The following is a 72089-nucleotide window of genomic DNA, read 5'->3' as shown; positions in this document are numbered from 1 at the left end:
TATTCAAAATTATTCAAAGGCTCAAAACATCGCAAATAATATCAAAACGATGAATCAAATATCAAAACCATTCTCTTAGGTTTCAAACATTCCAATTACGTCGAACACGTCCGAATCACCTTTATACATTCCGGATCACAACCAAAATTTTTACACTACTTTCAATTAATCAGATGAACCTATACAAGGTCTCAAAATGATAATCCAAGTCCGATAACACTAAAGTCAAATTCCGGTAAAACTTATGAACTCTCCAATTCTTTAAATTGCCAATTTTGGATAAATAGAGCAAACGCCTTATAGGAAAATCAAAATTCAAATACAAACATACTCTCAAGTACAAAATTACCATACGAATCTATTGAAACCATAAAATACCAATTCCAAGTTCATTTACTCAAAAGTCAAACTTTGGTTAACTCTTCCAACTTAAGGCTTTTCAATTGAGAATCATTCTATCAAATCAATCTCGAACCTTGTAAAAATAAAACCAACCATATACACAATTAATAATAGATCATATGAAGCTACTCAAGATACCGCCGAACGAGATGATTAAGTTCAAAACTACCAGTTAAGTCCTTATATTCTCCCCTACTTAAACGTATGTTCATCCTCGAACGTGCCAAGAGTCGTCCCAAGGCAGCCAAATAACTTTATAGATCCTAACACACATGATGCTATGGTAGATTTTGTTTTCATGCTATGATACATTATTGTGTTATGAATATGTTGTTAGGACTGGTTTCTGGGGCTCTCTAAAAGGTAGAAAGGCCCAAATACAGGGGAGACTCTGCCGAATATTTTGGAAATCTAGGGAGTTAATCAAATTTGAAACTTTTGGTGTGTGAATGAAGAGTTGAGTCACAATAGGTGTCTCTGGCGAATTTTGACTCTCATTCGAGGACAAATGATCCTAAGAGTAGGAGAATGTAAGACCCCATAAAATTTTACCAAGAATTTAAGGTTTTATGGTGCCGAGGTAGGCTATTATGTTCCGCTGTATGAACTTTTTGGGTTGTGCAATGCGTTGTGGAGTTGGTGGAAAAATTTGTAGAACTTGGCATTTTTGCGGTCCATTATGCGATCATAGATCATTTCCACTGGCCGAAGAACCGTTAGGGATTGAACCTGAAAAACCTCAATTTTGAAAGTCATTTCGCAGTCCAATATGCGACTGCATAACTATTTCGCAGACCGCACATCCGTCATATTTTAGCAAGGGAAAAGTCTGGGAGGATATTCTACGGTCCAATATGCGACCGCGGAATTGATCTGTGGACTGCAGTATCAACTGTAGATTTGATAAGACCAGACAAGTTTTGGAGGACCATTTCGCAGTCCACTTCACGGATCGCATTCACACTATGCGGTCCAGTCTGCGATCGCAAATCCGACTCGAAGGTTGAATTTTTCAGAATTTTTACCCGACCTTGTATTCATAAAAAGGCACCGGGCATTATTTTAAGATATTTGAGCTTTTGTTTTAGAGAGAGAGAGTAGAGTAGTCTAGAGAGAGTGGAAGGAGCCCCAACATTCATACTCATCAATTTCTTGCTCAAACTTTGAAATTTAACAAGGAAACCTTGCAAGGTCTTCTACAAAGGGGGTAAGCTCTTCCCCCCAACTCTCATTTTCGAATTTCGGGTTGAATGTGAGGAATGGGAGGCATGATTCTTGGGTTAGGGGTTAGTCATTTATGCATGCATGTGCCAATGATGGTGGTATGGAAGTTATGAAGTAATATGGGTGAATTATTGACTTGTAGATTGCTTGTGGGATGAAGGATTTCCATCATAAAATCTTGTAATCTATTCGTATATTGATGTTTGAAGAAATAACTAAAGGAGCTAAACCTATGAGAAACACCCTAATTATTGTTAAATTTGGTGATGTTGATAATAGGTTGAAGTTGCTAAGAGTAGGAGGAACGTTGTAGTAATTCTATGGAAAACATCAAACGAGGTATGTTGGCTAAAGCCTTTCCATAGATTTGTATTCCACAAAATTCTCGTAAACTTCTATTATGGTTTGATCAAGTCCTTATTTACATCATTATAGTCTACTTCTATGGTTAGCTTATCCAAAGGCTTATGATTTGATTCATGTTCCAATTGCAAATCTCTATGCTCCTTTTTTATTATTATTCTCAATGTGTTTTGAATTCTTACATGCTAATGAGTTGAAGATATGATTTTTCCTCAATGTTTCAAATGTTCTTAATTTTTTTAAGATGATCCTTGAAAAGTAATGAAAGAATGAAAGTATGCATTATGAAATACGGCCATCGTGCCAAGAATGATAATTTACATTTGTGGCCAAGAGTGCCAATGAAATGAAAGGCTATGAAACGAATGCGATTCTTTTATATGATAATATTTTTTGGGAGTATTGTTAGGACACCGAGGAAGGCTGGGTTATGAATGCCCAAGTGGGGAAACTACACGTGCCAGTGTAGGTGTTGATTGAGGGACAAATTCCCGTATTATTATATTGAGATTATTCCCCTTTATCGGGATGAGTTAATTGCTATAAAGGACCATGTTGACCCACACAATATTGTGGCGAGACGGCTTAACTGATAGAGCGGATATTGGACGCCATACCGTACACATGGTGGTATTGTATTTTTATGTCAATCCTCTTACTTTGGGGTAATATGGCTTAGTCGGTCGGGCAGTGATCAGACACTACACCATGTGATGGTGTGTCAGTACTAAGGATCTCTCAACCTAAAATGAAAATGTTCACTTGAAGATTTATTTTGTTTTAATTTGGCATTTAAACATGATTTATTTATTGATTATTTTCCATGTTTCTCACCCTTTCATCCCAGCATTCCATTCTATGAGAGGGTATTTAGCTTTACATACTAGTAATATTCCATATGTACTAACGTCCCTTTTGCAGGGGGCACTGCAACTTTAATGGATGCAGGTGGTTCCTCAGCAGGTGACAGTAATCATCGATAGCATCAAACCCTCTTCTCAGCAGATTTTGGTGAGCCCTATTCTATGCCGGGCCCATATGTTGTATTGTCTTCAAATACATTTACTTTTAAGGTATATCCAGGGCCTTGTCACCGGCACTTCCATATGGTACTCATGTTCTCTTATAGGCTCCATAGACATGTTGTAGGTTGTATTTTGATAGGGTTGCAAACTAAAAATGTTGTTGTAATTGTTAAATGATTCCAATTTTAAACGTGAGCTTGCAAACTTATGGTAAATATCAATAAAGTTCCTACAAGTAATGACACTTGGCACTTTACATTCTATCTTCTAACATTTATATGTTATTATTTATTCTCAATTTTATCATGGGTAAGGTTGGGTAGAAGGCATCAAGTAGGCTTGCTTGACTGGGTGGCACGACCCAAATCTAAAATATCGTGATTGAGCCTATCACAGTACTAGGCAAACCGACAATCACAAAAATACTACATATTTAAAAATGAAAGCATGATGTAATACGTTTAATAGTGAAAAATCTCATAAATAACTGATAAGACAACTGCGACTCAACTATAAAATCATCCAAAATCCGTGTGTCACCGGGTACATGAGCTACTAAGTGTCAACACAGTCTAAATCTCTAATACAACTGTCTGAAAGATAGAACAATACATAATAAAACTGAAAAGAAGGAGAGTCGAGGTTTGTGGGCATCAAAGCAGCTACTTCAAATATCTCCTAGTAGATACTGCTCCGAGTCTAGCCACCACCGGGTCCAGATGTACCTGGATCTGCACATGAAGTGCAGAGTGTAGTATGAGTAAAACCAACCCAATGTACTCAATAAGTAACATGGCTAACCTTGAGCTGAAAGCAGTGACGAGCTCAAAAAGGTACAGTCTAGATCCAAATAAAAACAGTACAGATATAACATGGAAATGACAGTAATAACTCAAAGAAATTCCATAATCAATTTGTACACAGTACAAAAATCTAGACATGATTTTAAGTTTAACAGTTTAAGCTCAACACTAATAAAATATGCCAAGTATAACTGATATGAGGAATGTTACATCTCTATGTCAACATGCCATATGTGAATGTCACATGTAATGCATCATAATGATAAACTCATGTACTCACACTTTCAGAGTACTCAATCTCACTGTCTTACACTCCCATTCATCACTCTCAATCACTCAGCACTGTACGGTACCTGCACTCACTACTGGTATGTCAAACTCCGGAGGGGCGGATCCTGCCCAAGTGCTAATATAAGCAAGCATGGCCTGCTGTGGCGTGCAGCTCGATCCCATAATGAATCAAAAAAACCTATTGCAGTGTGCAGCCCGATCCCATAATGAATCAATAAAACCTGTTACAGCGTGCATCCTGATTCCAAAATGAATCAACAAAACCTGTTGCGGCATGCAACCCGATCCCATCAATATCACTCACAATCTGGCGCTCTGGCCCCAACTTAGTCATCAATCTCTTCAGTCTCCCGGGCTCACAAATCTCATGTCAATAAGCCTAAAAAATGATAACACGATGTAATAATAAATGATAACAGAGATTGAGATATGATATGGAAATGATGAATGTGATTGAGTACATAATTACAATTTAAGCAAATAATTCAACACATTAATGACCTCAATGGGTCCTAAGAGAATAAGCATATGGCCTAAGCATGATTTCTAACATGGAATGCAGCTCAATTACTCTAACACGTAGGAATTACATGAATAGCAACAAGATTTGATAACTACACAGTACCACGGAATCGACCGAGTCATAATTACCACGGTGCACGCCCCCACACATGTCGCCTAGCATGCGTGTCACCTCAACACCAACCACATAATATGTAGTTCAGCCTCAAACCATGCAAAGAACAACACCAACAAGTCCTTGTCTCGCGAATAGGCCTCCGAACAACTCGAATCTACTCACAAACAACTTAATACAATGAATACAAGCTATAGGAATCGATTCCATTCGATAAAGCTGAGTTCTTTAACCAAAGTCATATAGTCATCCCAAAACGTCAATCCCGAGCCCACATCTCGGAACCTAATAAAATTTACAAAATTCGAACACCCATTCAATAATGAATCCAACCATACCAAAATCAGCCAATTCCGACCTCAAATCGCCTTTCAAATCCTCCAAATATAGCTTATGAAGTTTCCATAAATTTCCCCAATTTTTCCAACCCAAAATACTAATTAAATGGTAAAAACAATGATAGCTTCATGTATATTAATTAAATCCGAGTTGTAATAACTTACCCCAATCAATTCCTTGAAAATCCCTTAGAGAATATCCGAAAGCCGAGGTCTCTAGCTCAAAAGATGAAAAATGGGACAAAACCCACAATTTTGAAATAATATACTGCTGCACAGAGGCCCTTCTTCGCGAACGCAGAATGTCCCTCGCTTTTGCGAAGCACAAAATCCTTAGCTGCCAAAAATCCTATTATGTGGACGCGACCCATCTCCCGCGAACGCGAAGGTTTACATGCCTGGTGCCCCACCTTCCTCATCCTTCCACGCGAACGCGAGTCCCCTCTAGCGATCACGAAGCACAGACTCCCTAGACCTGCGCGAACACGTGACCTTCTTAGCGAACACAAAGAACGATATTCACAAGTCAACCAGATACACATCGCAAATGCGACACCACTCTCACGAACGCATATAAGGAAACCAGACACCAGAAATTCTGCAGCTTTACAAGGCCAAACTCAATCCACAATCAATCTGAATCTCACCCGAGGCCCCCGGGACCCCTTCCAAACATACCAAAACATCCTAAAACATCTTACAAACTTAGTCAAACTTTGAAATCACATCAAACAACATCGAAAATCCAAATCGCACCCCAATTCAAGCCTAATGAACTATTGAACTTTTAACTTCTAAAACCAATGCTGAAACGCACCAAACAACTTCGATTGACCTCAAATTTTGAATACAAGTCATAAATGACATAATGGACCTATTTCAACTTCCGAAATCAAAATCCAAGCTCGGTAACAACAAAGTCAACTCTCAGTCAAACTTCTCAACTTTCCAAACCTTCAAGTTTCCAACTTTCACCAATTCAAGCCAAAACGACATACAGACCTCCAAATCAATATCCGGACACGCTCCTAGGTTCAAATTCACCATACGGAGCTATCAAAATGATCAAAACTCTATTTCGGAGTCGTTTACACCTGAGTCATCATCCGATCAACTCTTTTAACTTAGGTTTCAAACCTTAGCACTAAGTATCCCAATTCATTCCGAAACATCCCCGAAACCAAACCAATCACCCCGGCACGTCACATCATAACAAAAAATATAGAATAAGCAATAAAAGGGGGAACGAGACTACAACAGTCAAAACAGCCTGTCGGGTCATTACATTGGGGTATCTCGATTGAGTGCTAGTTGCGCTCCCCAAGGTTAGGGCATGACGCTCTAGCCCTCAAATAATAAAAATCAAATACAAACATCACCCAGGAATTGAACAATGCTATAGAAAGCTATCCCAAATCATAAATCTTTGATCATTGATGAATTCCCAAAAAGTCAACAAAAGTAAACCAGGGGTCGTGTGCCTGAAATCTGACAAACAATAACATGCCGAGCCTAAATATATAATTTGTTTTCGAATCCGCGTCCAAATCTATGGTCTAAACTCTAAAATACACTCTCTTAAAGAACAGAAAAATCCCCCAAATTTCCTTTCAAAATTTTATTTTTTGAAATCAACACTACACTCTGGTTTCAACAGCATCAAATCATAACTGCTGGAGAAAATATGCTTTTGGGAACTGATTCTACTATGAGTAATGACTGTACTGGATCATGTAGTGGATTAAGCATCACTCCATTCCAAATGCACTAGTCAAAAATTTCTGTTCTGAGCAACCTCTTCTGGGACATCCATCAGGCCAGCAGCTGTATTTAACTATCTCAACATACGCTCAACGGAGTCCTCTAATACTTCTGTATTAATTCATAATACACAATTCTAAGCAGAATACAGGACATACCACCAACACTCACAACCAAAACAGGGAGCAGAGTTTTCAGAACTAACTTGTTTGCTACTTCTTGTAGGTTCCACATATAAGCTCAGATTTTGGAGGCAGATGCCTATCTCTTATACTGTCAACTCCCTGTGGTTTTAGAATATTACAATGCTCATGAAAGGATTTGATCAACACATTACAACAGCACCTCAACAACACAGATATCAGGTTCCAAGATGAGAACAACATAGAATATTGTGGCCAATCGAGCAGACAAGCACATCAATACTTGTCTACAATTCATTCACAACTGTCTGCAATTCATTCACTTCCCAGTGGTAGACAATAAAGGATCAAATCTAATCATAAGCAGATTCTGCAGCAATATACTTAGTACTGCTTCTGCAACATAGAACATCAATAGAGCTAGAAGATATCAACACACGTTTTGCATAACTGTCAACTGCTATCAACAAGGCAGCTTTCAAAACAACAGGTGCACACAATTGGAAGATATCAACACACTGATTAGCACCCTCAAGGGACTGTTATGCTGCATATGTAAGGCTGTACATATGATCAGCCACTTGGTTTATGAATTGGTAGTGTTGAAATGTCAACTGGAGCACATCTGATCACACCAAATGATACAAAAACTGCTACTGCAATCTCTTCTTACTTAACACAGTATAGTGTTTTATCATTGTCCAGTGGTATTATTGTGCATGCATGCTCTATCTAGAGATGACAGAACACTATATTGTCCTTATATTGCAAGCACACAGTACTGCCTCTTTTCTGCATTTATCAGCTTCATGTACAGCGTCAAAGGTGGAAAGCAAATACTCAATGGAAGCTACTGTCAGAAGATATTCGTTAGATGTTAGTTGGTGTTTAACTTCCCAGTGGTATTAGCATGTTACCATGATCAGCCTGGGGGTTTCTCAACTACTATCATTGACAACTCTTCAACGTTACACTGGAATCAATAAAGGCTTATTCAATATATAAGGCAGTGAACAAGGGACTGCTGCTCGAAACACCAAACAACAGGAACAGGGAAACTGAAATTCCATTTCTTCAACGACCTTCTGGAGATGATCTGTATCAACAATGCTGCTGAAAACTTCAGCCCCAAGTTCACAGTGTCCAAGCTGATTCGTTTTATAACTACTAGATGTAAACATACCTACTCCGTTAGATTGGAACAGATGGCGCCTAGTGAGAGCTTTGTAGGTGCTACAACAAATTGTTAGCAACCGATGTGTGAATTCATGGTCGTCGACAAAAATTGGACATTTCAAATTTATAGCTTTTCACTTTTAATTTCATTATGCTATTGCTACATTGTATATAGTAATGATAGCCGGTGGATTTCTTAGTAGTATTATTTGATTGTAGTTCATTTGAACATCTCGTAACTTTTACCCAATTTAGGGTTTATTATATATAACAACTACTAGGTGAATAACCTAGTAGTATATTTGCTAAAAATAAATCTATTTTTTAGGCGTAGAAATCCATGGAGATTCTTGAACTGTAATCACAAATAGGTAGAAATTACTTATCCTCTTGTCTTGTATTAAAATTCCCATGAAAAATCACCTTTCTCCAAGTCCGGGGCTCAAAATATGAAAGAATGGGTAAAAATTCTGAAATATAACATTTATGTATTCTTCCCAGAAGTACCCTTCGCGAACGCAACACAAGCCTCGCATTCACGAATTATAAATGATGCTGCCCAGAAAATAGTCTACGTGATCGCGAAAGCCTTTGAACCAACACACCGCAAATGTGAGTTCAATCTTGCAAATGCGAAAGCCAACGAGCCGCCAAGCCTCCTCCAACTCTATGCAAACGCGGACGCCTTCCTCCTAATAGTCTCGCAAATGCGAATCATACCATGCGAATGCAAAGCATAAAGTTCCAGCTTCAAAAAACACTACGTGAATGCGACCCTATAGCCTAAAATGCGGTGAGTAATGAGCTCAACTCCCAAATCCTTCTCCGCAATGGAGAGACTAGCCCTGCGATCGCAGAGCACTGCAGAATACCAGCAACACAATAACTCCAAACTTAACCCAAATGGTCTGAAACCACCCAAGATTACACCCGAGCCCCTCGGGATCCTGTCCAATTATACCAATAATTCCAAATACAATATCCAAACTTATCAAAAAGTCTCAAAACACCGCATATAACATTAAAACCACGAATCGACGATCAAAATCATTCTCTAAAGTTCCAAATATTTCAACTTTGCCGAACTTGTCCGAATCACACTTAGACATTCTGGATCACAATCAAACATTGTACACAAGTTCCAACCAACTAAATGATCCTATACAAGGTCTCAAAACCATAATCTAAGTCGGAGAACACCAAAGTCAACTTTTACTCAAATTTATGAGCTCTCCAGTTCTTCAAATTGCAAACATTCGACAAATAGAAACAAAACCTTCTAGGAAAATTAAAATTCAAATCCAAACATATGCTCAAGTTCAAATCACAACCCGAACCTATTGAAATCATCCAATCCCAATTTCGAGGTCGTTTACTCAGAAGTTAAACCTTGGTTAACTCTTCTTACTTAAGGCTTCCCAATTCAAACTCATTCTACTAAATCAATCCCAAACCTTGTCAACATCAAAACCAACCATATACGCATGTCATAATATATCATATGAAGCTACTCAAGGTATCAGAACTTTGAACGAGATTCTAAAGCTCAAAACGACCGGTCGGGTTGTTATATACTAACAAAGCGGTCAAGATCCGAATATATTATTTTTTCACAACCCAAAATCCATCAGAAGGAGTCGTGATGGCACCTAGTTTCTAAAACTAGGTAATCCTAACGTTGACTGAAATAACAACAATATTTAACTAACATCAAACAATTTCAAAATAGAAATCTTTATACAAATTTACAATTCCAAAACCGGTAGTACAAGTCATAAGCCTTTCTTGGAGAAGTTTTACATAATGAATACATCAATGTTCCGGAATAGAAGAAATAATGGAAATAAATACATTAGAAGGTGTCTTCGGAGTCTACGAACGCCCGACAGGTGTACCTTGAAGTCTCCAGCCACACCAAGTATGAGTCTCAAAACCTACTCGATCCGAAGTACCTGACTCTGCACAAATAATGTGCAGAAGCATAGCATGATTACACCACGGTAGTATCCAGTAACTATCAAGCCTAACCTCGGTAGAGTAGTGACGAGGCTAGGTCAAGACACTCACTGAACATCTAAACATGTGCAGGATACGACATAAAGCTGACAAGAAAGGAATATTAAAGAAAAGTCAATAGCAACAGAAATCAGATTACAAACAGTAATAAATATAAGGGAAACATGACTGGCAACGAGAAAAAACCAGGTAATTAGACTACAACATAGTTGGGATACAGACGAGGGTAAATGTACTCAAGTAGGGGAAACGATGTCAACTCAACCAATCAAATTGTTTCTAATACATGACTCCAATAATCCCAATTCTCGTAATTTCATACCACATATCTCATCTTTCAAACCTTAAACACATACGGCACCTTGTGCCCACATCTTTCCATCTCACCTTGCACAGCAAAATCCACGTGCTACTTAGTTCATATTATCCGTGAAAAATGCTAATTAGGATGTTCAAAAGACTTTACGTATATATACCGAAAAGTAAAACTACAGCTTCTGAACCAAGTAGGAAATCAATGAGAAAATGAGTTTATTTTAGAAATCATTTGGGCTAATGAAAATAACCTCTTTCAAATAAATACAACACCGGATAAGCTACTGAATTTAATATAGAATTTATTGAATTACAATATAATAACAATTCTTTTTTTTTTTGTAAAATAAAAACCTCGGACAGGCCAAAGAGATTAAGTTGAGAAGTCAATTGAAGTAAAATATGACAACTAGTAGAAATGGTAAGTATCGAAATAAATGGCGGGTTTTTAACTTAAAAGTCACACAAGGCAGTATGATATTAATTCTTTTATTTATCTAAAGTCACTATATTACTAACAACTCAGCAGGACAGGAGGCAAGGACTCAACATAGTAAATTCACCTAGATAATCAATTTACCGAAATAATAGTATTAGGAAAAGAACTCAGGAAATGACAACAAGGCGCTAAGTCAACGACAATAACTCATCCTCGAAAAATAGTAAAATATCGGGAATACAAATTCTCAGTATCTCGTACGAAAGAACCGAAACCAATACAACAAACAGGAAATGCAAACATAAAATGTGTTGTGGCGCGCAACCCGATCCCACCATATAATATCAATATCAAAATTAACTATTATTCCACCATATCAATTCACCCTTATTTCACTTGTTGCGGCGTGCAACCCGATCCCACCGTACAATATCAATATCATGCCAATACACGAAATATGTTGCGACGTGCAACCCGATCTCACCATATAATATCAATATCATAATTCACCCTTATTCAAGCATATCAGTTCACCCGTATTTCACCTGTTGTGGCGTGCAACCCGATCCCACCATATAATAAGAATATCACAATATAAATATCCTCCCTTATTTCACCACCTCCCTTATTTCACATGTTGCGGCATGCAATCCGACCCCCCCTTACGATAATATAAATCAATAACAACATATCAGTAACTCCATTTACAAGAATTTCTACAATCAAGGGTATCAGTCCACAACAACGAAGGAACCACATAGAACCCGGAGGAACACAACAAACTTTACAAATCCCCAAACAGGTAAGGTATGTGATAACTAAGCATGCAATCACAACAATTAGGAAAGGTAGCAGATAATTACAAGACATAGAAGAAACTCAACAATTAAGTAGTAACAAGACAATAAGGAAGGCAATAACTTCAACTAGGACATATAAGGCCAACTAACGAGCAAGAAGTATAGTTAGGTGCTAATAACATCAAATAAAGCATGTAAGAGTATACTAACAACGAGATACTACATGTTATGACAATTCAATTAAAGGCATGGGAAGACACTAGACAATCTAAACCGGTCAAACACCACATATAGACCGGGTACCCACTCGTCACCTTGCGTACGCGGCTTTCACATAACAAGATAGCACAATTTACTCAATTCCTAAGGGGTAGTTTCTCCCACACAAAGTTAGGCAAGACACTTACCTCAATTCGGCCAAATCAATACTCAAATTAGCTTTTTCTTTATAAATTCAGCTCCGCTCGGCACAATCTAGCCAAAGACGACTTAAGTACATCAAACAATGCAAGAGAAAACAACTTCAATTAACAAAGCTATGATCTTTATACAATTTGTAAAAAGTCAACAAAAGTCAACCCATGGGCCCGCACCTTGGAACCCGATAAAATTGACAAAATCTGAACACCCATTCTGATATGAGTTCAACCATACTAAAATTATCAATTTCTGATACCAGTTCGTTCTTCAAATCATCATTTTACATTTTGAAAGATTTTACAATTCTTTTTTTCAAAATTTGATTTAGATTCTCATGAATTTGATGTTACACTTAAGGTATATTCACAAAATATGATAGAAAATTGATTAGAGGTACTTACCTAATAATTGTAGATGAAATTCCTCTCTCAAAGTCGCCCACTCTCGGACCTAGGGTTCAAAATATGATAAAATGAAGCTAATTCCCGAAATGGAAATCTCAATACCAGCCTCAGATGTAGCATTTGCGACATCAGGGTCGCAAATGCGACAAAAGCATCGCAAATGCGATGAAATAGTTCGCAATTGTGAACTCCCTTGCCCTAGCCCATCGTCGCAAAAGCGAGAAAAATCTTGCAAATGCGGACATCCCAATTGCGATGAAAACCTCGCAAATGTGAGAACAGAGACACCAGCACAGCTGAACCTTCTTCCAACACTCTGAAATGCATACGAAACTCATCCGAGCCATCGGGGCTCCATACCAAATAACCACACAAGTCTGAAAACATAACATGAACTTGCTCGCGCGATCAAAACACCAAAATAACATCTAGAACAATGAATCAGATGCCAAAACACATGAAAATCACCATGAACTTCAAGAACTTTTAGAATCGCAACCAAGCGTTCGAACCATATCAAATCGACTCCAAATGATACCAAATTTTGCAGGCAAGTCTCAAATGACATAACGGAGTTGTTTCAACTCTCGGAATCGCATTCTGACCCCAATATCACCAAAGGAAACTCTCGGTCAAACTTCTTAATCTTCCAAAACTTCAACTTTCGAATTTTCTCCAAAATACTTCGTATTACCCTACGGACCTCCAAATCCAAATCTGGACGCACGCCTAAGTCCAAAATTGCCACCCGAGCCTATCAGGACCATCAAAACTCCAATCCGAGGTCAAATACTCAAAAGCCAAACCTTGATCAATTCTTTCAACTTCGAGCTTCTCAAAATGAGAGTCATTTCTAAAAATCCTTTCCGAACCCCTCAAAAACCCGAACTGATGATGCACGCAAGTCATATTACATTGTGTGAAGCTACCCGTGACCTCAAACTGTCGAATCGAACATAGTTGCTCAAAACGACCAGTCAGGTCGTTACAATTTTAGATTTGTTATCTCAAATAAAGGCATTGAATTTTCTTCTTATAAATTTATACGTTGTTACATGGATCTTGTCAAGAATTTAGAATTTACGTTCTTGGAAATTCTTGGATTGTTCCTTTGAATTTTCGATAACTTTATTTTCTAGCTTTCATATTCTTTTCTATTTTGCTTCCGCACTCTTATATTCAATTCTACATCCGGGATTTGCCTGACTTCAGTGTAATAATATCCGACCTATCATTTTCACGTGGTTCGGCAGCGAATTGGAACACTTAGTTTTATTTGGAAGCCTTAAGTTGGATGAGTTGGCTATGGTTTGACTTTTGTGTAAATGACCATGTATGGTGATTTGATCATTCCAATAGGTTTGTATGGTAATTTATGACTTAGGCGTATGTTCATATTGGATTTGGAGGCTCCTAGTAGATTTTTGGCCTATTTTTTGGAAATTGGCAATTTGAAGAATTGGAGAGTCATTAAATTTGATTGATAGTTTTATTTGATAATATCAACTCCAAATGTTATCTACAACCTAGGAGAGTGAACATTGAGGATTTGAGCTATGATTTGGACTTGTCTTTGAAAACCAAACACATATTTGGACTCTTGGGGTTGTGGGTAGTCAGGATCTATCCCTCGGCTCGGGTTTCGACCATGTCAGCATGGGGTTGACGTTTGTCGACTTTTTGATAATTGGTTAAAGATTGAAGCTTTAATGTTTGGAATTGATTCCTATATCTTTATTTGATGTTATCGAATTGTATTTGTATAATGACATGGACGGTCATTTTTAGTACTTTAGCCTTGTTTCCCCTATTTGATGCTTTATTTATGTGTATTTGAGTTCATAACTTGCGGGGTGGTTGGTTTGGTTTCGGCAAATATTCAGAGTGGATTGGGATACTTAGTCCCAAGATTGGAAGCTTAAGTTGAAAGAGTTGACCGAAGTTTGATTTTTATGTAGACGACTCCGAAATGGAGTTTTGACGGTTCCAATAGATTTGTATGGTGATTTTGGACTTAAGCGTATGTCCAGATTTAGATTTGGAGGTCCATAGTTTGGTTTGGTGCTTTTTGTGAAAGTTGAAAAGTTGAAGGTTGATAGGTTTGACCGAGAGTTTAATTTGTTAATATCGGGCTTGGATTTTGGTTTCGAGAGTTGGAATAGGTTCGTTATGTCATTTGGGACTTGCATGCAATATTTGATGTCATTCAGAGTGGATTTGATAGGGTTCGGCATGGGTTTTGGGAAGTTGAAAGTTCATTAGTTCATTAGGCTTGTGATTTGAAGCCTCGGGGGCCTCGGGTGTGATTCGGATTGAGTTCCTATTAATTTTGGTCTTGGAGGAATTGCTGAAGAATCTAATTTCTGGTGTTTTCGCATCTACGGTAGGATTGACTGCAAATGCAGAGCCACAGGCGCAGCCTCTGTTATGACGGTGCGAGGTTGGCCTGGCTGCAGGAAGTCCGCAGATGAACACAGGATTCCGCAGAAGCGAATGCACTTCTGCGAGGATGGGTCTGCAGAAGCGGAGATTGGCTGAAGGAGCTGGGATTGCAGGTGCAGAGGGATTTCTGCAGGTGTGGTAATGTGACCACAAAAGCAGATGGTCGGGCATTTGGCTGGGTTTGCAGATGCCGCATTTGTTCCGTAGAAGAAGTACCGCATAAGCGATTAAGTGACCGTAGGTGCGAGAATGCTCGACAGGATTTTATAATAGAGGGTTTGAGTGTTTTTCATTTTTGGAATTGTGGAGCTCGGCCTAGGGCTATATTTGGAGTGCTTTATATCACAATTGAAGAGGTAAGTGATCCTTAATAACTTTTGGTGTTAGATATTGATTTTCTATTAATTATTACACCTAATTTAGGAGAATTCAAGGTGCGATTTAGGGATTTTGACTTTGTTATTCGAGAGTGAGATTTAATGATTTGAGGGTCGAGTTGTGATTGGAATTGGATGATTTTTATATGATTGGACTCGTATCGGGATGGGTATTCAGAATTTATGAGTTTGGTCGGGTTTCAGGGTGCAAGCTCAGGGTTTACTTTTTGGCTTGACTTTGTATTTTTGATTAAAGATCTTAGCTTTATCAATAGGAATCTTCCTATGGATTTTATTGATTATATATGTTAATTTGGCAAGATTCGAGCCGTCCAGAGATTGATACATGCGGGAAGGGCTTGTTAGAGGATTGATTTGATTTTCTTGAGGTAAGTATATTACCTCGACTTGGTTGAGGCACTATTTGCCTGAGTTATTTGTCATAGTTACGTGCTATGGGTGCGCACGTGTGTAGGGTTTGAGCCCATGTGCGAGCATTGGGCTATTTATCCATGCATGGGGTAGTGCTTAGGCTATGACATGCCTTGAATTTATTGTTAAGCTTTATGCTACGATGTTTCTCATATTTGTAACCCTATTATGAACTTCTTGATCCATGTTTGAGGTTACGCAGAGGCTAATCCCCTGAATGAACTTGATGATTGCTATTTCCGTGATGAAATTGTCAATTTGAGCTATGATAGCACACTTTGCACATGCATACACCTTAGCATGTCATTTAACCAGTCCAGAAGAATGAAATCTACTATTCATTAATCATATACACGTATTCTTATATATTTGCTTCTGTGTGATATGATTTGGACTGGATGCATGTGACCATGCCAGGCGGATTGTGTTATAATGCCTGTGATCATGTCGGGAGGATTGTGTTGTTATGCATGTGACCACGCCGGGCAGATCCATGATATTAAGCCTATGACTGCACCGGGTGGATTATGATATATAACATGTGACCACGATAGGCGGAGTTTCATTATTTAACGTGACAATGCCGTGCAACGCGTGAATATGGATCCATCCCCCTAGGGTCACTCTCTCATGTTTCTATCTTGATGGTGTACACACAAATTGAGAAAAACTGATCAGTGGTTTGGTACTGTATTGGAAATTCTGAGAAACATCTTGCCAGTGTTGTTTGGTTATTGCATTTCATCTTTACTTGCAATTTTCATTATTATTTTTCTGATTTACTTGCATATCATCTTTATATATTGAATTATTCACCGAGCAAAGTATTTGAGCAATTGTGTGCACCAAGGTAGTTATATCTGTTGTTCTATGATTTGATCGTATTACTGTTTTGCGCTTGTTGAATTTATGAACTGTACAAGTTATTGTAAGTTAAGCATCCCTTCTCAACCATCTGTTGAGCCTTCAAATATGAAACAACCCTGCAACAAACATGATCCGGGGAACCACTCCACTCAACCCTAGGAAACCGGCATCGCCAAAGTCACGGTCTTTGCATGGCAATCAAGAATTACGGGACATGGTGATAACCAACCCATGCCCCAAATCACATCAAAATAAACAATACTAAGTAACATAGATCAACCCTAGTCTCACAACCTTCAATGGTAACCACACACGACCAATATACCTGATCCACCAAAATAGAATCCCCCACCGGCATAGATACATTAACATGCATAACTAATGAATCATGAGGCATATCCAAATAATGAGCAAAATAGGATGACACATATGAATAAGTGAAACCATGGTAAAATAACACTGAAGCATTAGTGTGGCACACGGAAACAATACCTGTAATCACGGCGTCGGAAGCAACTGCCTCTATCCTAGCGGGAAATGCATAGAAATGGACCAGACCCCAGTCTGAACGACCTCCCCCTCTAGGGTGACCTCGTGCTTACTGAGCCCCACCCCTAGATGGTTGTATGGGTGGTGTAGCTGCTGGTGCTGAAATCATAGGCTGATAGATCTGCTCTGGAACCCTACTCAACAACCCGGGGCAATCTCTCTTTAGTTGACTTAAGTCTCCACACTCATAACAACCCTTCCTGTAAGGCTGCTGACCCTGATAACCTGAAGATCTGCCCGTGAACAACTGAACAGATGGAGCATGGTAAGAACTCTGTGCCAGCAGTGCAATGAATGATGACTTAGTTGGGCGTGCACTGTAGGAACCGTGGCTAACTAAAGAACCATTAGGAACATGACGATACGCCTGAGCGGGTCTAGAAGGACGAACTATGTTGTAATGTGACTGGCCTCCAGATGAGGCACTGCTGAAACCTCCTAAACCACGAGGCCTCTTGGACTCCTGATGCTCACGCCCCATCGTATTAACTCGCTCCAAACATCTAGCAATCTCGACCACCTGGTAAAACCTAGTATACGTCGCAACCTCTTGAGCCATACTATAACGTAAACAATAGTTGCGGCCATCAATGAACCTCATGATCCTATCCCTCTTTATGGGAACCAACCATATAGCATGACATTCCAAATTTGCAAATCTCATATTGTATTGAGTCGCAGTCATACCGTCCTAGCGTAGCTGCTCAAACTCCCTACGCAAATCCTCTCTACGACTCTGTGGGAAAAACTTCTCTAAGAAGAGAACGGAGAACTCATGCCATGTAAGTGGCACTGCGCCACTTGGTCTGCCTAACTCATAAGTCTATCACTTTTTGTAGGCTTCCCTTGTCAGCTAAAAAGTAATAAATGCAACACCACTAGTGTCAAAAATACCTGCTATGTGAAGAATCCGATGACACCGGTGTAGAAAATCCTGAGCATCCTCTGACTCTCCTCTACCAAACTCGGGCAGTTCAAGTCTCCTAAACTGCTCCAACCTCCTTTACTCTGCATCGCTCATAGGTGGACAAACCGCGGCACGAGCAGCAACAGGTAACACCCCGGGGGTTTGATGACCCTGAGCTAGCTGCTCTAGAGTATGAGAGGCAGGAATCTTGGCACCTCCCCCAGCTAGTGAGGTAGCTGGTGTAACTGGAATCAAAACCGCTTGAGCCAGGCTCGTGCACACAGTCAAAATTTGAGCCAAAGCATCTTGAAGGCCAAGAATAATAATAGGTACCACGTGAGTCTGAGATGGTCCCACCGGCTCAACAATATCTAGAACCCGATCCTCAGCTGGAGCAACCGGTGGCTCCACAGGTGCTGCCCTAGCTGTAGTGCGAGATCTACCTCGGCCTCTACCGTGGCCCTGGCCTCTCGCGGCCCTAACTGGTGGAACTGGTGTATGTCCACCTAATGCGGCTACACGTGTCCTCACCATATGTGAGAGAATAGAAGAATCAAGGTTCAAACATCAGAAATAACAAATCAGCATGACAAAAATGCAAGAAAGTGATGTTTTTTCTAACAGTTCGGTAGCCTCTCAAAGATAAGTACAGACGTCTCTGTACCGATTTGCAAGACTATACTAAACTTGCTCATAACCTGTAATACCTATGAACCTAGGGCTCTGATAGTAACGTGTCACGACCTAAAGACCCAACCAGTAGCATGTGCGTTAGGTGCCATCACTACTGGTTGGGTTTTTGTGTCGTACGGTTTGGTTCGATTCGAGCCTGTTGGAGGTGATTTTTGATGGTTGATTTGGATTTGTTATGATTAGGATATGGCCTTATTTATCTAATTGGAATGTGTGAAAAGAAACGTATATGTGAGGTGACGACCGTATATGAGGGCGTGATGGCGTCCAAATTCACTACGAAAATGTAAATTGACATGGTCGCATGCAATATAATATACCCAACTATGAGTCGGGGTCGAATCTCACAGAGAACAATATGTAGGCATTTAGGTCTGTAAGAGAATTATCACTTATTATGTTAAGACAAACACTTAGAAAGGGTTTTTGAGAAATTTTAATATTTAAATGCAAAAGTATAAATATCACGCTCCGAACACGGGGAGTGCGACCGGCGCTCAACTGAGTGAATCTGGCCGAGCAAGCCTATTAGATTTCCTTCTACCAAACTCATTCATGAATAAATAGGAGATGCATTCCATTAATCAAACACTAAAAAATATTTCATTAACAACTCCCATTTCATTCCATTAGTAGCTTCGTTCATAATTTCCAAAATATTACAAGTTTATAGATATAATGAAAAACATGTTTGCCAAACACCAATATTTCTAGTTCAATTTCCCACATCAAACACCACTCACAGCCTGTCTACGGAGCCTCTAAGTACAATAGAAGAGTAATATGGAAATGCCGGCAACAAGGCCCCGTCTATACCTCAAAACACAAAGTACAACATCAAATGATATCAGGCCCAGAATAGAGTAGGGCTCACCAAAACCTGCTGAATAGGGAGTAACTGCTAACGAGGACCAAAGTTCCCCGCTGATAAATCACCTGCATCCATTGAAGATGCAGCGCCTCCGGTAAAAGGGACGTTAGTACATATAGAATAGTACTACTATGTAAAGCCAACTGTCCTCTTTCAAAATAGAATGCCCAGATAAGAAAGGAAAAATCATAGAAATAACAAGTCACAATCAACAATATCCAAATGTCTAGTTAAAACATAACAATTGTCAAAATACGAAATTAATATATATTATTGGTTGGGAGATCATTAGCACCGATATGTAGCACGGAGTTAGATCATGCCCAATCGGCTAGGACATCTCCCCATGAACAAAGTGGTTCGACATGTGATGCGAAAGAAAAGTGTTACCAAGAGTAGTACCACTATGTGCGCAACTTGGCATCCGATCTCCACTCGATCAGATAGGGCGCCTTCCCACATATGCTGTGTGGGTTAACTTTTCCAATCCACAATTATTACTAGTTTCATCCCAATTAAGGGGAATAATAACAATCCATCAATCTCTTCCCAAATAAGGGGAATAATCACAATCCACTCCTACGCCGGCACGTGTAGTTTTAGGTGTGGGTTGTTACAACCCACCCTTCTTCGGTTTGCTAATGATACTTCCCAAAAATATTATTTTTATTTTTGCACACAAAGGTAACATAGGTACAAATGTATTTACCTCATCATCTTTCACATTGTATGGATCTCTACTATTATTTTCAACCAAATATAACAACAATATTCCCTTGGCTCTTTTGGCCATTCACAAGATTCTTTATTCAAGACACGATGGCCTTATTTGATATTCCACACATCCATTTCATCCCTCTCATGTATGATCATCATAAATATCAACATATATAACATTCCGAAAATCACAACTTTAAGTTCATTAGATGTCTTTCCAAGAATGGAGTAAAATGATTGGCAATCGATGAGCAAGTTAAACTCATAAACAAGTAACACACCATTTATTCTTAAAATACTTTTCCCCAAAAAGGGCAATACACAATTTCCACTCACGAATATGTAAGAACGCAAAACACATTGAAATACTCACCAAGCATAGCATTAGTTAAAACAACCACATATGGGCATGACTTGAGTGCATAAGCTTTTAGTCAATTCTATTTTTGAAATAATTTTGGAACAGTTGAATCAAAGCTCATTTCATAATCTTTGTCACATCATCTTATTTCATTGGCACCACTAGCCACAAGTATAACTTTCATTCTTGGCACGTTGGCCACACTCTATATCCCCAATTCACTTATTTCATTTTCAAGAATCTTTATAGATTATCAACAACAAGACATTTTCAATCAAGACTTTAGGTACCCATATGAGCAATTAAGAGTCTTAGGCATATCGAGCTTTTCTCACACAATTTGGCATACTATCTTTCATTTGAAACACAACTCAAAGCCATAATGTTTTAATATGCAATCAACACTTTGAACATATATATTTCGACATAAGGCTCATTCGGAATAGTCAAGTTTATAAGGGATAACCCGGAACATAGGAATTAGGAATTTGAGCCAACAATACTTGAAACTTACGGGAACATTATGGAATTCGATCCTAAGAGAATAGTTTAGCCAACATACCTCGCTCTGAGCTTTCCTTAAATTACTACAACATTCCGAAAATCCTAGCTATCCCAATCTATTTTGAGACATAACAAAATTGAACACAATTTAGGAAGATATTGATGGTTTCAGCTCATTCGAGCATTTCATCAAACAATAGGTGTGCAAATTTGACTACAATGTTCTTCTACAAGATTTCCTTCATTGCACAACCCAATCTTTACTTATTTGAGCTCAATCATCTTCCCACAAACCTTATTGGTACATGCATGTATAAATAATACTCTTACACCCAAGAATCATACTCCCAATCAACCATCTTCTACCCAAATTCGAAATTGAAAACTAGGGTATGGAACCTTACCTCTTAGATGAAGAACTTGTGAGGTTTTTTATTGCATTTCAAGTCTTGAGCAAGATTTTGATGAACAATTAGGTTAGGTATTTCTCCTCTCACTCTAGGGCACTTCTTCTCTCTAAATATATCAGATATTCCCTTCAAAAATGGTCCCTTACGTCTATTTATTGAGATAGGGTCGGGTTATAAGGATAGAAAAATGGACCCTTTGAAATCTAGACCGGGCTACAGACCAGGCTTCGCAAGGTCTGTAGCACGGTCTAGCACACTACAGACCAGGCTTTGTGAGCTCTGTAGCAAGGTCTAGCATGCTACAGACCTTGCACCGCGATCTCTATAGCACGGTCTAGTGCACTACAGACCTTGCGTCGCGAGCTCTATAGCATATTCTAGCGCGCTACAGACCTGGCCTCACGAGCTTTATAGCACGGTCTAGCGTGCTACAGACATGGCTTCGTGAGGTGGAAACAATTCAACTCCCCAACACCCTGTTCAACCCAAAAAGTCCGAAAATACAATAAATTAGCCTACCTTGGCACCACGGAACCTTAAATTCCTTAGCGAATTTTTCCAGGGCCTCACAATAAACTAACCTAGAAAGTAAGTAAAATGATCAATGGCTACAAGCATGGATACACGGGAATTACACTCAAGTAATGATTCAATGTATTTCACGATTTTAAAAATATGATCGAGTTTATGTTATTTAGCATGGGATATTAATTCTTTATTAGCTTCTTCTGAAGACTAACAAGGCTTCCTAATTGAATTATCCCTAAGACAATTATGAGATTAAGTGCACCCGATAAAGAACAAGAATAATTAAAGAAGCAATAACTCACTTAATAATAAATAAAAATCGTTCAATACATAAGCACAACAAGATAGTTAATCCACACTTTAAATATGAATATTCCCACAAACAAGATTCATGTGTTGGAGAAAATACTACACACTTAGATATTCAATACAAAGCAAGGAAATGAAGAAATGAACATAAATGGGTAAGAAATTCTTAACCAAAAGCTTCAAATCTTCAAGACCCAAGTGTGTGTGCAAGAACCCTAGCTCTCTAAACTAGTGTTCTCTAGTCAAGAGACTGAAAAATAAGCCGAACATGTGTTTCCAATAAGCTAAGTCGTGTATTTGTGGGTTTAGAATGGAGAAAATGTGAAATTCCTAAGTTGTCAAGGTCTGAAGCCCGTTGACCACACCTGCGGAAGAATCCTCGCAGGTGTGGTTACACAGATGCGGATATCTTCTCGTAGAAGCAAGAATTAGTGGAAAATAAATGTTTCGCAGAAGCGGACCATGAGGTTTAGAGGCGCATACGCAGGTGCGAACCCTTTGCGCATAAGCGATCACATCAGAAGATTGGCATTTTTGTAGATGCGGCCTCCTACCTGCAATGCGACCTCGCATAAGGGTACAGTGTTTCACAGATGCGAAATCACTGAAGGAATTTTGACTTCTTTAACTCTTTGTTTGCTCAATTCCACTTCAATTAGCTTCAACTCTCTTCATGACATCATTTACCTGAAAATCTAGCAATACACACCTTAAACAACCTCATATTATAATTGACAGGTACAAAAACTAAATAAAAGAGACTAAAATGAATGGTAACATCACCACTCATCAACACCCCAAAAATAAAGCTTTTTCTTGTCTTCAAGCAAATTAAAACAAAAAATTCAATGAGGCTTTATCATTTAAAGCACAATTGGCATCGCTATCATTTCCAAATAACATTTTCCAATTAAGCATAACACTTATGTCTTTGGTTGGTACTAATAATTAGGCCCAAGCATGCGAACTTCAACCAAATAACTCCCTCATTTAAAAACAATCTCAAGAATGCAATGGAGTTTCGAAATAATCAAGTGACAACAACCAAGCCTCAAGAAGTGACTCAAAAGCACTAGTCTACTACATATTCTCAATTTACTCAATTTAGAATCTATCAATGTCATCAATCCATCACAATCCATGTGCCCTCACAAGAAATAAAGTCCCAAAATTACCATATTTACAATAACAATACAAAGGAAAAATGCACAAAGACACTCACTCTCAACAAAGAGTTTCAAGTGTTACAAATATCATGACATAAGCTTGCCCTTATTTTAATTTGCCGCCAATTTAAGAACATTCAGTTGGAGATCCCATAAGGACTTTTAAGCTTGTAAAGTATGCTTAGGAAAGGGTAGGATAAGAATTTGGGATACAAGTGACTACACCCTGCTTCAACACTACTCACATTTGTCTTTCTTTTTGCACTTTGCTTCTTTTTAAACCACAACCCTTATTGATATCTAATTACCAACATAGAACTACCTTAAAGTACCTCTCTAATTTTCTCAAGACTCCATTTTATATATATATATATATATATATATATATATATATATATTCTTTTGCTTTTCTTTAGGAGCTTGAGTATTTTCATATAAACAACTCTGAGGTATATGCTTCTACACACAATGTACATCTTCACCATTTTTCAATTTATACCAATACCCCCAACTTGGGCTTTTAGCCTCATTCTCAACATTTAAGGACGGACGGGTTCAAAAGAGGGTAAAGGTTTATAATGTAGTAGACAAATAAAAGCTTAAAGGCTCGAATGGGGTTAACTAATGATAATATTTATGCAATGGTAGGCTCGAAAGGCTAAAGAAGTTTTTTTAAAGATCACAAAGAATGCCTAAGGTCATCCCTCCAATCAAACATAATTAACATTAGCATTAAAAGACTAACCGGGTAGGTTCTAGATGATAAAAGTAAACATAATAATTATTTTTAATAAAAACTAACACACATGGCACATGAACTAATTAAGACAGATCAATTTCACTTCTTATTAAGAAAAATAAGAGCAATATCATGCCAACTAGTGGGCAAAGAGTCACAAAATGAGCCAAAATATTATTTTTCACCATGAAACTTAGGTTTTCAATTTACAACCAAATTTCGGAGGGGTCTTCTTAATTCACAGTTCACATATAAGAGACTAATTTTATTAGAACCAAGCAATCCAAAAGTTTCCACATAACAAAACAAGACTAATTTCCTTAAGAACGTTGTCACACCATCCATCATAGGGAAAAGTCACCCGGTTTAACACAAAAATATTCCTCAAAAAAGAACCGTAGCATAAAGAAAACCCAAGGAGATTCATTGTAAAGTACATTACTACTAAAGAAATAAAAATAATATAAACACTAAAGAATAAAAATAAAATAACTAAAAACTACTAAGGAAAATAAAATAACAAAATCAACTAATACTAAAGTAATAAAAATAACATAAACTAAAAACTACTAAAGAAAATAAATAATTAAATAAAAATAAAATAGAATAACAAAAGCGACTAATCCGCAAATATATCGCCAATTATAAAATACGCCTGGCTAAGGCACATGATAAATAATAGTAAAAAAACCTGACAAGGGCACACAATATCCATACAAAAGCATAAGCCTGGCAAGGGTACAAGTTAAGCGTCAATGTACAAGTAACGTATACTCCCTAAAGCCACCCCTAACTAAAAACACTGCAGTGTCCTCACTGCACAATATCAAGATAAAATAAGAGTAGTTTGAGGGTCTCCGTGAGGTCTGCATTAGACTAGCAGACTGCGGGAAAAGGCTCATCACTGCCGTGTAGAGCTCTCGGCCTCATCATCATTGGTATCATCATTATCAACATCAGCAATATTCAACAAGAAGGAATACTCTTCAGTATCATCTTTGTCCTCGACTGGTATCTTCTTGTTCGTGTGCCCCTATTTGAGGATGGCCTTGATGCCTCTCCATATATTTACCATGAACTTGCCCTTCTTCTTATTTCTCTCTTTATCCTTCTGGAAGTCTGCCTGAAGAACTACATGTGCCTTGGCCATATTGCCATGGGTTGCCTCGAGCCTGCTAACAGAAGCTGCTAACTTCTAATGAGACTCTGCATGCTTTCCTGGGCCTCCAGGTATGTCTTCATTTCTTCTTTAGTACAAGAATTAGGCCTAGGTTGGGAGTGTGATGGTCTACTAGGGAGTTGTGGCACTAAGTCAAGAATGGAGACAAGCTGCGAGTTCAGCATCCCATATGGTCCCTTAGGCAGTGCTTCCTGTGAGGAGGACTCTGGTCCGGCAAATGTGGTGATTTTCCTCTTCTTACTCTTTACTGCACTACCCTCGCTCATTACTCTCAATGAATGAAAGGGTTTTTTGGCCGGTAACCAACGATCGGTGCTACGCACATCAACATTTACCCGTCAGCATAACTCTGTAAACAATGAAGGGAACATCAAGCCCGGACTGTCGTCTAGCAAGTACTCTTTTAGCTCTTGAATGATATAATATCCGACATTCACATGAATGCCATCAAGGACCCTGCCATATGAAACATTAGAAACATTGCCATAAGGTTAGACTCTGTTGCAGATGATGTAAAGCCACATCTTGGCCTCGATTGTATCGTCGATGGATTTTTGATGGTAGGCTATAATCTTGTTTTTTAGTCGCTTATTGCACACAAATTTACTGCACTTTAATTGAGTTGAGTTTTAGTCGCTAGTGTTTTGAACTAATTATGTGTTTTATACCTTGTAGGAGGATTTCGAGCTATGTAGAGGTTACAGAATGAATTTAAGCGATTCAGAGCTTTGAAGTCTGAGTAAAAGCCTAGGTGGTAAAGTCGGGATCACGTTCGGGGGTCGAGAACCACGTCTGGATATCGAAAAGTCAAGAAAAATCCGTACTCTAAGAAAAAGACACAACCACAGAGCATGGGGCGGCGCGTGGCATGCCGTGCCTGTACAAAATCCTTGCTACCTGTCAGAACTAGCTCTATGGATTTCCCCACCAATGCCCTGCATGGCGCGTCACCCCAGCAATTCTCCTATTTCGCGTACGAAAATGTGTTTTCATTTGGGCCCGACCCTATTTTTTATATATACATGAAAAAACGTTATTTTGGGGACTTTTGACACATCTAAGACCTAAGGAGGTGAAGGAGAAGGGGAGAAGCAAAAGCATAAGGATTTCATCATTTAATCCTCACTCAAGACACGAGTTTGGATCGTTTTATGTTTTTCTTTACTGTAAACATATTTGTGATGAATTACTCCATATCTATGGAGTAGTTCTATTTAGGGTTTGATAGATTTGGTGTATTGATATTTGTTTGCGGATTATAACTATAGTTTTTATGTATTGAATCATTTTGGATGTTTTAATAGTTGCATCTATATTCACCTGTTCATGTAATCGAGAGAGACATAACTTGTGATATCTTTGCATTATCTTGTTGGTTTAATTCATTAATTCCTCTTAGTAATCGAAAGAGGCTAGTTGAATTGTTGATTAAACCTAGTTAGGAGGATAATCGAAAGAGGTTCTCGTAAAGACCAATCCACTACGAAGTCGTGCATATCTTCACCGAGATTAAATTGGTTCATATTGTGAGGTTGAGACGTAATCGAGAGAAAGGTTTCTACTTAATGTTTGAAATAATAATTGAGTGAATTCAAGAGACTCACTTGAATATTAAAAGTGAATTACTAGAGTTAAATCCGAGATATTTATATGGCACCTATCCACTCAATCCCTATTTTTTCCCATTGATATCTTCCTTGCATACTTTTGTTTCGATTGTCATTCGTCAATTAACTTTAGATTCTTATGTAATTTTAGTTTTTAATCACATAATTCATAACTGTTGATTATCTTGTATAGAAATCTAGCTACAAACTACGATAATATTATTTAAGTCCAATCCCTGTGGATACGATATTAAATTATACTATATTCGACTAGCGAGCATATTTAAGTGGATTTGGCTAGCGAGCATATTTGGGCAATCCTCAACCAAAGAAATTATGGTTGGAGATGATGATAATGTGGATTTGGCTACAAGAGAGGCAACCCAACAATGAGAAAATGTTGCACGAGATGCTGAGGAAGCAGCTCTTAAAAATGCACAACTTGTCTATGAAGAGGAGAGGGCGCGGAGAATTGCTCATAATCAACCTTTGGGTGTAGACCAATTCAGAAATATACCTCCCGATGCTGGGAGACCACTTGGCGATTATGATAGACCGGTCTACAACCAAGGGTTATCAAGTATTAGATCAACTCCGGTTACAGCTAACAATTTCGAGTTAAATCAAGGGTTACTCCAAACCCTTCAAAATTGTTGTGTCTTCAGAGGGAAGATAAACGAAGATACAAAACACATCTGATGGACTTTGAGTAGATTATGAACAGCTTTAAATATAATGGTGTGTCACAAGATGTAGTGTACTTAAGGGCATTCCCCTTCACACTGAAAGATGATGCAAAGCACTAGCTTCAGAGCTTGCCGACGGGATCAATTAGAACATGGGAGGAGATGACCAGAAAACTTCTTGATAAATATTTCTCCTCAACTAAGAAGGGCAAGTTTAGAAGAGAAATCCATAACTTCTTGTCATGCCCCAAACTCAGGGAGCGCGACTGGCGCTCAACTGAGAGAACCCGGCCGAGCAAGCCTATTAGATTTTCTTTTACCCAAACTCATCCATGAATAAAGAGGAGATGTACTCCATTAATCAATCACTGAAAAGATTTTTTTAGCAACTTCCTTTTCATTCCCATTAGTAGCTTCATTCATAATTTCCAAAACATTAGAATTAATGAAAAACATAATTTCCATTTACTAACAATTCTAATTCAATTCCCAACATCAACCATAACCCACAGCCTGACTACAGAGCCTCTAAGTACAATATAAGAGTAATATGAAAATGTCGGCAACAAGGCTCCGGCTATACCTCAAAACACTGTACATGAGAAACAAAAGATTCATGATCCTGAAATGAAGTGGGGCTCACCAAATCAGCTGAAAAGAGTGTACTGCTATCACTGATCAATGCCGCCTGCTGAAGTACTACCTGCATCCATTAAAGATGCAGCGCCCCCGGCAAAAGGGACATTAGTACTGTCGAATAGCACTATTATATATAGCTAAAAATCCTCTTTCAAAATAAAATGCCCATATAAGAAAAGGCAACACATAGAAACAACAAGTCGCAATTAACAATATCCAAACGTCCAGTTAAAACATAATAATTTTCAAAATACGAACTTCATATATAATTTTGGTTGGGAGATCATTAGCACCGATATACCACTGTCTTTGGTAGCACAGAGTCCGATCACGCCCGATCGGCTAGGCCATCTCCCCACGAACAATGTGGTTTGACATGTGATGCGAAAAAAAGTTATTACCAACAGTAGCACCACCATATGTGCAATATGGCGTCTGATATCCACCCGATCAGCTAGGCCGCCTTCCCACATATGCCGTGCGGGTTGACTTTTTCAATCCACAAAGGTTCCAGTTTCATCCAAATTAAGGCGAATAATATCATAATCCACCCCTACACTGGCACGTGTAGTTTCAGGTGTGGGCCTTATGACCCACCCTTCCTCGGTATTGCTAATGGTGCTCCCAAAAATAGTTTTGATTTGATTTGCAAACGGAAATATCATAAATACAATTGTACTCACCTCAACATCTTTCACATTGTATGAATTCTCATTAGTATTTCCAGTCATTCACAACGACAATATTTCCTTGGCTCATTAGGCCATTCACAATATTCTTTATTCCTGGCACGATGGCCGTATTTCATATTCCACAATTTCACCTCTTTCAATTTCAAAGATCACCATCAAGTATCAACATATAGGATATTTTAGAAATCATATACTTCAAATCCATTTTAAATGGAAACTTCAAACACAAATGGTTTCTTCCCAAAGAATGAAGCATACCAACCAACAATAGAAACACACATGAAAAATCATAAACAATCAATACATCATTTACTCTTGCAATACTCTCCCCCAGAAATGACAATGTACAATTTCAACATATGAGTATATAGAATTCGAATCACACTGGATATATTTATAAATCAAAGAATTAGTTAAAGCAGCCACTAATGGGCATGAATTTAATACAAAAGCTTTTAGGCAATTCTATCTTTTATTGAAACACGACTCAAAGCCATAACCTTTTAATACGTAACCCACACTTTGAAAATTGCAGAAGCATTATGGAATTCAATTCCAAGAGAGAAAGTTTAGCGAACATACCTCAATCGTGCTTCTTTAGACTCTACAATTATCCGAAACCCTTAGCAACCTCAATCTATTTTAGCAATATACAAATTGAACCCAAAATTAGGAAGATGTTCATGGTTCTAGTTCACTTTTTATTTTTTCCACACTCTTTATCACATGTATGCAAGATGAACCACCCTCATACCCAGGAAGTATCACACTAATACCCCATTATAGCTATGTTTGAAATTAAGAGCCGGGGTGATGAAGCAGTACCTTTGAGGGTGAAGAATTTTGGTGCTCTACTTGAATATTTCCAAGGCTTTGAGTGATGGTTGAAGATCAATTGATGAAAATAAGGCCCTCCCTCTAGAACCCTCTCTCTCTCACACTAGAAATATCAGAAATGAGCTTCAAAATAGAATAAAGGGGTGTTTTAACTGAATGGGGGTCGGGTTTTAAATTAAGAAAATGGGTGCCCCGACACAGGTCTACGGTCGCATATGCGACCGCATAATGGTTATGCGGTCTGCAAAGTGACCGTAGAAATGGACCTCAAGGGCCTGAACTTTCGGCCCAGGTATGCGACCAGTATGCGTTCCGCATACTCGTTCTGCGGTTGCATAATGCACCGCAGAACTCCCTCCGCAAAAACCCAAGAGGGATTATGCGACTGATATGCGGTCCGCATAATCGACCGCAAAACGGACCTCAAGTTGTCCAAACTTAATGCTTCACTCTGCGGCCATTATGCGGTCTATAGAGTGATTATGCGGCCGCATAAACACGCTTTTCCTCCAAAAATTTTCCTTTACTTTTCGGTGCATTGTTCAACCCAAAAAGTCCGAACCGCGGCGAGCTTGCGAGGGTCAAAATTACGGCACCACAAAACCTTGAATTCACTTGCGAAAATTACGGGGCTTTACACTGAAATACTTCAATATTTTCCGGGGTGTTACATTCTCCCCCGCTTAGGATCATTCATCCTCGAATGAGGGTCAAAATCCATCATTAGCATTCAATGTGGTTCAACTGTTGGTTCACACACACCAGTAGTTTCAAAATTTGGCTAACTCCCTAAAATTCCAAAAAATAATTCGCCAGAGTCTCCCCTGTAACTGGGCCTATCCACCTGCCAGAGTAACACCAAAACAATTCCTAACAACACATCCGCAACTTGACAAAACATCACCATGTATAACAACGTCACTAATCTCATCATTACATGCATTATACTATCAAGAGTGGTATCTGGACATGAGTTGCACATATTTAAATCATAACACACAAAAGTACCTTTCAAATCACAATCATTTAACTATACACTCAAGTGGGAACATTTTATTTCCTTAACAGTTTTTTTTCCCTTCATGTGGTCTTCTCAACTTACAGACTTCTCCATAACACATTAACAGAGACAATCTCAACTCCCGGACTTTTCTAACAAGGATAGCAAATAGTTGTTCCTCACAATCCCATTATCCCTTATCTTTACCTTATAAGACATAGACACATGAAACACCGGGTACATGAAGAACAATAATAGGGAAATATCATACTCATAGTTAAGCCTATTTCCTTTCAAAATTTCATAAGGCCTAATGTGACTTCACATACTTTACCTTTATTGACAATTCACATAGCATCCTCATGCAAAAAATATTTAGAATAACCCATTCACTTTCTTCAACTCTAAATCTCCATGCCGAACACCCAAACTAAACCTTTGGCAACCTCCAACAATTTCTCTAAGATGTGCTAGCTTTACTATGACCATAAAATTTCCTATCCCATATATTTGATCACGGGATGATGCTTCTTGTTTGACATGCCTGAACCTACAATACTCGATAGATTTGCTACAAACAGGAACAACGAGGTTCGAGATTTCGCTTGAAATATTCAAGAATCCATCAACGTGCTGAGCACGACATTTCAGGAGGTTATATCCTAAGAGACATGAAGGTCACTACCAATAGCGCTGACATGGTGATTCGTTGTGGCGACACCATCGGTTCAACAAATGAGTCATAGAGTTGCCTAGTAGGCATAGATAATGTAGGGATCAAGTTCATGATGAGGAGATTTAAATAAATGATTGATTTTAGACATGTGACATATGGGAGGCATGGTCTGGAGGATAAAGACATTAGCGTCAGTTATTCTTGGAATACTATGAGCCAGGAAAAGGACAACAACAATTGTTTCATTCCATACGTGCCGTGTTTTGCAATAGTAGGCCTCAAAGAGAGATAGCACTTGTGTGACACCAGTCGGCTCTTGAAATGTAGGGAAAATCAGTTTAACTCAAAATGAGAATATTCTAGCACCCTGAATATTGTATGGTTTCAAGATACACAAAGTTGCATTACACTCTTAACAGTAACTAGCACAAGGAATCTATGCCACAAGCTTACGAGGATGAAAAGAAGTTGAACACTTGTGAGATTATTATCATTCCCACAGCTTAACCTTTTCCAATATTTGATCCTATGTGAGAGGACTAGAGATAAGACAAGTTTGTCTTTCAATTCAATATGCTCATCATAAGGCTGCTCAACTTTCAATCTCACACAAGTGGAATCATATAACTAGGGCATCTTAATGTTGGATGAAATCATGTATTAGTTAGAGAGAATAAACATTTTACCGTGAGCTAGACATGTTTTTTCCATAACAACTCTCAAGTTGCCATATCATGCCAATTCACGGGCAACCACAATACTGGGAACAAGGTGAGTTACTCATTGAGGCATGATCTAGGTGGACATGAAAGTCATACTGAGATGGGTAAACAATAAGACCTCCCTGTGAAGAATTTGTGATAAATCTCAAGTTGCTCAGAAACTTTATGCGGATAAGTGGCCCTTTCAATTGGCATGTACGCACATGATAGGTGCTAAGATATACTCTCACATTACTAGACAATGAAAAGGATTCATGATACTATTCATAAAGGAGTAGAATAATTGTTCCAACCATAGAAGTCATATATACCGGAGAGGAAAACAGTGACTCAAGAAGGATCTCAATACTAGGCTGCTTTCCTTTGGATATGATACCGCATAGGTAAATATTATGGTGATGCATGTATCGGCACAAATGAGCAGATGTTATCCATTTGAATCAAAAGGTTCTGTACGAAATTCAGCAGGTATTGTCCCTTGTTGAGAATTTAGGGAAGCAGTGGGAAGTATTAACCTAGGGTTATAACACAATTCAAGGAACCCATTATAGAACTCAATTTCTAAAGAGGTTATAAATATAAGGAATTGTGATAAAGAGGCTTCACGAATATTGTGCCTCGTTCTAAGAGTAGATACAGAGAACGATTCATAAAGTTGTTTTGTTTCTATCCCAACTTCCATAGTAACATAAGAGGTAACATATGACAAAGTGGAATCGGGATCAATAAGAACATACACATCATGAGATCGAATAGTCAGTATACTTGTAACTGCATCTGGAGAAGCCTCAAACTTTTGACATCTCCTCAAAGCATAAAACCTGTTGGGCCATCCTGAGCTCTGAATACCACCCCTAGCTGTTCCACGCCCTACAGGCGTTATAGTGTCTCTAGCTGGGGGAGGCATTGTGGATGTAGTAGCTACAGAACTGGCTGGCTGTGCCATACCCTTGCCCATGCTCTGGTGAGACAAATAACAATCTCTTTGAAAGTGGCCCGTCATTCCACACTTGTAGCATACCTTTGTACTATAGTGACACATTCCTGGATGGCATCTCCCACACTTTACACAACAGGGATGAGGTCCACTGAACTGACTCGTCTCACTGACCTGATATTTACCCTTTTTGCATACATCATAAGCATACCCCTTATCCTTCCACCAAGCTTCCAATGCAGGATTAACAATTCCAGCACCGGATTGCTGTGTGGGCCTTTAGAATTGCACAAAGATACCACCTCTAACGCACTGCTGAGCATACTAACAACACGACGCCAAATGTTCCTCCCCGCATGACGGACATAACTGGATGGGTGTACCCAACCTAGGGCATTTGTTCTTCTTGTGCCCCATCTTTTCACAGCCATAACATATTTCAAGGGTCATCCAACATGTTCCCAAGTGTCGCTTCTTGCAAATCACGCAATCTGGTTCATTAGCACCAACAACCCTCTTTCGTTTCTTAGATTCTCTCACCACTCGATCCGATGGTGCGGTGACAGTGGTAGGAATAAGGACACTTCCCTTAGAAACAAGTTCTTCCAACCCCTCCACGGCTCGATGCATTCTCCCAATGAACTCTTGTGTAATCTCCCCCAGATTCAATGGAGCGATCATTCCTTCCTCGTTGTTTTGAACCCGTGGATTACTCATCTGAAAAATATCATGAGACATAATGAGGAAATTAGCTTCCTATCTTGAGCTCTATCGCACGATTCTATAGTATCAAAGAAGTGTGAAATTCCTAAATGTCCAAGTAGCCTCCTCATTATATATGTGGTCGACAACACATCGATAAGAAGGACTCTACTAGACACGGCTCCGAGACATCCTAGGACACTTTAAAACCTTAGGCTCTGATACCAAGTTTGTCACGCCCCAAACTCAGAGAGCACGACCGGCGCTCAACCGAGAGAACCCGACCGAGCAAGCCTATTAGACTTCCTTCTACCCAAACTCATCCATGAATAAAGAGGAGATGTACTCCATTAATCAATCACTGAAAATATTTTTTTAACAACTTCCTTTTCATTCCCATTAGTAGCTTCATTCATAATTTCCAAAACATTACGAGTTTATAGAATTAATGAAAAACATAATTTCCAAGTACTAACATTTCTAATTCAATTCCAGACATCAACCATAACCCACAACCTGTCTACGGAGCCTCTAAGTACAATAGAGGAGTAATATGGAAATGCCGACAACAAGGCCTCGGCTATACCTCAAAACACTGTATATGAGAAACAAAAGATACATGACCCTGAAATGAAGTGGGGCTCACCAAATCATCTGAAAAGATATCACTGATCAATGCCGCCTGCTGAAGAACCACTTGCATCCATTAAAGATGCAGCGCCCCCGTCAAAAGGGACGTTAGTACTGTAGAATAGTACTAGTATGTATAGCTAAAAATCCTCTTTCAAAATAGAATGTCCATATAAGAAAATGCAACACATAGAAACAACAGGTCACAATCAATAATATCCAAACGTCTAGTTAAAACATAATAATTTTCAAAATACGAACTTCATATAAAATTTTGGTTGGGGGATCATTAACATCGATATACTGCCGTCTTTGTTAGCACGGAGTCCGATCACGCCCGATCGGCTAGGCCATCTCCCCACGAACAATGTGGTTTGACATGTAATGCGAAAGAAAGTTGTTACCAAGAGTAGTACCACCATTGCGCAATATAGCGTCTCATCTCCACCAAATCAGCTAGGCCGTCTTCCCACATATGCCATGCAGGTTGACTTTTCCAATCCATAAAGGTTCTAGTTTCATCCCAATTAAGGGGAATAATATCACAATCCACCCCTACACCGGCACGTGTAGTTTCAGGTGTAGGCCTTATGACCCACCCTTCCTCGGTATTGCTAATGATGCTCCCAAAAATAGTTTTTATTTGATTTGCAAACAGAAATATCATAAATACAATTGTACTCACCTCAATATCTTTCACATTGTATGAATTCTCATTAGTATTTCCACTCATTCACAATGACAATATTTCCTTGGCTCATTAGGCCATTCACAAGATTCTTTATTCCTAGCACGATGGCCGTATTTCATATTTCACACTTTCACCTCTTTCAATTTCAAAGATCACCATCAAGTATCAACATATAGGATATTTTAGAAATCATATACTTCAAATCCATTTGAAATGGAAACTTCAAATACAAATGATTTCTTCCCAAAGAATGAAGCATACCAACCAACAATAGAAACACACATGAAAAATTATAAACAGTCAATACACCATTTACTCTTGCAATACTCTCCCCCAGAAATGACAATGTATAATTTCAACACATGAGTATATAGAACTCGAATTACACTGGATATATTTATAAATCAAAGCATTAGTTAAAGCAGCCACTAATAGGCATGAATTTAGTACAAAAGCTTTTAGACAATTCTATCTTTCATTAAAACACGACTCAAAGCCATAACTTTTTAATACGTAACCCATACTTTGAAACTTAAAGAAACATTATGGAATTCAATTCCAAGAGAGAAACTTTAGCCAACATACCTCAATCGCACTTCTTTAGACTCTACAATTATCCGAAACCCTTAACAACCTCAATCTATTTTAGCAATATACAAATTGAACCCAAAATTAGGAAGATGTTCATGGTTCTAGTTCACTTTTTATTTTTCCCACACTCTTTATCGCATGCATGCAAGATGAACCACCCTTATACCCAGGAAGTATCACACTAATCCCGCATTATAGCTATGCTTGAAATTAAGAGTTGGGGTGATGAAGCCTTACCTTTTAGGGTGAAGAATTTTGGTGCTCTACTTGAATATTTCCCAGGATTTGAGTGATGGTTGAAGATCAATTGATGAAAATTACGCCCTCCTTCTAGAACCCTCTCTCTCTCTCTCATACTAGAAATATCAGAAATGAGCTTCAAAATAGACTAAAGGGGTGTTTTAACGGAATGGGGGTCGGGTTTTATATTAAAAAAATGGTTGCCCCGACACAGGTCTGCGGTCGCATATGCGACCACATAATGGTTATGCGGTCCGCAAAGTGACCGCACAAATGGCTCTTAGGGGCCTTAACTTTCGGCCCAGGTATGCAACCAGTAGGCGGTCCGCATACTCATTCCGCGGTCACATAATGCACCGCAGAACTCCCTCCACAAAAACCCAAGAGGGATTATGCGATCGATATGCGGTCCGCATATCGATTATGCGGTCGCATAATCGACCGTAAAATGGACCTCAAGTTGGCCAAACATACTGCTTCACTCTGCGGCCATTATGCGATCCGCAGAGTGATTATGTGGCCGCATAATGGGCCGCATAAATGCGCTTTTCCTCCAAAAAGTTTAATTTACTCTCCGGTGCATTGTTCAACCCAAAAAGTCCGAACCGCGGCGAGCTTGCGAGGGTCAAAATTACGGCACCACGAAACCTTGAATTAACTTGCGAAAATTATGGGGCTTTACTCTGAAATACTTTAAAATTTTGCGGGGTGTTACATTTCTACCAGAAAGATACGAAAACTGTGTTTGAAGCTTGGGAGAGGTTTAAGGAATTAGTTCGAAAGTGTCAACATAGTGGAATTGAACTCTGGATGCAACTCCAGGATTTTTGGGATTGTTTGACACCGGCCTCATGTAGAACATTGAGTAATGCAACTAGAGACCTGTTGATGAAGTTGACTCCAGAGGAGATAGTCACAATTCTAGATGAGTTATCTGAAGATGCAAATCAGTGGCCCTCTGAGATTGCTTAAAGAAGAAGATCAACTGGTGTTCACCATGTTGATGCAAACACATTTGTGCAGGTACAACTTGATGCTATGGCCAAAGAAATACGGAGGCTAACCTTAGCCTCGATACAAAGTGAGACACATGCAGCATGTGATATATGTGGAAGAGGACACCCTGCTCATGAGTGTCAAACCTCAATCGAGGAGGTGAATGTTGTGGGAAATAATAACTTCAATGCAATGGGCCAGAAGCACCCTAGCTTTTCATGGAGTTCATCTGGGGGGTACCGCAAATGCATGACAACAAAATAACCCCAGATTACAGGGACAAGAAGCTCTAGGCTTCCAAAATCAGAAAAGACAGCAGTTTCAGCCTCAACAATTTAATCAGCCTGGTGTAGAAGAAACTATGAAAGCCTTCATTGTCAAGACATATGAGAGGTTAGATGCTCATGGGGTATCAATTCGAAATCTAGAGAAGCAAGTGAGACAAATTGCAACTATATTGTCTAAGAGAATTCCAGGAACTCTCCCTGCTGATACTGAAAGAAACCCCAAAGAAACAGTGAATGTTGTGACCTTGAGAAGCGGGCAACTGTTGAAATATCCCACTCTGTTCCAAAAAGATGTGATACCTGAAAAAGAAAGTGGGGAGCAACTGAAAATTAAAGTTGATAAGAAGAAGAAAGGAAAAAAGGGAGCTGAGAAAAAGTAGAAGAAGGAAACTTCAAGAAGGGAGGAATCTAACGAAGAGATCAAGAACATGCCTGCTTTACCTTTTCCCCAAAAGCTATATAGAGAAAAGCTGGACAAACAATTTCAGATATTTCTGGATATGCTTAAACAAGTTAATGTAAATTTGCCATTCACAAAAGTGCTCTCCCAAATGTGAGCTTATGCCAAATTCTTGAAGGAGATAGTGACAAAGAAGAGGAAGATACAAGAGACCTCAGTAGTCAAGCTCACAGAGCATTGCAGTGCAATCTTGCAAAACAAAATCCCACAAAAGTGTGGAGATCCAAAGAGTTTTACTATACCTTGATCTTTAGGCACTATTAATTTTGACAAGTCTTTATGTGATTCCGGCGCATTTGTCTATTTACAGGAAATTGGAGCAGGAGATTGGAGAGATAAGGTCGGTGCCAATATCTTTGCAGCTGGTAGACCGAACGACTCTGATACCCTAAGGGATAGTGGAAGATGTTTTAGTTTGGGTAGATAAGTTTGTATCTCATGTAGACTTTATATTGGTGAATATAGATGAGAACAAGGAGGTCCCTCTCATCTTAGGAATAACATTCTTAGCAATGGGTAGAGCAATCTTAGATATGCACGTGAGAAGACTCATGCTTAGAGTAGGTGTGGAGACTGTAACTTTTAAGATGAATGTAGAAACGGGGGTTAAAAAGGAGAAGCCAGCTACAAGTGTTGGGTGGAAAGTGAAGAGTTCGAAAGAGAAGAATCCAGTGATCGAAAAAGATTAGTGTGGGGTGTACACCTAGAAGGCTGAGAAGAAGCTATCTGCGTGGATGTGTATGCTAGATCAGGCGAGGGGAATGGAGCCCAACTTTGATTCAGACCCCGACTAGATATTCAGGGAATTTTCCTTTACCTTACATTTTAATAGTGTGTCATGGGGACATGCCAAGTGTGGGGTGGGGATAATTGTATGTTATATGTATATGTGTTAGTTTTGCTAGTTGTAGTAGTTAGAAAAAAGAATAAAATAAATAAATAACATAACATAACATAAAAATTGAAAAAATTTCAATTTTCAATTTTTCCCGACGATGGATATCAATAGACATGTTTCTTGAGGGATTAAAGTCGAAACAAAAAGACCAAAAAGATTTTCTTTTGTTAGGTTGTGTAATAATTCCCCTTGGTTTTTATTTGTGTTGACAAGAGAGGTTGCTCTGATGGTAAGCAACCGTCATTTCCAACCAAGAGGTTGTGAGTTCGAGTCACCCCAAGAGTAAGGTGGGGAGTTCTTGGAGGGAAGGATGCCGGGGGTCTATTGGAAACAACCTCTCTACCTCATGGTAGAGGTAAGGTCTGCGTACACACTACCCTCCCCAGAACCCACTAGTGGAATTATACTGGGTTGTTGCTGTTGTTGTTATTTTTATTTGTGTCACGGTTCTTTTCCAAGGGTTTTGTTTGAACCGGGTGTAGTTAGTTTTTAAATTTTGTTAGTAGTAGGAAATGTTGTGCTGTGTTTTGAATGGAAAGCAATATCTCTTAACTTTATTAGACCTTGAGAATAGTGAGTGCTTTAGTTGTGACGCTTAGGCTCAGTCTTGATAGTACGATCATGAGTGAGTTAGGTGCCATATATGTGTGAAGTTTTTTGTTATTCTGTGTATTGCATTTGATATCTAGAACTTGCCCCGTGTGTTTGCAAAGGGAAATAGTAGTTTTATTCAGTCTTGGAAGTAATATAAAGTTATATATTTTACCCACCTAATTGTTATATGTCTTAGTTAACCTCGTCGAGCCTGTAATCTTATTTCTTTGACAACCACATTACAAGCCCCACCCATTTGTTTGAATTGACATTCTATTTGAACCATTTACCTCTCGTGAGCACTTCGATTAAACTTTGTAAAAGTTGAAGTGTGGGGTGGTTGGTGTGACTTTTGAGTGGAACTATTGAAACAAGATAGGAGGTGCATCGTTTTGAGGAAAAGTAAGAGCCACTTGAATTGAAAAAGAAAGAAAAAAAGTGTATAATTGTGAAAAATATTCCTTAATAGCTGACTTTTGATATAATTATGCTTAAAGAAGTAGGGAGTTAATGTATATTGATGTGAAGGTGGAGTTTTGGTTTGACATAAGTGTGGGGTTTTAAACGGTTAATTATATATGTATTAAAGTGCTTAGGGAGGTATAGCCACTATATCCAAATGTATCCTACCCATCCCGCATCCTACATTACAACCAGTGAAAGTCCTACTTGATCCTGGACTGAATGAGCTCAATTAGTAGAGTAGTACACTACGGGCAAGCCTATGGTGCATCTTTTGTGGCATATGAATGTTGTTTCTGAGAGTGAGTGAATTTTTTTTATCTTGAGTTCCTCATTGTTCTTAAATTTTATTGTGTATAGAACTACTCTCCTTTGTTGTATGAGGGCACTGGATTAATGAAGGAACGGTAATGTCGTTGACCTCTGTGTTAGAGTAAGTGAGTGGGTTATAAATAATTCATGGTACTAGTGAGTCAAATCTTGAGGCTAGGATGTTACACTATTATGCTAAATCTATGTTAATTATTCTTGGTATGATGAGTTAGGAGAGTTATTTAAAAAGGTTGTATCTTTATAAAGTGTAGTTTGATTGCTCGAGGACGAGTAATGGTTTAAGTGTGGGTGTTGATGGTAGGCTATAATATCGTGTTTTAGTCGCTTATTGCACTGAAATTTACTTCACTTTAATTGAGTTGATCTTTAATCGCTAGTGTTTTGTACTAATTGTGTGTTTTATGCATTTTAGGAGGATTCTGAGCTATGTAGATATTACGGATTGAATTTGAGCGATTCAGAGCTTTGAAATCTGAGTAAAATCCCAAGGGATTAAGCCGGGATTGCATTCGGGGGTCGAGAACTACGTCTGGATATCAAAAAGTGAAGAAAAATCCGTACTCTGAGAAAACAACACAACCGCGACGCGTGGCGCGCCGTGCCGCGTCTGTACAAAATACCTGATACATGTTAGAACTAGCTCTCTAGATTTCCCCACTAATGCCCCGCATGGCGCGTCGACCCATGCGGCATGCCTGTACAAATTTTACAGAGCAATTGTCTTATTTCGCTAAGAAAAGGTATTTTCGTTTAGCCCTGACCCTATTTGGTATATATACATGGAAAAATATTTTTTTTTGGGTACTTTTGACACATCTATGACCTAAGGAGACGAAGGAGAAGGGGAGAAGCAAAAGCACAAGGAGTTCATCATTCAATCCTCACTCAAGATATGAGTTTGGATCGTTTTATGTTTTCCTTTACTTTAAACATATTTGTGATAAATTACTCCATATCTATGGAGTAGTACTATTTAGGATTTGATGGATTTGGTGTATTGATATTTTTTTGCGGATTATAACTCTAGTTTTTATGTATTGAATCGTTTTGGATGTTTTAATAGTTGCATCTATATTCACATGTACATGTAATCTAGAGAGGCATAACTTGTGATATCTTTGCATTATCTTGTTGGTTGAATTCATTAATTCCTATTAGTAATCGAAAGAGGCTAGTTGAATTGTTGATTAAACCTAGTTAGGAGGATAATCAAAAGAGGTTCTCCTAATAACAAATCCACTATGATGTCGTGCATATCTTCACCGAGCATAAATTGGTTCATATTGTGAGGTTGAGACGTAACGAAAGAGGGGTTTCTACTATATGTTTGAACTAATAATTGACTAAATTCGAGAGACTCACTTGAACATTAGAAGCGAATTACTAGAGTTAAATCCCAGACATTTATCTTGCACCTATCAACTCAATCCTTATTTTCTCCCATTGATATCTTCCTTGCTTACTTTTGTTTCGATTGTCATTGGTCAATTAGTTTTAGATTCTTAAGTAATTTTAGTTTTTAATCACATAATTCTCAATTGTTGATTATCTGGGATAGAAATCTAGCTACAAACTACGATAATGCTGTTTAACTCCAATCCCTGTGGATACAATATTATATTATACTATATTCGACTAGCGAGCATATTTATATGTGTGATTTGCGCTCGTCAATTTTAAACCATTTCTCTTGTTGGACCTCTTTGCTCTCTTGTCTGTGGGATAAGGTTTAGAAGCTAGCCAATCTACATTTGAGCAATGATCGTTTTCTCATACCGGCTCAAGTGGATGGTCCAGAAGCCCTAAAACATCATTGATATGCTCAGTTCCAAACCTTATTGTTTTTCCTCTTATGGTGAGTTGTGGGTCGTTGAAGTTTGTATGCTTAAGGTTTGCATAAAATTCATGAACCCACTCCTCATTGGCCTCACACAGAGTAGACATAGAACAAGATCAGCCAGTGGTCTGCACACGTCCAAGAAAATCTGGAAGTAGCTAGGCCAATTTTTCCTGGGAGATTCCCTTTTAAAGTACGACCTTCTTTGTAAGAAGGTTTTCATAATATCGGCGATGACAATCAGCATACATGAAGCGATTAGTGTCAAATAGTTCCTCCACAACCTCTTCCTCAATTTCATGATTATGTGTTGCATTTTCATTTGTGTTTGGGTCCATATTTGAAGCTTAAAGTACCTAAAAGGTCAAAGCAAATTTAGTCGGGCTTTAGAATGATGTTAAGAAATTCAAAAGAATGCATTTAGGCCAAAGAATCAAGCCAAACAGGCCTAGAAAGCCAAAGTTGCAGAGCTACTATTTTTGCAAAAGCTGCCCAGTCACGCACCTGCGGAAAAAGCATCGCAGGTGCGGTTCCGGTTGTGCGGAATTTCTTTGGCTTCAGCGAACTGCCACTGCTGACCAAAAATTGTACTTGCGGAAGGGGCATCGCAGGTGCGTGGCCGCATCTGCGGCCCTTTTTCCTCTTCTGCAAGCGTTCATCAGGTGTTTCAAAAGCCCAGCAACTGGAGATTTTTTTTCAATTCCAAACATGATTTTGGCACACAATTTATACTCAAGACTTCTAAATTTGTGCACTACATATTTAGGGGACTTGATTATACTCGAGTTTAGGCTACATAGAAACCATAATTCTTTAGGACAATTTGTCGAACATCTAGCAAGCACAGAGAATGTTATGCCTTTTTGAACAAATTAGTTACTCATATTTCTCCAAATATTTTTCAACAACAACAACACACATAAGAAAATTCTCAACCAATTTTTTCACCCCAAAAACTAACATCTGCGAGTTTTTGATCGCTTCTGCGCTTACGCTTTTGCAACTGGTGAATTGCTTCTGTGAAGTTTTCGCATCTGCGATCTATTTGATGCCTTTACGTGACCGCATCTGCAAGTTATATTCTGCAGATGCGGTTGCACTAAATGAATGATGCACAGACTAGGCAGCCACTATTTTTGTTCACTCCAACACCTCAAACTCCTCAATTTAACTTTAAAAATCTGAAACTTTGCAGATTAGTCATAAACAATATAATAAACTATTTCAAAAAAGAAATTTCAAAAACGATGTCAAAATTTGCAAAAATGATGGGTGCGTGCTTGGCCAATGTGTGACATCATACTCGTTCGCATAACTGTTACGTGGTCCGTAAAATTTGCATTCCACCGCATTGTGGAGAGACCATAGCTTACGAACACCTGACTCATTCCACGATCAGTATGCGGTCCACATAACCACTATGCGGTCACATTTTTTTGCTGCAAAAAATAAGATTAGCAACTTTTTCTTCACTTTCCCTGCACTCTAAGACACACACACATCAAAATGTTCAACAACAAAAAAATAATTTACAAAAATAAAAATCTAACAACAATATTTGAAAATGATGAGTTGCCTCCCAGCAAACGCCACATTTAACGTCGTGGCACAAAATGAGTCAACTTTACCACTTTTCTCTCCGCTTGAAGGTTATGAACTGGGCACCTGATTTGAAATCAAGCTTGTGACCACGAGCAATGGGGGGTGCTAAGTAGATGATCAAGCCAAACTTTAATTTCTTTGTTTTGCATTTCATGGCTTTCTTTTGAGGTATGTCGTTTTGCGTTCTTGAATAAGAAAATTACAAGATGTATGGCTCTTGTCTTTCCTCTTTGCACTCCCATATGGACTCACACGGCTCAATTCCCACATCACCATGAAATTTCAATGTTGAAAAATGCTTAGAATATGACATCAAGCCTTCAAATTGTAATTATTTCTGGATTTTGACATCTTTTTTATCCCCCGAACTAGAGTCAATTTCAACCATCTTTTCAACTATAACGGTTGACTCAAATTCAATATTTTTCTTGGTATCACCAACAAGCATGGAATTGGTGGGCGGATGTTCAATTCTAGATTCCTTGAAATAAAGCTCACTTTCTTCCTCGAAGTTGGACTTTTCTTGGACTCTTTCCACACTCTCAAGTTGGTGGGCATAGTGAGCCTCAACCAATATTTTCATTTAATCTTCCAAGCTTCGGATATTCTCATCATTTTGAGTTAGTACTTGTTTCAATTCCTCGAGTGCCAAGTAGTGCTTCTCCTCATATTCAAGAATGGCCTTCAACATGAGCATCATCCTCTCATTTTGAGCATTTGAGAGTTCTTCTTGGTTTTGATCAAGTGCCAAAGAATAATTTTCGGCTTCAACCTCTAAGGAAGTTTCTTGGCTATCATTCACTTTTGAGGCTTTTTGGACCTCTAAAGCTTCAAGCATTTCTCCCATTTATGAATTCAACCTTTCAAGTGCCAAATCATTTTAGAGACTAGTTTTCAAAAGCTCCTCCAAGGCATTTTGCTCTTTGTTTCCTCCTTCAAGTAGGCATTCCATCATGATCTTGAACTCTTCATTTTGACCATGTTCAATTTCTTCCACTTTCATATCCCTATACTTGTCATAACAAAAAGTAGAATCATCATAGTGGGGGTTTGGAGAAGAGACGGACAAATAAGCACAATTATCCCACTAGCCATTTTGACCACCACACTTATCACATATACTCCACTCATGGGTTTAAACAATTTTTCCATGAGTGTGGTCATCCACAATAAGAACAAGGGTCATCAAAGTATGAACAACTACCATCCGACCAATTTTCATTATATGATGCCAGTTTTCAAAACTACGAAAATACATGAGAAAAATATACAAGTTAACAAACAAGAAAATAAATAAAGATAAGAAAATAATTACACAAATATTTATAAGTTTGGACCAAAGCACGTACGCTTATTTCTCAAACAACCTAAATAAGCGAAATTGTTCCCCGGCAACGGCGCCAATTTTTATGGGCTCAAATTACACCTATATAAATGGTGTAAGGCGGTCGATGTGAAATATAATAACCCAACTAGGTTGGGATCTAATCTCACAGGGAATAGGTGTGAACAGATTACTTAAGTAGCATGTAACTTGACTTAAGCCGTAACTCTACTCCGTTAGTTTGAAAAGGGTTTTATAATTGTGATTTGTTAAGAAAAGCTATTTTGATAAAAGAATTGATTTATTTGATTAAGAAACTAAGGTTGTGTCCCAGTCAATGGAATACAATGCTATTGGTGTTAATATGATATATTTTTAATGAAAGGTACTTTGATATGCAAATGATTCCTAAATGACTACCTAATATTTTCCAATAATTAGGTAGTATTTCCTCTTTATGATTTTTCCAAATATAAAAGAGTTACAATTAAGAACAACCAATTTATGTCAAGTAGAACCCACTTATTCCTAAGCGATTCTATTAAACAAGGGTTAAAGCATTTTATTCTTCCTATTCATTTCTACCAAACCCTAACCCACTTTTCCAAGTAAAGATAGAGTAAAATGGCACGAGTCAATGTTTGCAACCATCAACCATAAATGAAGCATGAAAAATGAATAGAAATCAACCAACCATTATATATATTCAATGCTAAACACTTAGGGTCCCATTTAGGGTCCACAACCTTAGTATTTAAAGTTAGCTACTCATACTAGAATACAAGAACAAAGTAATAAATAAAGTCATAAAATCTTACAAAGAGAACAGTCTTGGAATCTCTCTCAAAAGCTCCAAAATAATGGTGTATTCAATGCTCTAAGTGTAGCATCTTTTTCAGACAAGATGACCCACAAAAACCCTAGTCATTGTATTTATAATGGTCAAAACTTGGTGGACAAAATTTGACAAAAATACACCTTAAGATTAGCTTCACGACCGCAGACTAGACCGCGGAATTGATCCGCGATCCACACATCCGTAACACTATCGCACATCTAACTTCCAAGATCTCCAGGTTCACATCGCATAACAGGTATGCGGTTCGCATAGTTGATCATAGATTCAATATCCTCTGGAACTCGGCTTGCATTTTGCGACAATTATGCGGTCCGCACATGAGTTATGTGGCCACATAGTTGATTGCATTTGTGGTCCGCACATCACTTTTGTGGCCGTATATCTGTCGTATTTATTCCTTTTTAGTGTTTTTGTCATCCTTTTCATGTTCATGGGTCTTCAAGTCCAGTTTCCTGCAAAACACCAAAACTACATAAGAAATGACACACAATGCTTTAAAGGATGTGCTAAAGTCTATGCAATTGGTATCGAAAGTGCCGTATTTCTATGGAACATCACCTATTACCATGGATTTCATTAGTGGGCTCCCACGAACTTTGAAGAAATTTAACGCAGTATGGGTCATTGTGGATAGGCTGACTAAGTCGGAACATTTCATTCTGGTGGTGACTAACTATTCTTCAGAGAAGCTGGATCAGATCTATACTCGGGAGATTGTCCGTCTTTATGGTGTGCCGGTGTCCATTATATCCAATCGAGGCACATAATTCACATCACATTTCTAGAGAGCGGTGCAGCGTGAGTTAGGCATACGAGTTGAGTTGAATACCTCATTTAGCCCTCAGACGCACCGGCAGTCCTAGTGCACCATTCAGATATTAGAGGATATGCTACGTGCCTGCATTATGGATTTTGGGCGATCTTGGGATCAGTTTCTATTGCTTGCGGAGTTCTCCTACAACAACAACTACCAATCGAGTATTCAAATGGCTCCTTTGAGGCCTTATACGGGAGGCGGTTCCATTCTCCAGTTGGTTGGTTTGAGCCGGGTGAGGCTAGGTTGTTAGGCACTAATTTAGTTTGGGACGCCTTGGAGAAAGTCAAGTTGATTCAGGATCAACTTTGTACAGCATAGTCTAGGAATAAGAGTTATGCCGATCGGAGGGCTCGTGATGTAGCGTTTATGGCGGGAGAGAGGGTCTTGCTTCGAGTTTCACCTACGAAGGGCGTTATGAGGTTCGAAAAGAAGGAAAAGTTGAGCCCTAGGTATATTGGTCCTTTTGATATCCTCAAGAGAGTTGGTGAGGTGGCCTACAAGCTTGCATTACCACCCAACTTATCGGCAGTTCACCCGGTGTTCCATGTGTCCATGCTCCAGAAGTATTATGGTGATCCGTCTCATGTATTAGATTTTAGCTCAGTCCAATTGGATAAGGATTTGACTTATGTTGAGGAGCCGGTGGCCATCCTGGACAAGAAGGTCCAAAAGTTGAGGTCAAAGAACGTTGCTTCAGTGAAGGTTCAATGGACGGGTCATCTAGTTGAGGAGGTAATCTGGGAGATCAAGAACAACATGCAACGTCATTATCCATACCTATTTTCCACTTCAGGTATGTCTCTAGGCGCGTTCGAGGATGAAAGTTTATTTTGAGAGGGGGAGAATGTAACGACCCGTCTGGCCATTTTGTGTATTTGCGCCCTGTTTACACGTTTGATACTTCACACGCATGTATTTGTGGATTTATATCTTGGAGGGTAGGTTAGTTTCGTTCTAGGAAGTTTTTGGATTGATTTGGACCTTGGATTCATGGCCTAAATGAAAGCTTATGAAAACGACCCTGGAATGTTGTTTTGATGGCTCCGATAGGTTCATATCATGATTTTGGACTTGGGCGTATTCCCAGAATCGAATTCGTAGGTCCCTAGGTTGATTTGACTTGTTTGGCCGAAAGTTGGCAATTTGAGGTTTAGAAGGTTTCCCAAGTTTGACTGTATATTTACTTTTGGGTATATGGTTTGGAACTTGGTTTTGGGACTTGGAATACGTCTGTTTCGCTATTTGAAACTTGTTTGCAAAATTTGGTGTCAATCGGAGTTGATTTGATAGGATTCTGACGTTATTTTGCAATTCTAGAGGTTCTTGAACTTTTCTTTGAAATTCATGCGTTTTGATGTCCGATTCATAGTTCTAGATGGTATTTTTCTATTTTTATGGCACGACTGAGTTGGTATGATATTTTTAGACTTGTGTGGATGTTTGATTTGGAGTCTAGAGGGCTCTGTTGAGTTACATACGTGCTTTGGAATGATTTTGGACTTAAACAGGGCTGCTGGTGTGATGATGCCTCTGGTGTCGCAATTTCAAACACCACCATCGCAATTGCGAAGTGGGCAGGGGAGGTCAAATGTCGCAAATGCGAATTCCTCTTTGCATTTGCGAAGTCAGTGTAGGCCTGTGTTGGATCGTATTTGCAGCTATTTGGTTGCTTTTGCGAATATGGCAGCTTCACAATCTCGAAGCCTTTGTCGTAATTGCGACAACTGAAGAGGTTGTCAGGGTTTGCAATTGCGATCCTTGTTCCGCAATTGCGGGGCTTTGCAAATGCGAACTCAGGGTCGCATTAGCGATATTTGCAACTGATCAAAAGGGTTGGGCGTCGGGATTTAAGTCTCATTTTTCATATCTTAGAACCCTAGATTCGGTAGGAGGCGACTTGAAGAGGGAATTTTCACCTACAATCATTGGGTAAGTGGTTTTAGTTATTTTACAACTATATTTCATGATTATATACTAGAATTAACAACAAATATTTGAGAATCAAAGAGGAAATTAGGGGATATTTATCAATGCTTTGAAAATTAAAAATTTGGGTTTTGAGAGTCGATTTGGACTCGGATTTTAAAAAAATACATATATGGACTCGTAGGGTTTGGGGTACTCGGAATCTACCCTTGGACTCGGGGTTTGACCAGGCGGGCCCGTGTTTGACTTTAGTTGACTTTTGGGGTATTGTGTAATGATCGTAGCTTTATTTATTGTTATTGGTTTCTCTTGCATTATTTGATGTTATTAAGTCATTTTTTGTTAGATTTGAGCAGTGTGGAGGCGAATTTTAGGGGAAAAGCTATTTTCGAGGAGTAATTTGGCCTAGTTGAGGTAAGTATCTTTCCTAACTTTGAGTCAGGAAAACTACCCCTTAGGATCGGGTTTGATTGTACTATTTGATTATGTGAAAGGCGTGTACATGAGGTGACGAGTTTGTACATAGGCTTATATGTGGTATTTTGACCGGTTTATTCTTGTAGACTGTCACGACCCAAACCTGGGGAGCGAGACCGGCACCCGGTGCCTCACCTATCCTTGCATACCAACTTGCAACTAAGGGACTCTGAACATATAATGTCATACGTTGTCCATGGGCCACGTTGCAAGACAATTGCGAATGCTGACTAAACATCAATATAAGCTGGGCCGACAAGGCCATAATAACTACTACGGCTGGCAAACCAACAAAATATACATAAAAGGCCTACAAGCCCAACATACTGTAGTAACTAACAAGATATGTCTACAAGCCTCTACTGATGAATATACTGTGATCGGAACGGGACTCCGACCTACTCATAACATATATACACAAGATGTACATAAAGCTCTAAACCCGGCAACTCTGAAGGGCATGGAGCTTACCGATCAAGCTGAACTCGGGCAACAACTAATGAGGTGATCTACCCGCCTGTCTATCTGAACCTACATGCATGAAATGTAGCGCCCCCAGAAAAGGGACGTCAGTACGAAATAATGTACCGAGTATGTAAGGTAATATACTGAAAGCTGGAACTGAACTGATAATATAATAATTGAAAGTAACTGGGAGTCAAAGATAATCTGAAGATATGTTTACTTGCTGATACTGACTCAACTCTCTCAATATAGTAAGTAAAATAGTTGCCCGGCCCTATAAGGCTCGGTATATATACAACTGCTCTGCCGTAGTCGGCTCGCTCATAGGCGCTCGTCCATACTAGGCTCTGTATCTCGGCCAACTGGGCTCGCTTATAGGCGCTCGGCCACAGTAGGCTCAGTATATAACTTACCATCTGATCGGAGGTTGCCTAATAGGGGCCTACCAATCGATTATAACTCGATGTTATTGAAAATACAGTAATACGGTATATATAGGCTCTCTACTCTCTTGACTGAAAGAAGACAATACTCAATTAAATATGAAGTCCCGATAAGGAGAATACTGTAATTTATGAGACTAGGATAATGTATATAAATTCGGGAGTATGAACTTCTCTTTATGCCTCGTTATCAAACATATATAATTATGAGATCATGCCAAAATGAAGGAAAGGTTTAGCCTTAACATACCTGAGCCAACTCTCTTGACAATCCCTCTAACACACGTCAATTGCGACTACACGTAACGGCAGATCAAAGTAGGAAAAAATCCGTACGATATTCTTGAGAAGGATTGCACCGTGCTCCCTTAGAATTGAAAAATCCCGTTGCTACATTTTCATACGAATTTGTTGAGCATTCATCAGTTCCGTTTTGTAGTGTGATATGAACTTGATGAAGTAATTCACATTACTATTGAAATATATAATCATTGAAAGTGTGACCCTTCTTTATTTGGTGATTTTAGAGAAGATTTTGTATTAGTGGGTGTGGGCCCCACATGTGGCTTAGTTTGCCAAAGACACCTCCAAGTTTTGCCACCTTTTTCTTGAATTCAAGAGTCATGTTTATGTAAGGTATTTGGCTGCCACGTTAATCTCCATTAGGCTTATCCAAAACATTTTACTTAATTACCAATCCCTTAATTAACTTGGTAATTCCTCACTTTTAACATACCTTATACACCTTACTATCATGGACATGTAGGACCTTGTATGGCACTAGTCATTAAATACCGAGTATTATAACTCGTACCGTATTTTATCTCAAATTGTCAAACTTCGACGAAACTCATTTTCTTAGATTTGCTTACCCTCTCACCTTCACGAATTTACTTATCCTTTGTTTGAAATAGCATAATACTTATAATCCCAAAATAATCTCATTCCCGAGCTTACGTCGATTAACTTACGGCGAAACATTAACGTATAAAAATGCGGGATGTAACATCTCATTTTCGAGCTTTCATCAATTTATTTATGGCGTAATTTCACGTACAAAAAAATATGGGGTGTAACATTATTATTCCCTTTGGAACATTCGTCCTCGAATGTTGACTGATGCACTTATCATTCTCATAACCCATAGCTCTTGCGAATACTTTAATATTCTCATTGCCATTTAGACAATTGTTCTTTGAATAAATCTAAAGGCTAGGGCATTCCCCCTTTTAAGCCTCTTTCTCACACCACGACTTGTAGTGGGAATCCTTCTAATCTCGTAACTGTTGCTACCTTCTATCATGCAGCATGTACGACTCTAACTTTGTATGTGCACCTATGTGACTCTTCTCTCCTTTTTCCTCCAGCTTTTAGCCAATCTCTAGGCCTCACTTTTTGAACATATACTAAATTATGTCAAGCTGTCCCTCTGGGCATCATTAGCTTTACTACATCTAAGTAGGCCATACTATACCATAACTCTTACTTCGATTTATCGTTACTGAGATCTGCTACCAACTCCAGGTTCTCTCGTTACTTATCCTATATGTATAAATCTAAGTCCTTTAATGCTTTTTCCTTACCGTTCATCTTAAGAATGATTGCCTAATCTCATCTCATACTTTATAACTCTTATCCATCGGTTGATGCACCTTAATATTGATCTGCAATCTACTACTGATAACTTGAAACCTCTTACGTAATACATTGTCTCTAGGGCTTACGTCCCATCGAAAGTGATTAGACTTATCCACCTGGGGGCGATACTATACTTCCATAACCGTATTTCATAGCATCCCAATATGATTCAACTTACGTGGGTATTTTCCTCCCGTATAGTTCATGAAATCCCTTTTTTCTTTCTTCAAATTATTACTTAATCGAAGGCCCAAACGTCATCCTTTATCTTTCACAATTACACCCTCATTCTACTACCAGGGAAGCATTCCATCTCTTCTAAATACTATTAGTCTTAGACTCCTTTGAGTTCATTCAGGCTATACGGAACATTCTATGACTTAGACAAACCATCAGCTCTCTTGTTTTCATGGGCTTAATCCGGAGGACTTATCTATTTTCGTCACCTTCTTACTTGCCTTTTCTTATCCTTACTCATGTCTTTCTAAAACCTTGTCGCTCTACCATACTTTAGCTTGCGACCTACATATATCTATCTATATTACTTGTAACCTCCCTTCAACTTGCTTTCACCATAGACTTCCTTATGTTATTCTGGAACATCAAGCGAGACATCGTATCGTCTCCAACTCATCTTTACTCTCTTGAATAGATATCTCGGTGCCTAGAAACCATAAGCTTGAAAACATGCCACTAATGACACCGCTATCATTCCTGGATACTGAATACCAATGCTTCTAGCACTCTATCTGAAGTATGGATTATTCACAACCTTCTGCACCTGAGTATCTCGTACGTTGTTCATCTTTACCTTACTTACCTTAAAATCTAGCATCGTATCTTCTATCTCTTTCATAACCCCACTTCAACATAGGTATTATTTACATCCACAACTTGAAACTCTATTATAATACTTGCACCTCTGGCGCATACGCAATTTGGTGGGAGCTTCATACTGACTTCTTATGAGGCTGGTACTTTTCTAATTGGCTTTATCAAAAATTCCAACAAGATATTCTTTTGCTTTTGGCTTCCCTTGCTCCATCCCCTGGCTCTTCGGGTTGCCTAACATTCTTTCTCTAATAGGGACGGGAGCCATACTAAGGTAATATTTATCCCTTTAAGGCTTCCAATGCCTATCTTTGCAGTACTCATATCTGGTTGTACTATTTTAGAGTGCACCATCTGGGTGTCTTACAAGGAGATCTATTAGCACATTCGCAATATCCTTTGGAATCTCAGCTAACGCTAACAATCCATCCAATATTTTTGGTTATTTTAACCCCAGCTGGATCCTGATATCCCATCCTTCTCTTAAATTATATTTGTTGGCTCCCATGGAGTATAACTGATATGAGTGTGACTAATTGTACATACCTCTGTTACAATTGAAGGTAACTCAAAAAGGCTTATATTTCTCTGCTTGAATTGTAGATACTATTAATCTTCATTAACTTGGTACCTCGTACCCTTCTTTACCTTGCTTCTTTTACTTTCTGAAACTTGTGTCAACTTTCTGTTTCTCTTATTCCTTTTTACTGTAAGAGTGGATAAACATTCTAGCCTTAGGGATCCTTATCAAGAAGCCTACACGTCTTAATACACACATGATCTGCTGAATACCTCATATTTATCCATCATAAGCATGATGCAAAAATTGAATTCCTCTGACTTAACTCTTCCACAGCTATATCTCTTACCAACCGCCCTTCTGGATGTAGGCATCGTCGTATTATGAATAAGATAGAGTTTAGAAAATTGAGTTCTTATAACTGAGCTCTACCACACGATCTAAAGTAAGAAGAAAGAGTGACAGTCCTAAATGCCCTATAGCCTCCTGCTTATAAGTGTGGTGCATGAAACACCCATAAACAAGACTTTACTAGCCATGACTTGTAGACTCCCTAGGACAGAACTGCTCTGATACCACTTTTGTCATGACCCGAACCTGGGGGGCGAGTCCGGCACCCGGTGCCTCACCTATCCTTGCGTACCAACTTGCGACTAAGGGACTCTGAACATATAATGTCATATTTTGGCCATGGGCCACATTGCAAGAGAATTGTGAATGCTGACTAAAAATCAATATAAAGCTGGGCCGACAAGGCCGTCATAACTACTATGGTTGCAAACCAACAAAATATATATATAAGGTCTACAAGCCCAACATACTACACTAACTGACAGGATATGTCTACAAGCCTCTACTGATGAATATACTATGATCGAAATAGGGCCCCGACCTACTCATAACATATATACATATATACATAAGATGTACATAAATCTCTAGACCCGACAACTCCGAAGGGCATGGAGCTTACCGATCAAGATGAACTCGAGCAATACCTAATGAGGAGGTCTACCCGTCTGTCTATATGAACCTGGACGCATGAAATGCAACGCCCCTAGAAAAGGGTCGTCAATACGAAATAATGTACCGAATATGTGTGGCAATATACTGAAAGCTAGAACTGAACTGATAATATAATAACTAAAAGTAACTGGGAGTCAAAGATAATCTGAAGATATGCTTACCTGTTGATACTGACTTAACTCTCTCAATATAGTAAGGAACATAGCTGTCCGGCCCTATAAGGCTCGGTATATATACAATTGCTTTGCCGCAGTAGACTCGCTCATAGGCTCTCGGCCATACTAGGCTCTGTATCTCGGCCAATTATGCTCGGTCATAAGTTCTTGGACACAGTATGCTCGGTATATAACTTACCGTCTGATCATAAGGTGCCTACTAGGGGCCTGCCAATAGATTATAGCTCGATGGTAATGGAAATACTATAATACTGAATATATAGGCTCTCTGCTCACTTGAGTGGAAGAAGACAATACTCAATTAAATATGAAGTCCCGATAAGTAGAATACTGTAATTTATGTAACTAGGATAATGTATATAAATTTGAGAGTATGAACTTCTCTTTATGCCTCGTTATCAAACACGTGTAATTATGAGATCATGCCAAAATGAATGATAGGTTTAGCCTTAACATACCTGAGCCGACTCTCTTGACAATCCCTCTAACACACGTCAATTGCGACAACACGTAACGGCGGATCGAAGTAGGGGAAAATCCGTACAATATTCTTGAGAAGAATTGCACCGTACTCCCTTAGAATTGCAAAATCTCGTTGCTACATTTTCATACGAATTTGTTGAGCATTCATCCGTTACTTTTTGTAGTGAAGTATGAACTTGATAAAGTAATTCACATTACTATTGAAAAATCTGATCATTGAAAGTGTGACTCTTCTTTATTTGGTGATTTCAGAGAAGATTTTGGTGTGGGACCCACTTGTGGCTTAATTGGCCAAAGACACCTCCAAGTTTTGCCACCTTTTTCTTGAATTCAAGAGTCATGTTTATGTAAGGTATTTGGCTGCCACGTTAATCTCCATTAAGTTTATCCAAAATATTTTAATTAATTACCAATCCCTTAATTAACTTGGTAATTCTTCACTAATCCAATATTTAACTAATTACCCACATAATTAAGAATTATCTCAAATTACTTAAAATACTACTCACTTTTAACATACCTTATACACCTTATTATCATGGTCATGTAGTACCATATATGGCACTAGTCCATAAATACCAGGTATTATAGCTCGGACTGTATTTTATCCTAAATTGTAAAACTTCGACAAAACTTATTTTCTTCGATTTGCTTACCTTCTCACCTTCACGAATTTATTTATCCCTTATTTGAAATAGCATAATACTTATAATCCCAAAATAATCTCATTCCCGAGCTTACGTCGATTAACTTACGACGAAATTTTAACGTATAAAAATACGGGATGTAACATCTCGTTTTAGAGCTTTCATAAATTTATTTATGGCGTAATTTCACGTACAAAAAAATATGGGGTGTAACATAGACGTCTTCTATGCTTTTAATTGAATTTGTTATAACATGTTACATCCTCCATTGTTAAACTTACTCTCACATGCTCAAGTTTAAGTTGTTAGCATTTATGATTACCTTTTATTGTTGTAACTGTTCTTATATGCCTTAATTGATGTTTTTATCTCTCTTATTGTCGTGTGCCTTTTCTTTGTTGAGCTATTATTTCTCCCAAATGCACACGCAAGTATACGTGGTTGTACAAGTAATATAGGATTGTAAGTCCAGATATCGTACCCACAGGGACTTGTGATTTACTATCAACTAAATTAAACCAAACAATTAATCTATTCAAGCAAATTCTAACGTATGAATATTTAACTAAATTTAATCTAGAGTAACAAATAAGATATTAAAGAAAACAACAACAAGCTAAAAGACGAATTCAACGCGAGTGAATATTCTAGAGTTATGGGTTAGCTAACAATCATGTTGAGTTTTTCACTTAAATCGTCTAATTAATTTATCTGGTTTATTGGTTGACATGGTTAATATTGCTTGTAGCCTTCTCCCGAAGTACTACTCCCCTATTCAAGCTAATCTAACGCCTATATTTCTATTGAATTAGAATTAACAAGAACACATTAATAATTCCTGTATACTAACCAAGCAAGGCGATTAGGTATATTCCTATCCTAACCGCATAACCCCCTCCCCCTCCCCCTCCCCTAGAGTTAAGATCTTGCTCTACTCAATCTTATATGCAATCTAGAATTCCGTCTCCCGAGTTCAATCCTAGATTCATAGATAGTATTCAATTGGTGAACAATCAATCAAATAATTGCACGCAAGATTGAATAAATAAACCAATATGATAAAATAATAAGAACAATTCAAGTTTCGAACTACAACATTCATGTAGCACCCAAAACTCTAGAACTAATAAACAATGAGATTAAAGGAAAAGAAGAGAAGAAAAAGTAGTTAGAAGCCTCCTCCGAGCGTGATGTTCTTGCATCCGGTCGCAAAATTTCCCTAAAAATGATGTTTAATCACTATTTATATTTATATGGAAAAGACCTAAATGAAATAACCAAGTTCAAAACCAAATAGGAGACAAAATAGGCTTTAAAAATCCAGAACGCCTCGGGCCTCGCCTCGCGAGGGAAAACGCACGCCTCTTCTCGATTCAAGCCTCACGGCGCAAGCTCAATCGCGATCTAAATCTCTCACGTCGCATGCTCTAAAGCGAGCAAGAAGGCTAGCGTAGCCCAACAGCTGCCCAAGCTTGATTCACTTTGTGCTTAGCTACTGAACTTTGCATTCATTACTTTCTCGTTCTTTTCCTTTCTTTTTCAATTTCCCTTTGTCTTTCTTGTGCTTATTTTATAATACTAAGCTTCAATCATTGTCCAATACTTAAATAATTATTAACCATTCTTGTAGTATATAAAGTACACATACAATCTCTACTTTGCTTCCAATTGTGTCTTCAACGTACCTACACCTAAAATAGACTCAATTAAGCACGAATATAGTATATTTAGCATTAAAGCCCCAAAATGTAATGTAAGTAATGCACTAAAAATATGTAATTATAGCCAAACATCACTACCCCACACTTAAAATCTTGCTCGTCCTCGAGCAACCAAACTACACTTTATATAGACATAACTTTTTAAACAACTCTCCTAACTCATCACTCCGAGAATCTTTAAAATAGACTAAGCACAAGGGTGTAACATCTTCACCTCAAAATTTGACTCACAAGTACCACGCATTATTTACAACTCACTCACTTACTCTAACATAGAGGTCAATGACATTACCTTTCCTTCATGAATCAAGTGACCTCACACAACAAAAGAGAGTAGTTCCACACACAACAAAAATTTAAGAGCAATTAGGAACTCAAGATAGAAAAAAATCACTCACTATCAGAAATAACATTCATATGCCACAGAAGATGCACCATAGGCTTGCCCGTAATGTATTACTCTACTCAATCGAGCTCATTCAGTCTAGGATCAAGTAGGACTTTAATTGGTTGTAATGTAGGCTGCGGGCCGGGTAGGATATATTTGGATATAAGAGTGACTACACCTCCCTAAGTACTTTAATACATACACTTTAACATTTAAACCCCACACTTATGTCAAACCATAACTCCACCTTCACATCAATGTATATTAACTCCATACTTCTTTAATCACAATTATATCAACAGCCACCACTAGCAAAGAATATTTTTTCACAGCAGTTCAACTATTTTTTTTCTTTCTTTCTTTTTCAATTCAAGTGGATTTTATTTTTTTCAAAACAGTGCATATTTCTCCTTATTTCATTAGTTCCACTCAAAAGCCAAACCAGCCACCCCACACTTTAACTTTTACAAATTTCATAACAATTCAAGTGCTCATGAGAGGTGAAAAGGTTCAAATAGATGGTTAATTCAAACAAATGGGTAAGGCTTGTAATGTGGTTGCCAAAGAAGCAGGATTACAGGCTCAAAGGGTTAACTACAATACATAACAATTAGGCGGGTAAACTATATATATCTGGATCAACAAAGAAACGCCTATATCACTTCCCAGACTAAACAACGCTACTATTTCACTTTGCAAACACACGGGACAAGTTCTAGACATCAAATGTAATGCACAAAATAACACACAAACCTCACACACACATGGCACATAACTCACTCAGGATTGGAATCATCAAGACACTCAAGTCAAAGCAGTTAAGCAAAGTGAAGATTATACAATTTAAGGTACTTATACAAGAGTCAAAAACTGAGCCTAAGCGTCACAACCAAAGTACTCACTATTCTCAAGGCATAACAAAGTCAAGAGACATTGCTTCAATTCAATTCATCTCACAGTGGCTCCTACTCCTAAAAAACATTAAACTAACTACACCCGGTTCAAATAAAACCCTTGGAAAAGAACCGCAGCACATAAAAAAAAACCAAGGGGGAATTACTACACTACCTAACAAAAGAAATTCGTTTTGTCTTTGTTTTCTTAGACTTAAATCCCTCAAGAAACCTGTCAAATGAGATCCACTATAGGAAAAAGTTTAAAATTTTATGAATTTGTTTTTCTCAATTTTCATTTTTTTATTTATTATTTTTAATAAAAAATACTACACTAAGAACGAGTACTACAACTAAGCTAAGATAGCACAAAAAAACACCCAGACAATCTCCTCAGCCTACACTTAAAATTGTGCAATATCCTCAATGCATATTATAAATAACAAGAGGACAAAAGAGACTCCCAGGTAGGCCAAAGGCCGAAGAATTAGCAGCTCATGGGATACTCAGATTTCTCCCAGGTATGGTCCTTTGTGTGGGCACCCCACACTTAGTTCTCACCCTCAAGCTCACTTTTGCACTCTTTGAATGGCTTTGTTTCCTATGCTTATAATCCTACAAAATCAAAACAAACACTACAAAATAATATAATAAAAACAAAAATAAAAGAAAGCAGTAAAGCTGGGTTGCCTCCCAACAAGCGCCTGATTTAACATCGCGTCACGACGTCATCACTTTCACCACTTTTCGTTCCACTTTGAGGATATAAATTGGGCCCCCAATTTTGCATTAATTTTTCTATTACGTTCATGGGGCGGTGGTGTAAAAATAAAGGAACCAAGCAATAGATATCGCAACTTACACTTCTTGGCCCTTAAGTGAGGAATGTCATTTTGTCTTTTTGATGTGGCAAATTTTAGAATGTATGGGTCTGGTTCTTCATCTATACATCTCTCCAAAGGCTCGATCTCCATGTCTCCATCCAAACATAGTGTAGAAAAATATTTAGAATGAGGACCAACACGCCCCAACTTAAAATCTGCATTATTATTTACATCCTCAGTAATATATACCTCCTCAACCTCAGTATCATCCACAAAAACATGGTCTAATGATTGGTATTCCCTCTTTAGCTCCTCAATTTGGCCTAGAAGATCTTTTTTAACTTCACACAACTCATCACTAAATTGTTTGGCATTACACGCATCAACCTTTGCACTCAATTGAGCCTCCAAGCCGCGAATAGAACTGCCAAATTGGTCGATCTCTTATTCCAGTTCAGCTCTTCATTCTATAAAGTGTTGCATCTCATTTGTAATTTTCTCACAAAAACCTCCATATTCCTCTAATAATTTCCTGTGCATATCAAGAATGCGAACATCATGTTCCACAATATCCAATTAGTTACTCCTGTCAAAGTCACAAGAATTATTAGAATCAAAATAAGAAGGGATTGGAGTAGGATAACAATACTTAGGACAATTATTCCAATTACCACCACAAATAGTACAAGATTGAGATGGTGCACACAACTCAGTGCTGGGAATATTGCAAGTGGGGTCCTTTACAATATGGACAAGGATCATAAAAACAAGAATACTAACTACACTAAACTAAAATTAATAACTTAAATAGATAAAAAGTAAAAATCTAATCTAGTAAAATAGTTATTTCTAAGTCCCCGACGACGGCGCCAAAAACTTGTTGCTCCCAAACGCATACGCAAGTATACGTGGTCGTAGAAGTAATATAAGATTGTAAGTCCAGATATTGTACCCACAACGACTTGTGATTTATATCAACTAATTAAACCAAACAATTAATCTATTCAAGAGAATCTTAACGTATAAATATTTAACTAAAATTAATCTAGAGTAACAAATTAAGAGATTAAAGAAAACAACGACAAGCTAAAAGACGAATTCAACGTGAGTGAATATTCTAGAGCTATGGGTTAGCTAAGAATCCCGTTGAGTTTTTCAATTAAATTGTCTAATTAATTTATCTGATTTATTGGTTCACAGGGTTAATATTACTCGTAGCCTTCTTCCGAAGTACTACTCGCCTATTCAGGCTAATCTAACGCCTATATTCCTATGGAATTAGAATTAACAAGAACGCACTAATAATTCCTGTATAGTAACCAAGCAAGACGATTAGGTATATTCCTATTCTAACCGCAAACCCCCCCCCCCCCCTCCCAGAGTTAAGATCTTTCTCTACTCAATCTTATATGCAATCTAGAATTCCCTCTCCTGAGTTCAATCCTAGGTTCGTAGCTAGTATTCAATTGGTGATCAATCAATCAAATAATTACGCGCAAGATTGAATAAATAAACTAATATGATAAAATAATAAGAACAATTCAAGCTTCAAACTACAACGTTCATGTAGTACCCAAAACTCTAGAACTAATAAACTATGAGACTAAAGGAAAAGAAGAGAAGAAAAAGTAGTTAGAAGCCTCCTCCAAGCGTGATGTTCTTGCCCCCGGTCGCAAAACTTCCCTAAAATTGGTGTTTAATCACTATTTATATTTGTATGGAAAAGACCTAAACGAAATAACCAAGTCCAAAACCAAATAGGAGACAAAATAGGAGACAAAATAGGCTTTAAAAATCCGGAACACCTCGCTACGGGCCTCGTCTCGCGAGGCAAAACGCACGCCTCATTCTCGCTTCAGGTCTCACGGTGCAAGCTCAATCGCGATATATATCTCTCGCGTCGCACGCTCTAAAGCGAGCAACAAGGCTCTCGTCGGCCAACTACTGCCCAAGCTTGATTCACTTTGTGCTTAGCTACTGAACTTTTCATTCATTACTTTCTCGTTCTTTTCCTTTATTTTTTATTAAAGCCCCAAAATATAATGTATGTAATGCACTAAAAATATGTAATTATAGCCAAACATCAACTATTCTCCAATGAATATTTTTATGCATCTAGACGTAGTTTCTATTTCATACTATCTTTCTCGTTATTAAGCTTATGTTATATAATTGAATTGGAAGTTGTATTTTCATGGGAATACCTTCATTTTGAGCTATAGAAGTTGAAGTTATGAAAGACTTATCACATTGAGGTTGAAGTTGTTTATTATTGAGATATTTGTTCTTGTCGAGTAATTCTCATTCATTTTTTTACTATTGAGATTCTTGTGCACATTGTGGCTGAGCCATGGGCTTTATGTTGTGGTAACTTTGGTTTGTGGATTTTGGCAAAATATTGTGGCTTATGGACACGTGTAGTTCGGGTTGACTATTGTGTTGTGATATTGATACGCATGCGGTGATATAAGGATAAGGGTTGATACGCATGCAGTATGATAAGGTGGGATTTATATGCGTGTTTCTATTAAGGGAATAACTTGAAGCCACGCGGTGAGATAAGTGGGATAAAATGCGTGTAGCTATTTTGGGAAAATGATTTTTAAAAACTAAATGCAAGGCTCACGCGGTGATATAAGGAAAGATAGTGATTGTGCAATGAAGTTATGAGGTGTGGTAGCTCGGTTGTGATTCTTGTTGTACATTATATGTTAAAAAGGCTTGTTGATTGAATAGTTCTTGATGTTTTCCTTCTTTGTCTTACTTGTATTTGTCTGTATTCTTGCTCTATTTTTCTTATCCTAGTAGGTTTCTTGACCTGGCCTCGTCACTACTCTATCGAGGTTAGGCTCGATACTTACTGGGTACCGTTGTGGTGTACACATGCTATACTTCTGCATATTTTTGTGCAAATCCCGGTACATCTGCCCGTGCGGGACGCTTTTGATTTATCATCTAACTCTGGAGCCATCAAGGTACACCTGCCCGACGTTCGCAGGCCTCGAAGTCACCTTCTATTTCTAGTTATATTACTGTTTATTTCCTATTCCAAAATAGTATTGTATTTGAAGACTATTACTATACTCTTGTAGAGCTTATGTCTCGGTTCCACCAGGTTTTGGGGAGTTTTTGATTGTTGTATTGTTTGAGTCTTGTTATGATAGCTTAGCAGTTTAATTTGATGTTTAAGTTATTATTTCTTCTATTTCTCGGTGTATGTTAGGCTTACCTAGTCTTAGAGACTAGGTGCTATCATGACATCCTAAGGTGAAAAATTGGCGTCGTTACACCTATTGGCTAGCTTCAGATTGTTAGGCACCAAGTGGAGGCTTTAGAGTGAATTTATCGGCCGGAAAGTGAGCTTTGGGATAAGGTAAGTCTCTTGCCTAACCCTGTAAGAGGGAATTTACCCCATAGGTGTTTTAAATCACTATTTGCTTCTAATTGTGGGTGCTACGTACGCACTAAGTGACAATAGTCCGTGTGTCGCTACAAATCATGATTATATCCGGGAAGTTTTAGGACCCTATCATGAAATTACTTGAATTGTTTGCACTCTAATTGTTAATTTAAATGCTTAACTTATATTGAGACTTGATAAAGGATTCGTAAAGACCGAAGTTCACTTACTTTAAGTTTTGGCGAGTTACTTGACCGTTGTTAGGAATTGTGCCTCTTGTGTGTATTAGTCTTATGATAACCGTTAAATCGAATGTCCGTAGAGTATTCTCTCTTCTTGTGGAGCGGACCGAATGCCTCGGTAGTATAATAGATGCATCTATGGTTCGTGCCTGTCGACCCTCGGTAGTGTACATATTATTATGGATCGGGCCGTACGATCTCGCCGTAAATCGTGTGTGATAATGCTTGAAGTCCGATTACACTTGATATTATTTTTATTACTTGAGAAATTTACTTGATGGCCCATAAGTGTTGAAGTTAGTATGTGTCTGAGGAGATTTTAAATTGACTTTTAGATAAAGAGTCACTTATTTGCTGTTTGCTATTGTGTTATTATCATTATTGATGTATTGCATGCCTATTTAGAATTTCTGTAGTTTATTTATTGGCCCTTAGTAAGTGTCGATGTCGACCCTCATCACAACTTCTTCGAGGTTAGACTGGATACTTACTGGGTACATGTTGATTATGTACTCACGCTACACTTCTGCACTAATCATGTAGGATCTGAGGCAGGTGCATCTGGTAGTCATTCAGGCGCACACCCCCGTTAACCCGAGGCCTAGTGGTGAGATGCTCTCTGAGTCCATTCTGCAGCACCCGCAGTCTCTATTTAGTATTTACTTTATGTCTATCATATTTCAGACAATAGCATAGGTATTTTGTATATTCTACTAGTTTCTCATACACTTGTAACACCGGGTTTTGGGAACATGCTAGTAGACACTTTATGGTTTTGGGTATTTATTTCATTCTAGTTACTCTCTCATTAGGTTATGCTTTACCTTACTATAATTTCTCACTATCCATTTACTTAATAAATAAAAATCAACTACTTTTAAATTATAAAAAGGGATAAATACATGTCTAGTTCACTGTTGGCTTGCCTAGCAGCGATGTTGGGCGCCATCACAGACTATAGTGTAATTTCGGTCGTGACACAACCAATTCTCAATAGGTAAACTCGAGAAGAGCAAAAAAAAGAGAAAAGAAACTTTAGAAAAGTTCTCCGAGTATTTAAAGAAAACTGGATGTAGAGCAATTACTAGAGTTTTGGTGAGGGCATTAAAGCCCACTATTTACAGCTAGAATTGGAGCCTTAGGGTTTCATACGAACTTGAAAATTGATCATGAATACTGATGAGAACTAGAGGGGAAAAGCTAGAAAAGTAGAGGGGAAATCATATTGAAGATTTTACCTAGCAAAAATGATGAGTGGACTAGCTGTTGAAGCCAATCAACTGTCAGACAAAGCCAATATCCAGAGGTCACTGCGTCTGACCTCTAGACCATCGACCATCATGATGCGGTCCAGATTCTCACGAATCTATGGTTGTATGTTGAACAATCACATGGTGAAATAATGGGCTTCTTGCTCTTTCACATTTGGGATGTAGGGTTTCCGGATTTGGATTTTGAAATTGGATGAGGGGGAAAGGAATGTTTGGTGGGATTCGCGGCTAACAAGGGGGGAAATGATTAAGTCTTAGTTGTATTTAGTGACTTTGCACTGATTTATCAAGGTCTTGTAATGGCAGGGGTCAGGTGAGAAGATGATAGTAAAGACAAACGAAGAGGAATTGGGGGCAGCTGACGAGATGCAAATGATCTCTAGGATTTCGGGGTTGGCTAGTTAAAATGGGAGATTGCATGGGAGCCGTTGGATTATTTAGATCAAAGGCTCGAGGTTTTTGGAAATAAAAAGAGAGGAGGATATTTTGTGGGATAGATCAGGGGTCGTTGGATTAGTTTGATCCAACGGTTGAGATAAATATGCTGGGAGGCTTAATATTAAAGAGCAATTGTGATAAATTTTGGACCATTGATGAATTTGATCAACGGTTCATATGGACTATTTTTCTTATGTGAGTAACTTGGAGGGGGTGATATGGCGTGGTGTGATTGGAGGAGAGGGAGTGGTGAGGATTGCCAAGTGGGATGGGTAGTGGGTTGATCGGACCGGTTCATGGCATTGGGCTGGTGTTTTTGGGCCAATTAAATGGGTATTATGCTGGAACCTGAATTTAATTCATTGCCACTTTAATTGGAAGTCTACCAATTGCAATTCTGTCATACTTTAAAGTTTTAAACCCCTTTTTTACAATTAAATTAATTAATCTTATTTAATCTTAATAAAAATGTAATTAAAATTTAATTAACATATGTATTATTAATTAATTAGTATAAGCTAGTCTTAAATTATTAAATGATTAAAATACTTGTCTATTAAATTCTGAAAGTTATTATTTGATTAATTAAAGTAATACGGATAGTATAATTATAATTATTTAAGATCAAATTATTATAATTATTTATGTTAGCTATTATTATACTTATTATCACCTATTTTATCATTTATATTTGAGAAAAATAGATACTAATGATTTTTATATACTCTGCTACATTATTGTTAATCAATAAGCATAAAATTTTAATATAAAAAGGGGGAGGGTCAAAATTGATCGTCAACACTATTTATTTATATCAGCACTCTTTAGAGCTCATGTACTCAGTTACACTAGTCTTGGGAGGTTTTTATGATAGTTGTTATGGTTTTAGAATTTTTATGTATTATAGAGCTTTTACTCTTATTTATTATATTATGCAGTTATATGTTAGTCTTGCTTCATTTATTACTAATTAGTGTTGGTTTGCATAGCAAGCGATGTTAGGCGCCATCAGGATCCCTTGGTTAGAATTTTTGGTCTTGACAAGTTGGTATTAGAGCCCTAGGTTGCATAGGTCGTACAAGTCATGAGCAAGCTTGGTAGAGTCACGAGGAGATACATATCTACTTATCTTCTAGAGGCTATAAGGCTGTAGGAAACTTTTCTTTCTTTCTTTCTCTATCATGACACTTGTTCTATCCTAAAGTTTGAATTTTTCACTCTCTTCTCTCACAAATGGTTAGGACACGCGCTTCAGCCGTAGCAAATCAGGAGCCAGATCCCTAGGTTATAGCCAATACCATGGGCGAGGACGGGGTAAGATTAGAGGTAGAGCCTATCCTAGAGCACGTGCAACAGCACCTACATTGATTCATGCTACTGCTAGAGAAACATCAGTCGAGCCTCAGATAGCTCTAGAGCATGAGCAGATTCCAGTTCAGGATGAGCAGGTAAGGCCAACTAAGGTTCCGGAGGGGTTCATTTCTACCCTAGTACTTCAGGATGCTTTGTTCCATATGGTTGGCCTTATGGAGAGCATGGTTCAGGAAGGTGTGCTTCCCATGGCACCAACCGCTTATTAGGTAGGGAAAAAGCTTAGACTCCAGCTACTCATACTCCGGAGAAAATGGCTAATGGATATCAGACCCTAGGAGTGCTACCAGATGGTGTGGTTCAACAAGTTTTTGTAGTGCAACCTAAGGTTGGGCCCGCGATGTCAGCTGATGAGCTGAAGATGATGGACATGTTCTAGAAGTTATTTCCTTCTCACTTCAGCGGTGCGTCCTTAGAGGATGCTCAAGATTTCTTCGACCAAACTTATGAGATCTTATGCAATTTGGGATTGGTCGAGTCCAATGGGATGGACATCACTATATTTTAGATGCAGGGTTCGGCCAAGAGTTAGTGACGGACCTATGAGATGGCAAACCAGCATGATCGCCGCCTCTTACTTGGGCTTAGTTTTTATAGCTTTTCTTGGAGAATTTTATCCCGCTCACTCAAAGAGATGACCTACGCATTCAGTTTGAGCATCTTCAGCATGGTGGTATGACCCTTACCCCGTATGAGATGAGGTTTGATGATTGGTCTTGCCATGCAGCTATCCTAATCCCTACTAAGAGGGAGAAGGTGCCGAGATATTATATAGGGGCTTGCTTATGGTATTACACTTCAGATGTGTAAGGCCCCTTATAATTTTCTCATGATTTAAGATTTTAAAGTGAACCAACGGTAATTGGGAATAACGTTTTTTAGTATTAAAGGAGACCTATGGGATAGAAACATATCATTTTCAAATGAAATTATATGTTTAAGGTGTTCTGGGACTTAATAAGGAGTTTTGTAAGTGGGAAGAAGTTGTTTGGAATGAGTTGAGAATATTAAGTGGAAAAGATGACCTAATTTTCACATCACATGACTTTGAATGGGTATAACTCTCAAAATATAGAACTATTTTCCATGAATTTTTTTCTCTAAATCGTAGCTCTTTGAATCTAGTTTCTGACGCATCAAACATTTCATTTGGATATTTCTACAAAAGGTTATGGTCCTTTTACCGGAAGGTAGCTATGCAGCCACACAATTCCGTAGCTACGCAGCATGCGTAGGTAAAAATAGAATGTAGAAAAATGAGGGCTTCAAGGATTTGACCCTTGCGTAGCTATGCATGGGAAAAGCGTAGCTACGCATAGCCATCCGATTTTTATAAAAAGGGGCATTTCGGGAGCCCACTTCTCCCATTTAACTTAGCCGATTTTTTGACCTCTTCTCCTCTCTGTCAAGACCCCCAACTCCTACTGTAACGACCCGGTCAGTCATTTTGAGTATTACAACTCCGCTTCCCCCTTTACTGCTCAAATTGTACTTTACAGTGTTTGTGTGAATTGCTGGGGTAATTGGTTCGGGTCCGATGAGGTTTTGGAATGAATTGGAACACTTAGTTCCAAGGTTTAAAGCTTAAGTTAAAATAGTGACCGGATGTCGACATATGTGTAAACTACCTCGGAATTTAATTCTGATGATTCCAATAGCTCCGTATGGTGATTTTGGACTTAAGAGCGTGTCCGGAAAATTTTTTGGAGGTCCGTAGTGGAATTAGGCTTGAAATGCCGAAAGTTGAATTTTTGGGGAGTTTGATCGGGGGGTTGACTTTTTGATATCGGGGTCAGAATCCGATTCTAAAAATTAGAATAGGTACGTAATATGAAATGTGACTGTTGCGTAAAATTTGAGGTCAATCAGACATGAAATGATAGGTTCTGGAGTCGTTTGTAGAAACTAAAAATTTCAAAGTTCATTAGGCTTGAATTGGGGTATAATTCATGGTTTTAGCATTGTTTGAGGTGATTTGAGGGTTCGATTAAGTCCGTATGATGATTTAGGACTTGTTGGTATATTTGGTTGAGGTCCTGAGGGGCTCGAGTGAGATTTGGATGTTAACAGATCATTTTTAGCCTTAGTGAGATTGCTGATATCTGTTGCTGCATTTTTTGGATTTTCTCTTTCGCGTTCGCGAAGAGGAATTTGTGGCAGGCAGGATTTACTCTTCGCATTCGCGAGGAGGTCTCGAGTTCGCGAAGAAAAGCTGGGTTGTGCATCACGTTCGCGTATGGGGTATCGCATTCGCGAAGGAAAACATAGTGGGCATGGACTTTTGCCTTCGCGTTTGCGACGGGGGAGCTCGTGTTCGTGAAGAAGGGCTCCGTAAAGCATCGTGTTCGCGAAGAGCAAATGTTGGGAAGCACATTTTGTGCTTCGCGAACGCGAGGGACCTGTCGCGTTCGCAAAGAAGAGAGGTCTGGATAGAAAGTTTAAGTTTAGAAAATGAAAATTCGTCCCATTTTCCATTTTTAAAGATTTGGAGCTCGGATTGAGGCGATGTTTGGGAGATTTACAAAGGAAACAACGGGGTAAGTGTTCTTAACTCAATATTGAATAAATTACCCGAATTCATGGTTGTTTTTATCATTTAATTGGTGAATTTGGAGATTTGAGGGTCGAGTTGATGTTGGATTTGAGTAAAATTTACATGGTTGGACTCGTGGTTGAATGGGTATTAATATTTTGTAAATTTCATCGGATTCCGAGACGTGGGCCCCATGGGTCATTTTGGGGCGTAATTTCGGATTTTGTGAAAATATTAGTATTTTGATATGGAATTAATTCCTATAAAATTTGTGGGCTGAATCAAATTAATTGTGACTAGATTCGAGCCATTTGGAAGTTGATACACGCATAGTGGAATTGCTGGAGCATTGCTTAACTTGCTCGACATTGGATTTGGCTTGTTCGAGGTAAGTAACTCTTCTAATCTTGCAGTTGAGGGTATGAACCCTGAATATATGTATTTTGTGAATTGTTGGTAGGTGACGCACATGCTAGGTGACGGGCGTGTGGGCGTACACTATAGAAATTGTGACGTAATTGTTTATGTTTAATTTTATAGTTAAATAATCTTGACATTTTCCATGCGGTTTTATGTGTTAAAGAAATTGAGCTAAAAAGCATATTAAAAATCATGTTGAGGCCATGTGCCATTATTATTGGGACCCTCAGAGGTTATATTGCTGTGAATTATTGTGTTAAATTGAAAATTCATACTCAGTTATATACATTTCATTGCATATCATAACTCAATTTTATGACTCTATTTTGATGCATATAAATGTTTTGGGCCCAATGCCCTGTTTTACTGAGATGCCCGAGTGGCTTGAGCGGTTTATGACTGAGTGAGGCCGAGGGCCTGATTTATGTTGTATATTCATGGGATCGGGCTGCACGCCGCAGCATGTTGCATATTTATGGGATCGGGCTGCACGCCGCAGCATGTTTGATATCGGCTGATGGTCTGATTTATGAGGATGAGTATGGATCGGGGCTGCCTGCCTGCAGCATATTTATGACTGAGTGAGGCCGAGGGCCTGATTTGTGAGGATGAGTGTGGATCGGGGTTGCCCTCCTGCAGCATACTTTATTATTATACCACGTGAGTTATCCGTGTAGCACGTGAGTTGTCCGTGCAGATTATAGCGCTTAGAATATAGGAGCCCCTCCGGAGTTTGTACACACCCCCAGTGAGCGCAGGTACCTACTGAGCGTGAGTGCCGAGTGCTGAGTGACTGGGAGGCATGAGTGATTGTGAGGTATGCCCGAGTGGCAAGAGTGATTGGGAGGTATGCCCGAGTAGCAAGAGTGATTGTGAGGTATGCCCGAGTGGCACGAGTGACTGTGAGGTTTTGCCGGAGGGGCTGTATATGAGTGATGTTCTCCCCGAGGGGCTGTTTATGATCTTATCATTGAGTTGTATTGCATTGGCATGCACACATGACATACATGCTTAGAGATGTATTTCCTCGTGATGTACTGCATCACATCATTCATGATTTTTCACACATTGTTGACAGATGGGCATAGTGATGCATTTATTTTTACACGGGTTATCCGGAAGGAAAATGAAATATTTTATTTATTATTGACAATATTTTGGGAGAAATTTATTGTTTTCAAAATATTCTTATTTTTGGCAACTCCAGCAAATGATTTGGTTTTTTTTTTTTGCACTGATGTATTTGAAAGAAAGAACTACTATTTTTGAAATCATGATTTGGCTGGGTATTTTATCCCTGAGTTACTTCTGGCATTATTTGCTTTATGTTGTAATGGATTGTTGTGGACTATTTGTTTTGGACCCGACCTTGGTGGAAGCTCGTTACTAATTTCAACCTACGGCTAGGTTTGTTACTTACTTAGTACATGGGGTCGGTTGTACTGATACTATACTTCTGCACATTGCGTGCGGATGTCAGCTGTTGTTGTTACTGTGCTCGATGGTTGCGGGACTTTAAGATGTACCTGTGTTCCTGTTGTAGCTGCCTCTTGTTTAGGGTAGCCTTAGATTTATAAAAGCTCGGTTTATGTATTATTCAAACAGACTATGTATTTATTTTATTTCCGCTTTGTATACTCTATTCTTAGAAGCTTATAATTTGTACTACCAGTTCTTGGGGATTGTACACGATTAAGACCTTTATTCACTTAAATTGCTTTAATAATTATTTATTGAAATTGGATAGTTGGTAATTGGCTTACCTAACAGGTTGGGTTAGGTGCCATCACGACTAGTTAGATTTTGGGTCGTGACAAGGTGGTATCAGAGCTCTAGGTTCATAGGTTCTACAAGTCATGAGCCAGTGTCCAGTAGAGTCTTGCGGATCGGTATGATGACGTCCATACTTATCTTCGAGAGGCTACAAGGCATTTAGGATACATACTTCCCATTTTTCTTTCCTTATCGTGCGAGATTGATTCAGCTTGAGATATAAACTCTTTGAATTCCTTCCACGTATTCGTATGCGCACATGAGCGCTCAGTATCAGATGTGCATCGCCGGATTGTGATTCTATGAACGAGGTTCGAGGTGAGTATTCTGTGTTTTGGTGATGGGCCAGGCTGGAGGACTTGAGGCCAGGTTTAGATCGCAACTTAGGCTCGGTTGCTTCAGTTGTAACCTGTACATTTGGATTCATATGTCTGGTAATAACCATACAGTGGAATTTGTGGCTTGATGAGTGGTGGAATAGCGGTATGATGGGTATGATGTGACCCCGGGATGTGTTAAGACGATTTGAATGTGACGAGAAGTGTTTCCTTGAAATGTAAAGAAATGGCCATGGGATGCTTGATTTTCGTTTTAATGTGACGCACAGTCTCGAGTATGAATGTTTTGAAGGATCTTTTATATTGTTAAATTTTGGGTTAAATTAAATTTTCATGTCTGGGTAATGAGTTTGGACGCAGATTGACTAAGTGATTGCATAGTAATTGTGACTGCGAAAAGATATAACAAAATACCAAATTGAGGCTAAGCAGGTGGATTCCTTATGATGTGAGTAGAGAGTTTCTTTTCTGCCGACGGGGTGTATGGGTAGAGATTTGAATTTGAATCTGGCTGATAAGTTGACTCGAGTGTCAAGAGAATAAATGCGAGCTTAGTGGATGATTAAGGTATTTTATGGTTGGCGTTGCATGAGCTTGAGAATGATTTTTTGTTGAACCGACTATGATATTATGACAGTAATAGAGTATGGATATTGCGAGTTATCTAGTGTTTAAATTTATGGCTTTGAGCCAAGTGGGGGAGTCTGCTATTGACAATTTGATTTCATAGTTAGGTGTTAAATTTTAATTTTGGTCTGAGGCATACTTGTGGGTTAGCTATGACTTGCAGAAGTTGAGATCGAGGATGACTCAAATAAGGAAATTTCTGGTTAAGGATTATATTTCACGTATGAGTAAATGAAATTCGCGGGATGAGTGAGTTGTTATTGGTGAATGATGTATTGCGCACGGAGTATGAATTTGATATGTGGTGTTAAAGCAGAGTTACTTCTTTGAGTATTGTGGTGCTAATGGGGCACGTGTCTTGGGGCCCATTTGGGCGGTGCAATTAGATTTGAGCAAAGTGGGTGACTCCCAAGAAAATTCCAGTGGGTTTGAGAATTATATATAGCAATTGAGAATGTTTTCAGACTTGTGTAGGGATAAAATCCGAGAT

Source organism: Nicotiana tomentosiformis, chromosome 5 (assembly GCF_000390325.3).
Source record: "Nicotiana tomentosiformis chromosome 5, ASM39032v3, whole genome shotgun sequence".
In the NCBI taxonomy this organism is placed as follows: Eukaryota; Viridiplantae; Streptophyta; class Magnoliopsida; order Solanales; family Solanaceae; genus Nicotiana; species Nicotiana tomentosiformis.
Note: the sequence above shows the minus strand (reverse complement) of the source record.